We start from the raw sequence: 59,400 nt of genomic DNA, 5'->3' as shown, positions 1-59,400 counted from the left end.
TACAAAGAATCTGAATGATATGTCTGCTATTTAGAAACAATGCAAGTTTCAATAAAATTTTGTATATTTTGCAATGGTACTGACTTCGTTAATAAATAAATTAGGTTATTTCATATTATCGAAGAGCCAACACCATCAGTACTAGATTTAATTTTTTTAAATCCATCTCGTTGTCGATGAAATGGTTATTTATTTATTAATTAAATAGCTGGCAATGTAACCAATCTGAGGGGGAAGAAAATCAGGGGTAAACTATGACGACCCTGAGAAAGGAGACAAGGTGGCCCGGAAACGTCATCGTTTGATGATGATGGAATGGAAGAGCCATACCACTCACCTAGTAAGTACAATCTCACTTTCTGATTCTGTATCCGGTGGTAAAGAGGGCTTGTCCTTTCTAAGTCGAAATCCTTAATGAGACCTAAAGCACAAGCAGACAGTGAGCTCCCATCACTAAAGTGTGTTTTATTATTGGGGTTTTCCTGAATCTCACTTTTCAAACCTTATTAACCATTTGACTTCTTCATTCACTCGTCTAATGTCATTCTAGCTAACACCACAAAATGCCTCTCCCCGTTCTTCCCATTCTTCCTAACTAATTCCTCCACATTCCTTTACCAGGCTAGCAACAGTCAAGATCTAGGTGTAACATTTACATTCTACACAATTGACATTCGTGGAGATCGAGAAGATTGAGAGCTCGCGTTGGTTTAGAGGATGAAAATTCTGCGTCTTGAATTCGAAATTTCAAACTTTCAAAATAAAGACTCCTTTTATTTAGTGGGGCAGAAAAGTAAAAACAAAAGCAAAGGTCTGGTCTAAAAAGTTGGAGTTCAAATTCATCTCGATCTTGAGCCTCTAGCCCTCCATTGTCAACAACGTGACGCGGAAATGGAACCGCGGGCTTCTAAAAAACTGGAGCGTTCACTTTTGGTGTCGGTTTTTCAACTAATGCTGCAACATTTGTCGTTGCACTTTTGTGGCTTCTGTACTTTTGTCTCAACTTGTGATGGTTGCGTACATTAATTACACCCAAGCAACCACTAATTTGGGTGATGTTTATTTACTTTTTTAAAAAAGTTAATTAAAAATAAGTTCCTTGTGAAAAGTTTATATAGTTATGTGCACCTACTAAAGATATTGCCACGTCGAAAGCAATGCAGAACCTCCCCCCCACCCTTTTTTTCTCACAAAAAAATTGTAATCGCCGAAGACGCACCTAAAAAAAAGAAAATTGCGTAAAGGGATTGAAAAGTTTGCGTTACTTATCCCACGCAGGGAAATGGGGTTCAGATGCTCCACCTTGGTGGCGCTGAGGAATCGAGCTTTTGAAATTTATTAGAGAGCTAAAGAGAGAATCATCTATCCCTAACACGCAATAAATGCGAATCAAAAACAAATATAATCATTCATGAAAGGTGTCATCATCGTTCAACCAAAAAAACGTAGTAGTATCGCTTTTTTATTTACCCGGCCCCGACCCCATATTCTGCTATGTTCTCTCTCTCTCTCTGAAGGCTTCTTGATTTAATCCTCAGGTTAACTTTGATAACAGCCTGGAAGGATAAACATTACGGCAGGATAATGCCGGAAGGGCATTATATGTGGATTCTACTGGTTATTATTTGTTGCCGTTCACTTTGTGATCACTCAATCACATCTCTTTTTTATTTGCCTTTTCTTTCCTTTTTTTTTTTCTCTTTTTAAACGGAGTTTGCTTTATTCACCTCGTGGAGAAAAGTGGAAAATTCCTTTTTTTTTTTCCTTTTCTTTTTATGAGTAATTGAGCATTATTATTCTGTTCTAAGGGTTAAGCAATCATTTCATATTTCGTACATATATATATATATATATATATATATATATATATTCCAATGTTCTGTTTCGTTTCGCCCTTCCGCTAAATATCATTTTCATGAATGGATCTCGAGCTCTCCTTATAACCTGTTGGTTCTCATTTGAGCTTTTTGATTAACCCATTATTTGAAAATAAAGTTTGCGCTCTTGACAACATATATCTTCCCTTGATTCATGAACTCGGATTTTGCATGTCAAATTTATTAGGTGGTCGAAGGGATTCTTTTAGGTATGATCTAATAAGATTATTTATGAATTTTACCAAATCTATCGTTCTTTTATAAATCTATATCTATAATTTTCCCATTACAATGATTATTAATATTTATAATATGTTAATAATTGAGATTGATTGGAGGGAGAATAAATGGACGAAGGGTACCAAAATTTCTCACATCTACTCAAATAATCTTATTAATAAAATATATCAAAAAAATCGTAAATTTTGTATTGAAATAATATTTAACTTGTGAAACATATTTTGAGGATTGGGTATTAAATACGTGTTTAATTTTACATTGGAAATTATAAAATTAACTTGGTGGCTTTGTACGTAAAATTAAGCATTCACTAAATCTCTCCATCAAGGAGGGTTGAGTTGAAAAATTTGGGGCACGAAGGAGCACGTCTTACAACTAGGGCGGAGCATGTAATCTGGGGCCGATGGGTTAATATTTTTTTCAAAAGCAAAGTCACGATTATTTAAGTTTTGCTTTTGTTTTAAAATTATCACTTGACGCGGCTTGACATTTGATTAAACTACAACCACAATATGTAAAGAGGCTGGTTGAGGGTTTCAACTTTCAATATTAAAAAACTACAACCACGTGTATTGTAATCGTATCTATGGCAATTAAGGCCTGTTTGGTTGGATTTTGAAACTTGGTTTGGCGAGGAATAACAATTTGTTGCTTCTGGGCAACGGTGGTTTTGGGGTGGCTCAAACACAGCACAATCAGTTGGGAAGAAGTCACAATGAGCACCTAAGCGAACTAAAGCCACGTGCTATTCGAAAGGAGTTTTGCAATGGTGAGTGCTAGAAAAGGGTAGGGAGCTTTGCACTTGCTTTTATGGTGGTAGGAAAGCTCGAGATAAAAGAAATAAGGAAAAAGGTGAGAATCTTCATCATTCATCCAAATCCAAAAAGTTTCGTCAAACATGATGCGTTTACAAGGGTAAAAGATAACACTACAATCTACATGCTTCCATTATGGGAACCAAACCCTGATGTTCCCCCAGCTTTGCACTTTTCCGGTAATAGTACAAAAGAAAGCTACGAGCAACACACACACACACACACACACACAATGTGTATGTATATAAACAATTTGGGTCATTTTCCGTACAAATCGACCCACCACATGAAGCAGTCCATTTGTAAGTTGTAACTCATGAATAAACACACACATCTATAAAACCTCATATCCAAATTTCTATTAGCTTGGACACTGGCTTAGCTTCTTGACGTCCCAAGAAAAGAAAGGGAGTTCGCAGTGGATTACCTCTCCAGCTAACCAAAACCATTCACATAAACTAGTGGAAATAATAATAATAATAATAACCTACAGGCGGTTCAACGGTTCCTGGAATACTCTAATGGCTTCTAAAATAAAACAACCGTCCAAAGTGGTTGGCCGAAACGATTTACCTATTCCCACCATTCTCAACCCCAACCCTTTACCAATGGCCGAGGGTCGAATTCAGACTTCAAAGAAAAAATACATTCCACGTCGTCCCTCTGGACAGACTCCAGTTATTCACCGTTTTGACGGACGGGTGAAGGGGCAAATGAGAGACTTGAAAGTTGTCAAGATAATCTACAATTCTTCTTAATATCTATCCATTTTGAAGCGAAAATTAACCAACAATAATCAATAGATACAATAAAAAGAGAATATATAACAAGTACTTAACAAGAAAAAACATAATAACTTATTAATAGTGCAGATTATTTTATAAGTTTCTTATCATGTGGAAAAAAAGTGTTATATATATATATATAAAGTAGACGACGAAGCCATTTTTCACTTGAGTTTGAAGCTAATTCATGATTTATAAATAATATAAACTTCTATATAAATTATATAGATAATATAGGTCCATATTAAACTCAATTTTCCCTTTCACCCGTTACCTCTATAGTCTCTTCTCTGTCCAAACTTTATAAAATAATCTATGTTGAATAATTTAGGAAGATGCGGATTCAAGAAACACAGGGCAACGCCCGCTACATCACATCAGGGTGAAGTTAGACACAGAACAAGTCAACAGAAAATCGGAAGCAAGAAATAGACTGCAAATTATTTTAAGCATTTCCAATTCAAGCCACCTCAAGCGGACCATTTCAATTTGTCAGCATTCAGAATACCAAAAACTGAGTCCGTTTTTTCCTTTTGATCGCTAACGCCTATGATACCTAACCCACAACTTGCTCATGAGCATCCTAGCTAGACTATTTCCCCCAAAAAAAAAGAAAAAATAGTTTGAAGCCACAGATTGAAAAATTTTCAAATAAAGGAAAAAGCCACCAAGAGGCTCTGGATGTTCGGATCCACCAACCCCTACCACATGACCACGTGTTTTTACCCCTTTTCTTTTTCTTCCATCTCTATCATCTGTGGTCAAACAATTTCAGAATTTTATAGGATTACAAGAGAACTAGTTATTTAGACTCATTTATGCTAAAAGAAATGTCTCCATCATAGCAAGAAAAAACTTGCTAACTTGCCCAAAATTAGAACAAACAAGGACATATGCCAGAGCAATTATAGAGAAAACAGGAAAAAATTAACTAAAACTGCCAAAACAACAATGACCATTATGATATTCCGAAAATAGCTTGACAATAATTGCTTATCTGGTTTTCCCCTAATTGCTACAAGCTCAGCCTAAATATTCTGATTTATGACCTCTGACAGCTTCTCTGCAATTCAAACAAGCACATTACAGATTTTTATTCATTTCCCTAAGAGACTGCCAACTTCTACTTGCAAGATCACAAGATTTGAAATATAGCTTCATTACTCGTGTTATTTCACCAAGAGTTAGCTAAACAAAACATGACTCTTGCTTTGACTCCTGCAACAAACAAGGAAAAGAAATGCAGTGAATATGCCAACTTAAGATTTCCCCCGTGTGAGTCTTTCACATAGGAATACTTAAAAATTTCTATAATCATCGTCAACATGAGAATGAAAAATTGATAAGTGATGCAATAGTGCAACCATTCCAGGCGAGCACTTGACTGCTTCAAACTTGTCAAGCCTTTGAAGATACATCATCAATCACAATGCCCTGGAGACCAAATGCAAATGAAGCTCTTATTAGACAATTTGGTTTAATGTGTAGCTGTTTGCTCTAGGCACGCACACAGCATAAGCATAATAAAAGGTAACAGAAGTTATGTAAGCTACAATAATAGGGCATGTAGCTTAGTTATATAAGCATAGCCATCATCTATTTCAGGCAATAATTACAAAATAGTAACAGCACGTACGGACCTCGGGAGGATCAAATTTAGCTCCAAGGTTACTGAGTTTGGCATGAGCTTGAGCATAATCTTTAAAGAATGCTTCCTGATCTGCAGCATACTTTTCAGCATAGACCTGCATATTTATCAAAAGTTTAATGTCAGATTGTAGACATCAGCGAGCCATGAATGTAAAACCACTTTACCTTAAATGATGGATCCTCAAAGAGAACAGCATCAGTTGGCAAGATCAATAGATTCTCATCCTTTTTTTCTTTGATGTCCTATACGTATAAACGACAGTTAAAAAAGCTTGTCCTTAAAAAAATTACAAGAGAGTATCATGAACCCCTAACCCCCCCCCTTTCCCCTCCTGCTGCCGCTATTATGATGAAAACACAAAAACTAATGATTCCTGACCTTGAAGTAAGAGTTATCAAACTTCAACCATTGCACTGTCCAAGATTGCCCACCAGGGGCTCCTGGCCCATCTTTCTGTTGACAAAGAGATAATGCGCATGAATATTTTAATTACTTGATAGTCAGCATGTAATTCAACTTTAGGATTGATTTCACAAACTAGACAGGTCTTAACAATTGAAGGTGGTTAACAAAATAACAACAACAAAATAAGGACAATCAAAAAAACAAAAAGTTTGCAGCATATATGATTCCATTTTATAAACTTCAAGCGTTGGAGACTTGGATAAAAATCTCCACTAAAATCAATTGTCATATAGTAAGATGCACTTCGTTTATGCAACAAGAACATAGTAGCTCAAATTCAGACTAAAAAACTTGCAACAATAAGATGATAGTGCCTGAAAGACACATTGAACTGGTGGATAAAGATTAAATCCAATGGTCATGTCCATTTCAAACAGGAATTGATATAAAGTTCAAGAATCCTTGGAAAGCGCCTTCATAAAGTAATTTTGTTTTCAGGTTGTACGTAAAATTTTATTAGAAAGTGCAAATAAAAGAACTTCCAATCCTAAAACCACCCCCAAGAATGCAAAAGTAGCGACCACTCTCAAGGAGTCCAAACTTTTCTTCCTTGGTACTTAGTAAAGACCACTTGTTCACTCCCCAGGCTTGTATTCGCAAGCTTATATAAAAAGCCTCACAGTGAGGATTACGGAATATGTGAGCAACTCCAACCATAAATGAACTGAATGTTAGGAGAGGGGAAAAACCAATATAAGGACACCAAACTACATGAATACTTGGTCTTTATATAATAATGGCGCAGTATTAGAATATGGCGTGCAAGTCCAAAGGCATATATACTTCCACAGATACAAGTCTCATGACTTGTAGAGAAAAAAGGCTGATAATATACCGTATACTTAGTCTCAGGCTTGCCCCACCCACTACGTTCTGGTCGAGACCTCCCCAGGGTGTGCGCACCAGATAGTGCAACTATTTCCTTGAAATGCAGAAACTTGATCATCAACAACACAGGTGTATTATGAACATCTCGAATACCACCTCAACTAATACTATAGGAATTACCTTGTCATTTAAGCCCATCCTGTAGAACACTTGCCGTAAATGGTCAGCAGGTGAAGGGGGACCAGCATCTAAACAAAGAAAATTTCCAAGGATAAGTTGGTCGACATTGTAGGAAAAAGGAAAAGTGATTCAATAGAGGAGAGTCATCCCCTAGAAAACAAAAATATGATCTCAGCTTGAAGTTTTCAATTTGAAGTCAACTAAGTTTACATATCAGCTATATCTCCAGAAATGTAAAATTTTATGTTGCTAACTAAAGGCCCGTTTTAGCTTATTTCATAAAAAAATTCACTTATTTTTTGAAAAAAAAAATCTATTTCATGAATTTTTATAATGTTTTTTTAAACTTTTGGAAATAATCAACATCTAAAAAAAATTTATAATTATTTTAAGAAACTACTTTGAGTAACTTCTAAAAATAATCTAGTGCAGTAGATGAGAGATAATGATTTAAAGAGGCGAGACACGCAAAGATATTATAAAATTTTAAAATAATATAATAATAAATCATTTTTTTAAAATAAAAATCAAGAAAAATATCATAAAATTTTAAAATAACCAACTAATAGTCACTTTTTTATTATTGTAACCAAACATAAAATAATATGTGCTTTTTATAAAATCGCTACTAAATAAGTCTTTTTAAAATCTTTAAATTATCTAAAAATCATTTATTTTTTAATCTTAAACAAATGAGCCCTAAATATATTTGTAGACTATGAGGAAATTATGGTCATATTACGAGGAAATTATGGTCATATGAACTAGGAAGGTACATTTTATGATGCTGAAATTAACATCGATTCATATAAATCATATCTCAAGAAATGCGAAACTTTACATTGCTAGTTGAATATATCAAAAGAATACCAGGATATAATGGGTTTTTGAATCAGGGAAGTATATTTTATGAAACTAAAAAAACCACACTCAAAGAGAAATGGAGTCCAAGAACTGGATGTAAAGATATTCACATTGCTCTCACGAAAACTTTCTGCCATATATATGGGCCCTTTTTTGCATTCTCAAGTATAAATGGAACATACCCATACACATGCCCTTTTTTAGGCCAGACAGGATCCATCAGTATCAGGAAATTAAAACTTCCTTCCTTCAAAAAATACCACAAAACTTTTTGTGATTTGTTGTCATAATAATACCCCTTATAAAGATAAAGTTCATACTTATGCAAGATATAACTGATAATTTACTTACAGCAGCCTTTATATTTCATCATGTTTCCTACACATACGGACACACCAAAAAAAAAAAAAAAAAGCCCAAGCCACAAGCGACCACTTTTTTCTTGGGATAGCCAGGCTAACTCTATGAAGATGTCAGATGGCTTAGCAATTTGAATCAAAGAAAAAAGAACGTCTCTGTCCTGATCTTCCTTGTATTTAAATTCATCACAGCATAGTCAATCCAAGTCCTACAACTGATAGTGATGTAAAGGAGAAAATATTCTTTCACAGTATAACACCCAATGCCCAACAGAAATACGTCCCACTTACCAGGAAGTCTCCCTTCTTCAGGGCATTCTTCGGGTCCAGAGACATCCACTCTTCCGTATTTCATAGGGATTTTTGGGCCTCCAGCCTCCTGAACATACAAGGAATTGATCAATATATCTTTTTAATTAGTTTAAAATGTCCATGGTTAATCCTGAAGCAGAAAAAGTACAACCTCTACAGCAGTAGCGCTAGCCAGCTGAAATAAATCAGCATATGTCACACCAGAGTACTTGTCTTTGATTGGCTTGAGAAGATTCAATGCATTTACAAGTCCTGAAGCGAAAACTTATCAGGTAACATTACTGTAACCAAACACAGAAAAAATCAGCGAATAATATAACATATTAACATTACCAGCATTGGCTGCATGTTTCAGCTCAACATCAAATCTCAAGCTACCATTAGCCCCACCTCTCTGAGGCCACTCCTCAATATTCTTATTATAAGTACCAGCATCATGCCATCCCAGGCGAATCTATATCACAAAAAGCAACATAAATTGTGCTTGTGAAGCATGGACTAGATCAAAAATTATGTCAGTTTGTCCGTAAAGCATTAGCTGAACCTTCAAGTACAAGAGTAAAAATTTCACACTGAAGTAATGTAGATAGGATCAACATCTCAGACCTTGAATTGACAAAGTAAATATCTATTATCCCGTTTCACAGGTGAGGCATCTGCGATGCTAAATATTGTAATGTAAGCATTTAAATAGTAAGTCAGCTCTAAATTCCTTCACAAATTCAATACGGCAAACTTGTAAATTTTAAATGAATAATAATAATCGTTACCAAAAAAAAAAAAAAGTCTCTAGCGCAAAAGTGAGATCACCGAGACTTCAAAAGCTATCCTTTTCAGTATTGCAGACAATATAAGTTCAAAAGCCTTATAACAGGCAGAGAAGAGAGGGTGATCAATTAGGGTGAGTTCACTGGAGACCAGTAGTTATAGCCTTCCAGGAAGCGTTAGTAAAAGAAAATTGTCGAAAATGTCCAAGTATGACACTATTACCAGTATTGGATGGCAGAACTTAGTCCTGAGAATCTGCTTAATATCCTCTCTAGCGCTCTTCAACTGATCGGGATCAGATGCAAACGACTTGGGCGCAGAGACTGTGACGTATCCTCTCCGCGATACACGAGCCTCAGCTCTTCGCTGAAAATCGAGAGTGATTGTTTCAAAAAAAAAAACTAATCGCAAACTCATGCTTCAGAAAGAGAACAAAAAAGAATCTCGGAGAAGCACACTGAATAGAAAGAAATGAAACCTGATGGAGAAAGAGATGGGAAATGCGAGGGGAGGATCTGAGGCCAGACGAGGAGGATGAGGAATAGAAAAGGGAAGGTGAAGGAGCAGAAGCGGCAAGGGAGAGGGAGGCTCTGAATGAGGAGGAGAGGAATCGAGAAGAGGCGGTGGCGGAGGCGCCACCAAAAGCGGCCATTTTGGGGGGAGACCGGGGGGATGGTGAGGGCAGTGAAAGCGAGAGGGACACACGCTCGGCCATCTGGGCGGGGGGCTTTTATATGGTTCGCCCGACCCTCTTGCTCTTGGATTTATGATCTGCCAATACCACGCTGCAACTACAACCCAAACCGCGAAGTCTGGGGATTGGCCCAACGCAACTATGCTTTTCTCGACGGCTCTATGAACTATGATCCCACTCCATCACTTCTTCACATGCTCTCGATATATATAGTCCCTTACCTTCGATGCTCTAATCAACCTTTGCCACAATCACCTGTTTCTGCGTTTATGTCCCCTTCTACATCGTATGTTGACTATCTTGAGTGATTGATTGGTAGGATTCCAGCGACAGCGCGCTGCATTCCTTTATGTTCTTTATTGTTGAGCACTTGAATTTAGGTAAGGTATTGTTAATTAATTACTAGTTTTATATGTATAAAATCGTGGGTGACGGCTGATGACAGAGATATTTTCTACAAGCACTGTGAGAGTTTTGAAGAGTATGCGGTTGTAATGGGTGGAAGTTTACTCCCCCACTCTTTTCAAATACTACAGTGTAACGTTTGGACTATTAAATTTAAATTTAAAATTTGAATTTAACTCCCATATTTTAAATTTTTTATTTGGATAGTTAAAATAACAAAATTAATTATTATTAGACAGTATTTTGAGGATGTATATGGAGTTTGAAGTAACAACTTAAAAAAAATTAGATTAGGAAAGAATTAAGATAAAGTTTGAATTTTTATAATTTTCAAATCTTCAAGTAGAGAATTTGGCACAAATCCAAATTTATATATGTGTGTGTATCCAAATATAGTATAAGAGAAAATAAATAATTTGTGTAATTTGAATAAGTTAATTAAATATAATAATTATATTTAAAATTAAAAATTAATTAAATTATCTTTATAATTAATAAAATCAAGTCACTCGGTGAAAATAAATATTGATTTTATAAAAAATAATTTAATAAATGCAAGATGCTCCTTTCGGTCTACTTTTAATCATTTTACTTATATTAAGAAAAATTAATTTTTTCATATAAAAAAAAGATTAAATGCACTTTCATTTTTATTCTTAACTTTAAATAATTATAACTATATTAAATATTTTCATGCTAATTAAAAATGGATAAAATTAAAATAAATAGTTTAATTATTATAGAGTATAAATATAGAAATTATTTTAAAAAATATCTTGTATTTTTTTAAAAAAATATAAAATATTTTTTAAGGAATTAGATATTAAAAAATGTAAGGTATTTTTAATTTTTTGAGATGTAATCATTATTTTTTAAAAAATTTTTATATTTATTATAAAGTATTTAATATGGAATGAATATAAAAAATAAAATTAATTTAAAAATAAATAATTATTTTATTAAAAATTAAATTAAATTAAAAATATTTTATAGTATTTTTTAACTGAGAGAGAGAGTAAATATAATTGAAGGGAGTAGCCTTGAGCGAATATATGACAGGGATGAACTTGGTTGGTAAAAAAGGCAGGGGAATCTTGCAGAGCACGGTAGGAGTGCTATACGCGATTATCAATAACGTCATGGTCAAGCTCAGAGCGTTGAAAAACTCATCCATTCTACTGAAAAAAAAAAGAAAAGAAAAAAAGCTTACTTTAGACATAGGCCAGAAACTTCCCCAGGTAGCCACTCTTTGGCTCCAAGTAATGCCCTGTTTTTTAATTCTCACGCCTCAGCTTGGTTAGATTATTTAATTATTTTCGGATGGGGAAGCCCCGCTGCATCCTCCAGGAGAAAACATTCATTCATCAGATAACACCATTGGCATTTACTCCTAAAAATAACGGACCAAAACTCTTGCTTCAGCCTCTCACTCCACCACCTCCCTCTCTCGCTCCTCTGGGCCTCCTCCTCCTCATCGTCCTTGCATGCTGAAATCCTAACTGTGTTCTGTAACATTTTAAATTTTAATATTTAAATAATAAATTAATTATAATAAATTTCAATGTATACGAAGGGGATTTTGATACATAAGAAATTGTTAAACGTCTATTGAAGATTAAGAATTTGAAAAGTAAGTAAAGTAATTTATTTTAAAATAAAAAATTATCTAAAATAGAATAAATTATACGAATTTATCTTCAAACATTAATGATGATGATGATGATGATGATTTACATACACACATATATAAAAGCAAGTGCGCAAGAGATTGAATATTTATTTATTTATATTTTTAATTTAAAATATAAAATATATTACGTACATATATAAATAAATAAAAGGAAAAGAAAAGAAAGGTGTATACATGTATGTGTGTTAGTACATGTATGTGTGTGAACATTTTCATATTGGTAATTATAATCTGAAAATCAATGGTGGAGCCACATGTAATTGAGGGGAGCATCACTTGAAAAAAATGACATGTTTAGAAGTATAAATTTTTATATTTTGCAATGTATACCTTTTACTTATTTTACTTTGCACTCCTTTATACCCTTTTATTTTTATATCCTAAACTTTAAACTCATTTCAATTTTATTTTTTTAGCTTAGATCTATTTAAATTTTTAAATTAGCTTCATAAATATTAGCTCACAATTTCACTATACCTAAATACCAATATTATTTATTAATTTTTTAAAAATAAAAAAAATTAATATGATTAAATAGACTCGCTCTTCTTCCTGGATACTGCTCATGAACTAGGTAAAAAAAAAGATAATAATAAATAATGAAGATTCAAAACTTAAAAGTAAATTGAGTTAATATTTTTCGCTAGTTCGCTACAGTTACGAATCTACAATCAAAAGCTGGATAGAAAACAGAAAAAGAAAAAAAAAAGAGAAATAGTTAATTTAAAAAAATAAAAATATTTATCTTTTATTGAGGATCTTAACTTCATAATTGTCCTCTAATTTAAAATCTTAACTCCACCACTAGTGAAAATATCATGTGTGGATGTTTATACTGGTGTGTGGGTATTTGTATACAATTATTAAAAAAAAAAAAAAGAGGCTTTGGCCCACAACTCTTTCCCCATTTAATAACTACCCTAGGCAACAAGCGTACACACCGCACAATTTTCCCAGCGACAACACAAGTGAGCCGGTGAGAGAGAGCTAGTGCGTCACCCAGCGAGAAAGTTAGAAGTAACATGTCAAATGTTTTAACGGTGGTTTGAAGATTTATAAAATAATATAAGTGTTTTAAAATATTCATCCTATCAATCTATTTTTTTAACTTTTAATTTTTAGAAGATGAAAATCTAGATGGTGGTGTATTTAAAACTTTTGGATCTTTTTGTTAATAAAAAGTGACTCTAAAAATCTCGAGTGTGGTATATTTAGAACTTTTTGTCAATTTAGATTTAAATTGATGGATGTTCGAATTAATTTAGTTTTAAAATGTGTTTTGTTTAAGTTCTCAAACATTATGTGTATCTTGATTTACTTTATTTTGAATTTTAGAATATTTTTAAGTAACTTATTATGTTTAATTTCATTTTAATTTTTTTTTATTTTTTTGAAGTAGGGCTTATGGACTCGACTCTAAGTTCTTTGAATAAGGCTGAACCTCAAGAAATGGCTCAAAATGAGAAATTAGGCTTATAAGCCTAGGCTCTTATGAGCCGGGCCCATATGGGCCATGCCTGCCAAATTCTCAACTCTAGCTCTTACTACTTAGATTTGCTATGTGGCTACATGTGAGCTTAAGGAGATCAAGTAACTCAAGGTTTTTTTATATGTATGCAAGCTTTGTGCTTGGTAATGAATGTGAATAATCATAAATTTAATTGTAAGAAATTTATATGTTACTTTAATCCTGTCAAGTATGCTTGTAGCTTGGCTATGTATTATTGTTAGCATTTCTTTTCAAGCATGCTTGTGAATGCAAATTAATACTGTTTATTTTATGAAAATTGTATATTATTAAAAAGTAATTTATTTCTTTCAAGTATGCTTGTAAATTAAGTTGATCAAATGAGATATTTCTCTTTCTTCTTAGGCATGCTTGTATGTGATATAAGTGTTGTATATGTACAGTAGGCATTGGGAAATGATTGATGAAGAGATGATGATGTTGATGTATAAATGAATTAGGGACCACGTGGTTTGCCACCACTGCACACATAGTGGTTGGCCTCTTTCAAAGCCCCATTCCTCAATACTTACCTAGCCAGGTTTATAAAAGGAAAATGTAGGACAATGACACCTCCTGTTGGGTTCTTCGAGGAGGGAAGTTATAGTTTGGGCTTGGGTTTTGTACCTTTGGCTAAGTACATCTCGAGCACTAGAAAAGCTTGATTAGTCCAGCATGTAAGACAGACCGTAATTAAGTCTATGGTTCCAGTCAATGAAATAAGGATGGATGGAGTGACAAAGGAGATTATTGATATTGCGTATTAGAATGTTATGAGCTATGTCTTGTGAAATTCTTATATCATTGCTGAATGATTCCCATGAATATTTGTATAATTATAGTATGATTATGTGGTTGTAATTTGTGCATGGATGGTTAAATTTTAGGTTACTGACACGTTAGTGCTCACCCCTTCTTTAACATTTTAGGTAAGCTTAGTAGAGTAAGAGAGAAGTGTCTGGAAGTCTGGGGCTTAGTTTAAGTAAGCTTTAAGTCCCATTTCAATTTTTATAATAATTACTTGTCAGTATAAGACTCATTTGTCACTTGGGTTGAGTTTTAAAATTATTTATTATTTATTCATAATTGAAAATGATATTGTTAGTTAAGGCCTAAGGCCATAAAAATTACATAACGGATATATTTAGAGTAAATATTTTAATTTAGGATTCTAATTATTGAGATATTTATGGAATTAAATATTTGAATATTTATGGTGGGAGGTACATGCATATCCGCAGGCTGTAGTAAGCCTAAACTTTTGTTAAATAGAGTATTTATTTTTAGGTTTTTTTTATCTATCATGGTAGACTTTTTCTACCATGGTAGAGTATTGTTTATGGTTTTAAATAGCAAGGGTAAACTTTTATAATCTTCATAACTTTGTTAACTAGTTTAATCATTCTACAAGAGACTAGATTTTAAATATTTAATTAGTAGACAATTTTTTTTATAAAATTAACTCTCTTCTATACCATGATCATCTTTTCAAAATAAATTGAGAATTTGCTTTAAATCTTCATATCATGATAGTTATTTTTATTGGTTAAGTTTTTAATTACTAAAGCTAAGGCGTTACATGCTCCTTGAACACTCCCTCTCTATCACCAGCCTCTTGTTGCTGGTGGCCTCAAAGCTTTCCTCTAGCGTTTCGGAGTAAAGTGAGAAGAAACTTCAGGCACTCTTCAAAGGCCTTTATGAAGTTGTCCCTGTTGCTCAAGAAATCCACCTCCTCATTCGCCATTGTCACCACCCGTGGATTCATCAATCTAATCATGGAGATCACTCCTCTTTTCCCATCCATTCTCACTCTTCTCAAGGTGCCCACACAGTTCACAGCTGCCACCTTCTCCTCCTGCACCCTAACCCATCCTTGTCAACTCTCACAGGTGATTCAATATGTCACCACAGTTCTGGACCTCATCAAGAGAAGTCATTTTCATCGTCATCCTAATCTATGCTAATTTCAAGAGTACCTGAAGCCTCTGTGGATTTAATCACTTCAATTTCATAACCATCCAGTCTTTTAGCCTTAATTTTAATTAGGGTTTTGTTTTTCCCAATCAAATAAAGTGCGCTTACTTATAAGACTTGAAGCTATGAATTATAGAAGGTTAGAAGATTCCAAGGCTTTCTACACAAACCAACATTTGAAGCCATCCACAAGGCACTGGTACTTTGTGGGCACACTTTCAATATCATCTTCTTTATTTGCTCTCTTTTATTTAGCCTGTGGTTCTTAGTTTTTATACCTCTCTTTAGGTATGAATGTGCTTGGTACAATCATTTCTTCATTAAAGGAATGTTCTGATGACTTTTGGGCATCTTTTTGGCCACTCCTTTGTAATTTCAAGATGTTCGGGTTGATGCTTATAGGTAGGATGGATAGAGAGGTCAAAAGGCTCAAGAAAAGGCTTTTTCTGAAAGTGTTTTGATCACTGCCACACGTGTCAAATAAATGGTACTACTTGCTCCAGATAATGAATGTTTTTGCATTTTAAACGGTTGGGGCAGCATTATTTCAGTTTAATTAGTTTAGGGGTTACATTGCTATATTGAATAGTTCAAAGTAGCATTGCTCCTCCATGAATTCTTTAGGACAAAATTTTACTATAACCCTTAAGAAATTACAACTTTTATTCTGCGAATCATAAGAACTGAATAGAAAATCACAACTTTTCACATGAGCTCATTATTATTTTTTATCTTAGACAATGGGTAATTTAGTCATTTAACCTAAAATCATTAATGTCCAAAAGACATATAGAGATTAGAGAAATTATGATATTTTAAAAGACTTAATTGTTATTTATATATTTTGATAAAATTTTATTGTTATTTTTTCTAAAAATATAAGCGCTGAATTTGTAGTGATATGCATATTGTAAGGTATTGGTATGAGACCAATAACATACTTAATGAGACTTGTAGACTTTTGGTAGATTTATTAATTATCATTTCAATTTTGAACTCCTAAAAATGATTGCAAGTTTTTCCTTGATTGATCCGATATGTGACTAATGAACCAAAAAGAAAAAAAGAAAACCAGACTGGTGACTGGTAACAAGGTTTAATTTATCATAATTGCGGGTGATGAGCAAGTTAATTATCATGATCATTTCTTGAATTGGAGGTCCCCGAATGTCATTATTTATCTAATAAATCATCTCTTTTTCATTTTCATTTTTCACCATGAAAATTTTCATGGTAGGGCAGGCACGGCTCTGTACATAAGCATACTTGAGCAAAAACCTGTATACATATATATAAAGTAATGAATTTCACAACAATTTGACTGCAATACTATAAAAAAATTATTTATTTATACTTTAAAAATATTTTTTCAAATGCTATAAATTTACGTTTTGGTTTACTTCAACCTGAGTTTAAAATTTTTTTAATATAAAAGTATAGAACTCAGTTTCAATCAGACCAATTTCTGTACTTTTCATTAAAAAAAAAAAACATTAACATGACAGCATAACAAGCTATGCTCCTTCCTTTCCATGTCCTTCCCTTCTTCTCTCCCTTGCCCCTCCTTCTCTTGTATGCGTGGGTAATTGCTCTCTCTCCCCAGTCCTTCCCTTTTGGGTATTACAAATTATTAGTATAATATTATAGTTATAATTATTTGATAATAATGTATTACTTTTATAATTATAATTATATAAAAAGGACTAGAAAGAAGATATCTTCTTTATAATATGTTTAGGTTAATAATTAGATTGGATCAAATTTTTTATTTAAATATACAAAAATTTAATTTCCAAATTCAAAGTTATTTATTTCCTATTACATTTTTTTTATAATTTTAAATTTTCTTTATATTATTATTATAGTCAATTGAAAATTTAGTCACTTCAAACATACCGTTCTCATATTTTTATTATTGAATATTAATATCTATTTGATTCTCATATATTTTATTATCTCTTATTCTCATCCCCCATCAATTAAAAAATAAAAGTAAACTCATCATTTTTAATTTTTTTTTACTTTTGTTTTGAATCTCAACTTATCTATCTTTTTATTTGAATTTTTTTAACTATCTAAATAAAAATTTTAAATGCATACTTTTAATTTTAAATGTGAAATTTAAAATGTGATATTTTAAATATAAAATTTATATCCAAATTTGCACAAATAATGATCCCACATAGCAAAAATTTGGATTAATTTGGACAAGAAATGATAATACCTCTATATTTATGCTGTGTGGGATCCTTATTTGTGTGGATTTTGATATAAATTTTATATTTAAAATAGCACATTTTAAATTTCACATTTAAAAATAAAATTTATGTATTTAAAATTTTTTATTTAGACAATTTAACAAAATTTCAAATGAAAAAGAAAGATAATTGAGATTCAAAAACAAAAGTAAAAAAATTAAAAATGATGAGTTTATTTTTATTTTTTGATTGTATGAGAGACGACAATGAAAGATAAAAAAATATATAAGAGTTAGATAGACATTAATATTTAATAGAAAAAAATATGAAAACGAGATGTTTGAAGTGATTAAAATTTTAATTGACTATGATATAAAAAAATTTAAAATGATAAAAAAATATAATAAGACATAAATAAATTTGAATTGAAACTTAAATTTTTGTATATTCAAATAAGAAATTTCATTCAATCTAAATTCTTATTAATCTAAATATGTTATAAAGAAGATATCTTCTTTATAGTCCTTTTTATATAATTATAATTATAAATTAATATATTATTATTAAATAATTATAATTATAATATTATACAAATAATTTGTGGTACGCAAGAAGGAGGGACTGGGGAGAGAGAATAACTACCCACGCACACAAGGGAAGGAGGGGCAAAGGAGAGAAGAAGGGAAGGACATGGAAAGGGAAGAGCGTAGCTTGCTATGCTGTTGTGTCAACATTTCCTTTCTTTTAAAAAAAAAAGGAAAGGAAAGCATTGAACTTGGTGAAACTGAGTTTTGTTCTTTCTTATTAAAAAAATTTGGAACTTGAGTTGTTTTAAACCGAAATCTAAATTATAACATTTTGAGAAATATTTTAAAAGTATAGCATGTGGGTAATAATTTTTTTTATAGTATTGCAGTCAAATTGCTGAATTGTGCAGCGTGAAGTTATTGCATACGCAAGTTGATCTCAATACTACAAAAAAAAAAAAATTTATCTGTATATTACACTTTTAAAAAAATTTCTCCATGTGTTATAAATTTGAAACTTGGCTTGTATTGCATGGAGATTTGAACATTTTTTAATATAAAAATACAAAACTTAGAGATCGAGTTTGTGCTGATGAAAGAGGGGAAAAAAATTGGTCTTTGTCAATGCCAAGCGATACTCACGTGAGAAAAACAAATCAACATGCATGCATCCCCACCCTCACTTACCTCTCTCCACCCTACGTCAGTACTTTATCAGACCCAGCTCACAAAATGGATCAAGAATCATCAGAACAGAAGCTTTCACACATCGAAACCACGCATATAAGGTCAATGAGCGATCAGCTAAGCTCCATTACAAGTTTCAAGCATGATGCTTTCTCCCTAAACCGTGTTGTTCTTCAAGCAAATTTCTAGACCATCCTCTCAGAAAAACAAGTCACAGACCCACAACTTAAAGAGAGAGCATGAGAAAATCTTGAAGTGTTACCTAGTGATCATAAGAATACTGGAAGAAGGAGAAGGAAGAAACGGGAAAATAAGAGCTTGTCGGACCTGGAATTTGAACAGCCAAAAGATTTCATGGATCTGGGCTTTGTTTTCTTAGAAGACGATAAGCACTCCTCCGACTTGGCTTCCATTATCCTTAGGGTACAAAGGTTAGGGAAGAAAGATGAGAAAGAAGATGAATCTGATAATTACTCTGTAATCCAAAGACCTTATCTTTGTGAAGCGTGGCAAGTTCTAGACAAGTAAAGGAAGTAGAACTCACCGATGAATTGGAGAGTCCCGGCTCTTGACAATGAAATTGACGTGAAAGATAGCTTCAGATGGTGGGCTTTGCTTCCAATGTCAAATAAAAAATTAAGCCCTTGATGGAGGGAGCACTAACATAGGAGAGAGGTAAGTGAGGGTGGGGAGAGAAAGTGAGGTGGGAATGCGTGCATGTTGATTTTTTTCTTTCTTTCATGAGTACAACTTGGTTTAACAGAAACCATTTTTTTTTTTTTCATGAGCACAAACTTGATCTAATAGAATTTGATTTTTGTACTTTTATATTAGAAAAATGTTTGAATCTCGGCATGATATAAACCAAGTTTCAGATTTATAGTGTATGAGAAAATATTTTAAAAGATAGTATGTGAGTAAATATTTTTTTTTTTATAGTATGGAGATCAATTTGCCTTTTGTAGATGCGCTCTTTGTAAGAATGTCACTAAACTCCACAGTGACTTTGCAAATTACTGATATACTCGTACTAATGATGCGTGAAGTATTTTTCTTTTGCTGGCCACTCTCTTAGTAGTACGAGCATTCTTCAACTTACCCTTTATACTATTTGCACTGCTATGAAATTTTACATGGAAAATGTCGCTTTACAAAGTGAATCTCCATGTGAAATTCTAATATACTTTAAGAAAGGGGGAAAAGCTCAAACACGGAAGAGCAAAACATCAGAGAAAGTCACGAATCAATTAAAATCCTGTAAACTATTAGCAACCTTAGATCGTTGTTTAAGGGTGAGCTGCGTGGGAAGCTGTACAAGGAATGTAATTCTCAAGTTCCCTCTCTTTTCAGGATCATGGGAGATTGGCATGCCTAAGCCAGTGACTATCTTTTGAAACCTAGGTTAGACAATTTGATCACCCGTCATCAAATCCATGTGTTGTCCCCCCAATAAGGGTACTGAAATTGTGGAGCTAATGAGAGCCTTTAAACAGCTCGTGCCTTTTCTCTGAGATGCAATGGATAATGTCTTCTTCGTATGCTCCAAGTCTACCATTCGCTTTCCTTTAAATTTTATCTTTGTTCCTTTCTTCCATCCTGGCTTTACTTTTATCTTCAACGCTTCCTCCTCCTCCGTAATGTCCCTGTTCACAATTAACCACACTCAAATTAGCAATTAATCATTGTAATTTTTCTTAAACCAATGTCAAAAGGGGCGCAATATGATTGATACTCAAGTTTTTTTTTTCAGCTTTAGCATCGAATAGTTCTAATGAAAACCTGATATTCAAGTCGAGAAATGATGGAAGCAAACTAACCTAGAACTTGTAGGGACGTGTCTAGTGAGGTTGATTTGTTTTTTGCATCCGAAGCACAATTCTTCAAGGGTGCATTGAAGGTCTTGTTCAATTGGTGGCGGTTTAAGCATACCAGATGAGTTAGAATACATAATGCGACAAGCACTTCTGGGCGTACAAGGGTTGTTGTGTGCAGAATCATAGCTCTCCTTCTCCCTCTCCCTGCTTTTGAAGTTAATCTAAGCAATAAGCGATGCCATTATATTGCAGTGCGATTCTTTCTGCTCACGTTCTTAGAGAGAGCAGAGATGGAAGGGAAGCATTTATCAAGGCTTTCATGCCTATATAAATTACCTCTAGGACCCGTGCCCTCATTATCGCTTCTGAAGAAACTGGCATCATAAGATCTGAAGCTTTGAATCGTGACATTTGTGGTACTTGTCTCCTCCTGATCTCCTCCTTCAACAACGTCCTGGGTTAAGAATCATAATAGTGAAAAAAGCAGGTCGTAGTAGAGCAAAGCATTATGATGAAACATAAAAATTAGGGAGATATGTGATATAATGCCTGATAATCAAGAGATGAAATTCGATATCGGAGGGTATGTTTAGGAACAAGAACAGGAAGGGGGGATTCGGGAGGGGACAATGGTGATGGTTGCTTGCAGCTAAACCATTTTCGGAGGAGGGATTTGTATGACTTAGAGCTATTGATGTCGCAAATGGAGGTTATAGGAGAGACATCCAGCATTAGAAGAGAGACAAGGGGATTGCAGATGGAGGGAGACGAATGATTGAAAAATCCGAACCATGGCAGCAAATCAAGAATCAAGCACCATGCCTTTTATTAGCGACATCAATCAATCAATCAATTATCAGTATGAAGAAAGATGCTATGAATAGAGCCATGCATGGTTGGTTAAGGAGCTTGCGATTGACTGTACGTTATTAGCAGCTACACAGTTTAGCTAATTTTACGTGGTGCAATTACCTAGGATAATTTTTTCAAGGGAAAATTAGCAAGATGAATTTAACACTGCTAAGATTTATTATAAAGGATTATAAAAATTAAAATTACAATGAAGGATCAAGATAAGTGTAATTGATGCATTTGGCTTCCATGTATGTAGCAACTACAAGCATTGAGTACCTATATCCATAGGATAAAATCTATGCTATGAATTAAATCAACAATTCGTTGAATTTTATTGCAACCAAAATTAGGAAATATTGAATATAAATCCATCGAAAAAAACAAAAATATAACGATATAAATCCTACCCAAATAATATATTTACAAACTCGTCCATCATAATATTGTATAAAATAATAACATAATATATGCAGACTATCACATAACAACATGAGCGTCTACCAATAATTGATTTGATAGACAGTATAGATTTTAGGTATAGTCACCCAATATCTAGAGTTGCTGTGGAAATGAAATTTAAATCCATTGAGTATCATAACTTCAATATAAAACACGTCAATTTTGAAATTAATGTAGGGTGCTGCAAAAGTGACAATGTCACCCTTTTAAAAGTAAGGCTGTGCAATTTTCAATTAAAAACAAAAGGTAATATTAAATTTAATTAAATCACTATAATTTTAAAAATATTTACTTTTAAATAATTGAATCAATATATATATATATATATATTTAAATATTTATTTAAAAAAGTTAAATCAATATAATTTAAAAAATCTTTACTTCTAAAGAATTATTTAATTTTATCAAGAAAGCATTGTCTCAATTTCTAGACGTGCATATTTTTAAGAAAGGTGAGATTATTAACTTGTTGCAGGTTTCTGAGCATTAATTTAGTTTTTTGTTTTAGCTTGTTATTTTCGTCTTCTTGTTTTACTAAAAAAATTAAGCATATTTCTTTCAAATAATATACTCCCATCGTTTAAAAATATAAGATATTTTTAATCGAATCTCACTCTTAATAAAATAGTTACCTACTTTTAAACTAACTCTATCTTTTCATATTTATCCTTATTAAACACTATATAATAAATATAAAATCTATCAATAGAGACACTTTAAAAAAAGCAATAATTACACCTCGAAAGACTAAAAATGTCTTATATTTTTGAATATACAACTCCTAAAAAATGCCTTATATTTTTAAATAGAGAGAGTATTTTTGTTCCTAAGTCAAATACAATACATGAGAGGTAGTTAAAAAATGTAGGAGATTTCATTAGAGATAATATAATATTTTTTATATTTTGTGTTTGGTCCTTCCAGATAATTATTATATTTTTTAATATTTTCTCTAATAAAAATTATTTTCTTCATGACTTTTGTTATGATTTTCTCTTGTTTAAAAAAAAATAATAATAAAATCCCACCAAAATATGTAAATGACAATTAAAATTTTCAAAAATATTATAATTTCTCTTTTCCAATCACAATTTTTCTTTAAGCAATCAAAAATTTTATTCTATAAATTTGAAAATTGAGCAAGAAATTATAACTTTTTACATGAATTTTTTTAATGATTGATAAATAAGTTTTAAAAATAACCAATCCCAATTACAATCCTATTTAAGCAATAATAACTTTAATTCTGTAAATTATAAAAATCAAATAAAAATTATAACTTTTCATGTGAAATTTATTTTATTATTTAAATTTAAGTTATAAAAAAATCAATAATAACTTTTATTTAAACAATTACAACTTTTATTCTTTGAATCACAATAATTGAATAAAAAATTATAACTTTTTACATAAAATTTTTTTATCATTAAAATTTAATTATAAAATTTAACTAAAAGAATTAAATAATAAATCACAACTTCTAATGTGAATTCATTATCTTTTATTTTTAAACAATAAAATTTAATCATTTAATCTAAAATTATTAATATCAAAAGGTATCGAAAAGCTTCAAAAAAATTATGATATTTTAAAAGATTAAATAATTTTGCTAAAAAAAATTTAAATTATTATTTATATATCTTGGTAAAATTTTATTGTCATCTTTTCTCTCTTCTTTCTTTGTTTTAATGCCTTTCAATTAAAACTGGTCTGCGGTGCCTCGGTCTGATCTTCCAATTTTTTAACGACAGTATATATCAATTCTGTAGCGTGGTCCATGATGCTGCTTGATTCAGGCCCATTCGTTGATGCCCTGTTTGGGTCTCACCCTGGTCCACTGGGCACACCAAGCGGTGGAGTTGTTGTCCTTCATGTGTAACCGAAACTCGACCACGGAATCAATAAAGACTGATTCAAGTGGTAAACATTTAGTCCATAACCGTGAAACAATTTTGTTGCCAATGTGAGAAAAAATCATTGAAAATAACGTAGCAGTGATGATTAGGAAAAATCGTAACTAAGGAAATGTGAAAATCATTAGTAACCATCAAGGTCCATCAAATGTTGAGATTTAATTTTAAGCCTGTGATTTTTTTTTAAGTTTTAAAAAATGATGTTGAGTTTTTTAAAAAATAAGATAAATTGGTCTGTGGGTAGAAAAAATTTTATATCCAAAAAATATGGGTCAAATTTTTGAAACTTTGAGAATATGGCTTGTATTTTAATATATAAGGATTTTATTATTAATGTATAAGGAATTTATTATTAAAAATTTAAAAATATAATAAATTTATCATTGATATAAATAATATATTATTGATAAATGTAATAAACCAGTTATAATGTAAAATATAATAAATAGTGAATTGTTTGCTTGATTTGATCTTATAACATGGGTTATATTTATAAAAGTTTTAAAAGGAGACAATGTTTTGAGTTTAAAAAAGTAGTATTTTGATTAAAACACTCATGTCTAAAATGTACATTTAGTCATTTATTTTCAGGGATATTTTAGCCAAAACAATAATCTGTAAAATGCAGGAGAGAACTCTGGTTATTAAATTTAATTCCAAGATTTCATGATTCTCTATGTTGATTGCTAATTTTCGTAAGTCCTTTATTTGTGACTTTCCCGAATAACTATTTACACTACGGGGTACTTTCAATGTTAAATTAGGAATATCCCTGGGGACACACAATTACAAATCAGGATTAAAGTCGTTCAATCCTTGTTTAAAAATCATCTTAATTCTGATTTTCAACATTCAAATGCTAATCACACGAAATTAAAGCGTTCAAACATCGGTTTTGACTATCTGTATCCGTGTCTTTTCGTTAAAAAAAAAAAAAAAAGGAGAAAGGAAGGACGGGGGGGGGGGAAACCAGGTGAATGCGGTTGACTAACAGTAGGTCATATGTACGAGCGGAGCAATCAGCTAACCTCAAATATATACTTTGGATTGCAATTTAGCTCAGAGTGGTATGGCTGAGTTCCAGAAGGTGGACTCGGTCATAAGGCTCTCTTTCTGGGAAACTTCGAATTCCTGTTTGGAAGCTTCCCATTACCAACTCTGCCCTCTCATGTTATTTTATTGGTTTTCCGGTGAAGGTGACGCCGTGACAGATTACTCTATAAACTAAAGTCTCTCCCGCGTTTTCCCAGTCTGAACTCAAAAATCCGTGTTTGTGAATCACTGAAAAGTCCAAGGTGGGCCCACTTGCTCCTAAACCAGCGTCTGCTGACGCTACTATCTCCATCCTCCAGCCTCTCTGCTTCAGTGTCCGAATCCCTCAGAGTCTGTTTTGTCTCATCGTCTATACTTCCTCCCCCAGAAGCAGCACTATCCCTTTCATGCCGGCGATGGACGTGAAAAACAGGGGAATCGCCATGGCTCTCTTGTTCATTCTGGGATTGTCTTCTATTTTGCCTCTCTGTTTCTCGGATGCCAATCAACCCAGTCTCACCAAAAAGCCCCAACCACCAACTTCTAATAATCGTATTGGCTCCTCCGTTGTTCTTCGGGTTCAAGGGAATGTGTATCCCCTCGGGTATGTCTGCTTTAATGCTATTTCCTGGTCCTTGAGTTCTTTGCCCAATCGTTCTTCTTTTACTGTCGAGGGCTTCTGAGGTTTATTTCTTGCTCTCTTTTGTATGTCTATCGATCACAGTTCTTTGATCCTTTAACGTTAGTTATGCCTACATTCTGAGAAAGTTCAGATTTATCCGAGTTTGGACCGAGCTTCTCTCGTTGTTAGGGTTGACCGACCGAAAAATCTCGAACAAAAATTTTCCTTGAGTGGTTGAATCCCCAAGAATGATGAATTCATTCGTCTCATGAAATTTAATCTATAATGATGACAGATTAAAACATGAGCGTGTTTCTGTATATGCAGGTATTACTCAGTTTCCCTGAACATTGGCAATCCCCCAAAAGCTTACGACCTTGACATCGACTCCGGCAGCGACCTCACTTGGGTACAGTGCGACGCACCTTGTAAAGGTTGCACCAAGGTATAAACTAAGTAATCAACCAGTCTTCGATTACCAGCATCAAGACTTCTTTTATTATTGAAAATATTAATGGTTAATTATACAGTCTATATTCTGATCCATGAAGTGGGGTGTGTGTGGGGGTGCAGCCTAAGAATCAACAGTATAAGCCGAACAAGAAGAACCTTGTTCCGTGTGGGGACCAATTGTGTGCTGGAGTTCAGTCACCAGGGAGCCATCACTGTCAATCCCCCAATGACCAATGCGACTATGAGGTCGAGTATGCAGACCATGGCTCATCACTGGGCGTGCTGGTCCGGGACTACATTCCGCTCCGGCTCACCAACGGGTCCGTGCTTGGTCCTCTGGTGGCTTTCGGGTCAGTATTTTTCATATCATAGCTGTCTCTGTCATGAACACATTCACACTGCTTTTTTTTCCCCTTCCTTTCTTTTTTTGTTCCGTTTTGGATTGTCACAAACATTGTATTGAGGATAGGTGTGGGTACGATCAAGCCTATTCTGGTCCAACGTCACCGCCATCTACAGCAGGAGTGCTAGGTCTTGGAAATGGCAAGTCAAGCCTCTTGTCTCAGCTTACATCTCGTGGTCTCATTCGCAACGTGGTGGGCCACTGCCTAAGTGGGCGAGGTGGAGGATTTTTATTTTTCGGAGATCATCTCGTTCCCTCCTCTGGAGTTTCTTGGACCCCAATTTTGCCCGGTTCCTCCGTGTAAGTTCTGAAACAAGACAAAAATCTTAATCTGATGATAACAGACTTTTCATCAAAATGTCGCCTTTTTAGTTGCCAAATAATAATTAATGAGAACTTACGTACAATCATGGGCATGGCTTCAGAAAACACTACGTCTCTGGACCTGCGGATCTGCTTTTCAATGCAAAGCCAACTTCTGTGAAAGGTCTTCAGGTTATCTTTGACAGTGGGAGCTCCTACACATACTTCAATTCCCAAGATTATCGAGCCATCGTTAATACGGTGAGAAGCTCCTACCTACACATACCCCAACTTCATTTTGTTGAGATTATTTATACAGCGTCTTCAGGTAGCGACCCTTTTGAGTGTTGTTCAGATAGTTGATGATTTGAAGGGGAAGCAGTTGAGCAGAACAACAGCAGATCCGTCTCTTCCAGTTTGCTGGAAGGGTGCAAAGCCATTCAAGTCTTTGGGAGATGTGGCCAACCTTTTTAAGCCCTTGACACTGAGCTTCACTAGAACAAAGAACGTACAGCTGCAATTGCCACCATCATCTTATCTCATTCTTACTGTGAGCTACTCAATTCTCCTCCTCCATGGGATTAACAAATGAAATCAAGTCGTGTATCTTAGAGAGATCTGTTCTTTTTCAGAAATATGGCAATGCGTGCTTGGGAATTCTTAACGGCTCGGAAGCTGGACTGGGAAATCTTAACATCATTGGGGGTAAGTAAAGCAATCCCTTTTTCTCCCCTTCGGTTCTAATTCAATCATACGGCGTTTATCTTGCCTTTCTTTTTTGGGTTTGAACAGACACCTTTTTACAAGATAAAATGGTGATTTATGACAACGAGAAAAAGCAGATTGGATGGATTTCCGCTAACTGTGATAGGCTTCCCGAGTCATGAGCCTGGATCGATGTTATGTGGCTGTGCATGGGACTTTCTTGTGCAGACAGTGTCAGTGTGGGTCAAGACTTGGTGGAGTTTCCGCACCCATTGCGAATAAGTTTTAAACAGAACGCCCTCGTGAGAGTTGGTAACTAGCGGTGACATTTTTTTTACCAAGGAATTAAAATAAATTAATATTTTTATTTCGAAAATATCTATCTATTGTACTTTTAAATAGAAACGGGAATGAGAACAATTATTATCGAGTAGTAATAATGACATATAACAAACATATATTTCATGCTGCAAAATTATTTTGCAGATGCCAAACCCAGCCTTACATGCACGTTGAAGATTTAAACTTAAATATTTAATCGGATATATTTAAATAGATACATGGATAGCACAACTTCAACTGCTTCGTATTGATTAATATTAATATTAATGATTATATTGAATATTAATGATATTGAGAACATATTACATTTAATAATAATTATTATACAAGTATTAAAAATGATGACTTTTTTTTTTCAAAAGAAAAGCACCAAACAGGAAGAAAACAGAGGAGGGGAAAAGTTGTGGATGGGGAAGGAAGCCTAACTCATATTGCTTGTCTTCTTTTTTTTTTCTTGTTGCCGCCTGTTTGTCGTTGATGTTGCTACTAAGCACAAATCTCAAAAATCAATGGCCGTACGGAATTTAAATTGTAAAACAAATCAAGTGTTCACAACACTTTATTTTGTCGTCTAGAGGGGGCAAGTAACAGGTCCATGTGATGTAAGATACCACAGAAGCTTAATCTTCTTCAGTGATGTCCGGTGGCATATGATGGAATTATCAATGCTATGACCTGTACAGTTTAGAGGAAAACGACTAACACTTTAAAAAAAAAAAAAAAAAAAACTCTTTCTGAAGGAGTTTGAAGAGCAGTTGAAGCGGCAGATAATCTTCACGGTGACTATATTGTGCAGTTGAGGTTGACTATCTGGACCATAAATGTGAAGAAACCATAAGAACTTATACAGGAAGAATAAATCAGGTCGGTCAGTTCACGTTTTTGTCGTAGGAAAGTAAACACAAGACCTTCTATAGCACCAAGATATAGATCAGCTTGTACCGTAGTGTGCTAAGAATGTGAATGAGTAAAGCATGTAAAAGAGAGCTTGCTTGTGACACAGTGGAAATGGCATATCTGATCAAAGCATTTAACCGTACCGTGGCTTCAAGCATAAAAAGTAGCCACTTGACGGTTTTGAGAGAGAAAAAAAGTAACGCCTTTGATATCATTTTAGCTTACAATGCGATTTCTTCCTCTGCTTTATGCAGCTAATTCCTATTGACTTACCTGTACAATTAAACCATCTTTAAATTCCCACTTCGTGGGATAGGCTCCTTTTCAAACTCTTGCCTCAGAAAACCTTTCAAGACTAATTTACACTTGCAACTCAAGAAACCAGATCTGCCAGAGTACAAAACTGGACCTCCAACATAAGCCAACATATTACAAGCAAAACCAATTTCACGAATCCCTTCAGATCTGCAGCCTGAGTCTGAGTATTCAAAGGTCATCATCAGAGATCCTGTTGGACCATATAATCTCGATTTCAAGTGTTCGGGAAGAACCATCTTTGTTTCTGTCGTGATTAAGACTGAAAATTCCACTGTAAACTCCCTCGTTTACAACTTTATCAATTTGTATAGTAACTCTTCCAAGAGTTGCCTGAAGCAAATTAAGCAGATTTCCCATCAGTGGCCTTAGAAAGAGAAGGGATCCGTTCACATCAATACGGCGATGGGGCTCAATTACTCATTTACTGTGCCCCCCTCAAAGGAAACTAACAAAGAAGTATGATCATTTATGGCCAAAAGAAAAAGGAAAAAAGGGAGATCCTGCAACCGGCATAGTAAGAATTGCATAAACTATTAAGAGAATAGTAATTCATTCTTTCAGAAGAAAAGGTAGTCATTCATTACATTGACACGCAGAGAGTGAGAAGTTGCTTGAAGAAAAACGAAGTTACCTTGCCAAAAGTATTCTTGCTTTTGCATATGATGTACAGCTTCTGGCCCTTTGGAGGCACGTCAAATGCCCATGTGAATCCTTCTTTCCATTCTGGCGAAATAGTGTGACTCACAACCTAACAGTAACACATTACGAGTGGTAGATGTATAATCTTTAAAGGTAACCAGAAAATTAAAACTTCCTAGGGCCATTGCAATTTGGGACATGAAAACTAGAAAATTCTATGCATGTCAAAGAAATGCTATGCTGTGCATTGCACCTAAAGATGATTAGTAATTTCAAATAAAATATTTTGAAACATCAGATGTATAGCAGATTGACTAGGAACACAAAGAAAGGTTTGTGATATTTAAAAACAACAGATTAATAGATTGAAAAGAACAAATGACTTGCATTTTCAGCTTCCTGTAAACATTAAGGAACTTCAACCAAACACACAGGACGGAAAAATACTAGCTGCGTCTTTGCAGTTGCAGGTTTGCAGCCATCTACTTTATCATTTAGAAGGATCATTACCTTGGTTTGTTTCGGAGGACTGTTGCCTATTGTTAACTGGCAATATGCATTGGTACTTCCCATAGCTTGCTTGAGATTGTTTCCACGTTTAATGGTGACAGTCAAACAACCTGGTAAGCAATGCAGAAGACTATCTGCTCTCTCATGGAAATTTGGAGGACAGGTTTTCATGAGCATTTGCAGGATGGGAATGGCTTCAGCAGCAATCATAGCCTGAGACTTTGCTATGTCTATTGGCATGGTTGACCAAGAATGTCTCAGCAAGCACAGGGTGTCTAGTACAGAGTCTTGAGCCACTTCACTACCAGATTTGAGTGCCCCTACCAAATGAGGAATGCAAAGAGTTGCTGCTTCTGATACGTGGAGCTTAGGGAAGTTCGTGAATATCACGTGCAGAGTTTTCAAAACCTCTTCATTAATGGTGGCAGTTGACCACAACTCTCTTTCCAGTGCAGCTGCATAACAAACCAATGACAAGCTTTACATATTCTGCACAACCAGGAAACGACAGAACACTATACACATTTTTCCTTTCACTAAACCAGAAAACATACATAGTTCCTTAAAAATGAAACAAAACAAGAAAAACATTCTCCACTTGACCAGAAGCGAAAATTTACATTTCTTAATATGCTTATAAATCAAGGATTTATATTGGAAAAGAGGGGAAGAATAGTGGGAAGAAAAAGTAACTGATTTAATGCCATGCACCTGAAAAATTTGTCCCACCATCCATCCATTTTGCTAGAGTTAATCTAGAATGAAAATGAGTAAGAAGTAAAGACTAAGTAAAGGGAAGAGGAAGGAGAAGATAAATTTATCCATTGCCGCATTTCAAACTTTGAACAACTTGTAGATGTTTGTTATTAGGCATTTATCTTTTTACAGATCAATGTCATATAATTAGGTCTTTCAAAATAGTTTCTTTATATATTGATTTTTGGTGAGACACCTCCTAGAGTATTTTCAGTTAGCAGTAAAGACTAATCTCCCTCGAGCCACAGAAGGGGAAAAGGTAGATTTCTATCAACTAAATTTGCTCCACACACAAGCCAGAAATCAACTTCAACCCCCAATGTCAACGGACAAGAGTCTATATCACTCATGTCAACCTAAATTGATGATATGTTCATTTGCCTTTTTTAGAGAACATAGTAACTGATAACTTATGAACTCTAATTAAGTCTTGTTCAGATTTCAATCACCTAAGCAAAAGAGGATGAAGAGCTACTTGCTAAAAGCAAACAAATTTATATTCATTTAGCTTGGTATTTCAGAACTTCAAGAATTAAACATAAGCTTGTCAAAATTTATCCAAGTGCTGATCACATTATTTGACAGCTTAATCTAAAAGCCTTAGCAAAAAATAATTCTATTTGAATTGACACGTACAATTCTTGCATACAACTTTCATCTCTTCTCACAAAAAGTACTTGATCCTCATCATTTAAACAAAACATGAAGGTCTTATGCACAGCTAAAAAACTGAAAACAACAAAATACATGATACATAGGCTCCTGTACATGGTCCAGATCAATCATAGTTGACCCTGAAAAATTATTAATAAATGAAACACCCCCCCGGGGGTACTTTTCCACTGCCATTCCTCTTTAAGCATGAAAAGATAGCATTTTACAATTGGATTGGCAGAAAGAATAAAATTAAGCGTAGTCTTGGACCCCTCCAGGAATTTCAGGGAAAGATGATACAATAGTGTCCATAAGCAAGAAACAAGGTGACAGCAATTTGCCAGGGAATTCCACCCTTTTGAAAACAGTGTCCTTAAATGAATTACTAACATTATCAAGTTAAATGAAGAAAATTTGACAATGTAAAAAAGCATATATGATTGATTGCCTATAGCATTGACAAGCATGACAAAATTAACCCACCTGTCAGAGACCTGATCAGCTCATTTGACACATATTCTTGTAGTGTGTGAGTAGAAAATAAAAATCGGATCAGCAATGCTGCTTGTCCTGCAACTTCTGGATTTGGAGATAGCAGTAATTCCTGAATCACCAGTACGCCACCAGCTTCTGCAACAGCTCGCCTATTAGTCCTGCTGTTCATGACAAAGTTTTGCAACGCGCAAATAGCAACCATCACCATTTCTTCAGTTGGCTGATCCTCAAGTAAACTTACCAATGCACGACAAGCAGAAACAGAACCACTAGCTCTAGCATGTCCTTCATGCTGGGAAATATTTCCCAAAGCAAGAGCAACAAGAAGCTTGCTAGATGGTGATCGGGTCTGCAGGTCTAACAGATACTGAGATAATGGTGCTATTGCATACTTAGATGCCTTCATCTCTCTTATTTTTACATTGTTGAATAGAGCTTCAAGTAATCTGCCAGATGCTTCTTCACATTGATGAGATCTTAAAAGGTCTAACAGAACATCTATAGCTTCAGCTTCCATCATCTGTTCAGCGCTTGAAGCATCACTTCTTTCATGAATTATTAGGCCATTAAGAGCTACACTAATGGTACTCTCAACCGTTGAGTGCAACAGTTTTACAAGAACTACCACAGGAACTTTAAAATAATAATCAGCATTGGAACATAGTATATTAGAAAGAACCAAAGCAGCTGATTCCCAGAGTGCATGTGGCGGCTGAGGATCATCTTGAATAATAACCTTTGCAAGCTCAAAAATGCCTCCCGCTTCAGCAACTGCTTTGGGCCATCTTTTGGAGATTTTCTCCAATGCTTTTATTGCTGTTTGCTGTAAGTTCAGTATTCCAATTCCTGCAAGTTGAACAAGAGGAACAGCAGCATTCTTTGTTTTTATGTCTTGCTGAAAATGTTCCTGTGCAAGAAGATGAGACAACAGTTCAGTGCCAAGCTGCTGAATGGCTTGGGATGGGGATTCCAGGAATGAGATTAAGGGCTCAATAACTTGACTAGGAGTTAGTTTTAAGGTTGCAAGACTTTGTGGCTTCTCCAATATATTTACTAGTGCTTGTAAGGCACTGTGCTGTCCCCACAAGTCAAAATCTAGACGGAGCAAAACTTGAAAAAGTGGTTCTACAATTTCTGCAGCCACTGAACTTCTAGCAATTGCACTACTATTTGTTAAAATGCGGAATATTTCAGCAATAGTAGAGCACAATGAACTAGGAGCAAATTCAAGTAACTTCAGACAATTATCAATAACTCCAGCTTCAACCATGTCTAGTTTGCACGGAGTCCTATCTTTGCCCAATTTGATGAGAGCAGATATGGTAGCCTCAATCAGCTGATAGTTGGAACCCACTACCAAACCAACAAGGAGATTCACAACATTGTAGGCTACTGCAAGCTCCACATGTTGTTCATCTTCCAATAATCTCTCAAAAGCAAAAACCCCAGCTTCTACTGCCGGGCCAGAATCAGACTGCATCAGTGAAACAAGAGGTTCTATGAGTTCTGAGGCAAGTGGATCAGCTCTAATCTTCCTGCTAGCAAAAAGGACAAAGCAAAGTTGTGCAGCATTGCTCTTCAGTTCCAAGGATGAAGCAGAAGACAATATCTGGCATAAACTCTGAAGTGGGTTCCCTTCTACATCAGCAAACAGAGACACTTTTGAAGAATTTCCAGATGTTAATTTGATTAATGCAATTAGAGAAGCCTCCTGCTCGCTACCTGATGTTGTATTAAGCATGTCAACCAAAGGCTGAATGGCCTGTTTAGCTAATTCTGAGTTTCTAATACTCTCAGCACCGAAAAGTTCATAAAGTGCTCTTGCTGCACTATATCTAGCATTTCTTGATCCGAGACGCAAAACAGCGATGAGTTGGTTCAGAGAACTTGCTGATGCTTCATGTTTAACAAGGTCAGAATTGCAAAATAGTATTCTTAATAACTCAGAAATACTGGCCTCAGTTGAGTCTTGAGGGCTCAAAGACAGGTATTTTGTCAAAGCTTCCAAAGCACCTGCTTCAGCCATGATTATTTTGTTTGCATCACTTCCATCTGCGATGCATGTCAAGAGTTTAACAGCAACTGGTGGAGCACTAGGCCTTTCTGGAATTGGTCTCAATAAGTCCACCAAGAGGGGTATAGATTTTCGTGCAGTAGATCCCAATCTTATATCTTCAATTTCAAAAAGGTGATTCAAAACAACTTGATCAGGGTTTCGCACCAGTGAAAATTCATCTGATAAAGCAACAATGTTTGGTATATCTGACTCTATATAGCCAATCATAGAAATCAATCCGGCAACAGCACCAGAGTTTGCAACAGCAAGAGCTATTCCTTTATCCTTATTACCATTACAAACAAGACTAGCCATAGCCTGGGCAGAAAAATATTTATATGACACTTCTTCAGACTGTAGTAAATGAGTGAGAGAAGGTAAAATGTGCATTGTTACTGGGGATAGAACAACATTTCCATCTTGAAACAAAATGGCCAGAAGCAAGGTACTTATCCATATTCCTTCTGTATCTTCAAATTCTGCCTGTCAATAAAACAAGTTATATTGTTCAGCCCCCACAAATTTTTTCAGGCATATATAAGACAAAAAATATGCCACCAGTATGTAGAGCTGGGAGAATAATCAAACATAGGAGCTCAATTAATTTTTTGAAGAAAAAATGTTGCATTACTTGAGCCATTAGAGCGTTGATTGTTCACTGATCATTCTTCAGCTCCTAATAAACATAAGTCATGGTCAAGTATCTTCTGTATTACTTAACTGTTTGGACAAATCCTCTAATTATTTCTTTCAATTAATGTGTTAGAAGTGACATGATAAACCATCAATTCTTAATCTGTATAGACATAATCCTGATATGATGAATGACCATCTACATAATTTTCTCCTTTGCTCCTCCTTCCCAAATTTTAGTTCTTTTTTTCACACTACCGAATATTTGATTGATAACAATCTAGCAACATTTTCCACAAGAATGCAGAGTCCTACATCCTTCAAATTACTGTATCGTGTTCTGCGGCAATTATACACTTTCAAGAATACATAATGCAGCAAACGTAGGTAGATACTTGTGTGTTTGGCATAATGTTTTCCAGCATATTAATATATCAGCACTCGAGCAGTAAAACTTGACATCCGTGAAACAGGAGGACATCAAAAGATAGCCCAGAAGAAATAAACAGAAAGGAACAAATAACTATATTAATATTTAATGGAACTTGAATTTTGAAAGCTCAAATTTGCATACCTGTGGATTGGAAGTATGGCTTGCAAGCTTTTCAAAGAGGGCCTCGAGTCCACCAGCTTCCATAATTGTGAGTTTGTTCTTTATATTGGAAGAAGCAATAATCGAGAGTAACCACAAAGCAACAGTAACACCTGAGACTTTGGCCAGGTCAGGGATATCAAGATCAACTTCCTGAAATGCTCTCTTCACCATAAAATTTCTACAAGTTTGTCTATCAACCTCTAATGAACAGATAGAGCTCTGCTTCAGCATATCTACTAAAGCGTATATTAATGGTTTTAGATCCCCAGAAGTGTCAAGTACATCCATTGACAGCTCTTTATGCTCCTTGGCAGCACAAATAAGTAGGGAAGCCCCTCCAACTTTGGCTTCTAAACTGGAGGAGTTCATCATTCTATCAGCTAATGAATTAATGGATCCAGACATAGCAGCCAACAAATCCCCAAGAACAACTAATTGATCACCACAAAGTGCAGACAAAATTTCAATTGCCTTGTCCTGCACTTGGGGAGGCCCCTCAGCTAGGCAGTGTACAAGAGGTTCTAAATTGCATGGTGACTCTGTAAATGCAGACCATGGAGTGTAAGTGAAATTGTCGCCCTGGTTTGTCCGGGCAAGCAGTGCAACTACTTCTAAAGCATCAGCAGCATCAGCTCCATCCATATTCATAGCACTCAAGGAACCAACAAGTGCAAGAACAGTGAAATGGTACTGAGCATCTCCCTTAAGAACATCACCAACAGGAAAATGCTTAAGTAACTGATGAAGTGCACGTGCTGCATTTTGTTTACCTTCCAAAGTTCCTTCTTCCAGAACTCTTGCTAAAGATGAAACAAGATCTCCGGCCAAAACTTCAGCAGCAATAGAGGTATCAAAGAGAAGATTGGCCAGTGCAGCAACTGCAGTTTCAGCAGCATCAATAGAGGAAGTTTTAGCCAATTTAATTAGTGGCTTGACATCCTCTACTCCAATATGAGGCATCTTGCTGGCAGATCTGCTGTGTGTTGGACGGGACAGAGCACCCAATGCTCTAGCCAACTGAATCGCAACTACTTGAGTTTTGCTGGTCAAAAGCTTCATGCAAGGAAGCACAATTTCATCAGTTGCAAGGAGGCTATCACAAATATCTTGCCTTGCGCTGAACAAATCAGCTAGGACAGAAGCCGCATGTTCCTGGGTTTCCTCATCTGATAAGTTGAGAACCTGAACTAGAGATCTCAACCCCTTATTAGCTGCAGAACCCTTCTGCAGGAGGTCCATCTGTGAAGCCATAGTAAGTACATGACCCAAGACTCGAATTGTATGGACCTTTGATCCTGGAGTGTCCCCAAGAAGCAATGCTAACAATTGATTAATGGTAGCAGAATCAGCAATTTGCACAAGCTTAATGAGTGCCATGGCAGAAGCTTCTTGTCCTCTTGGTCCACCAATCTTTAAAAGCCATAAGAATGCTGGTATGGCCCCAGCACTTTCAACACATGCACGAATATCTTCACTGTGACTGCACAAGTTCCACAGAATATGAGCAGCTTCCTCTCTAGCCTTCTGTGATCCTGTCTCTAATAACTGAACCAATTGAGGAATTCCTCCAGCAGCAGTGATTGCCCATTTGCTGTCATCAATCTGGTCAATTAAAATTGATAGCAACTGAACTGCATACTCTTGATGCTGCTCACTGGATAGTCCCAGCATTGAGATAAGTAACTGGATGCCTTCTCTCCTGTTTATGGCCTCCCATATTCCTACCCTATCAGAGCACAAGCTTGTCAAGGAGAGTATGAGGTAGTCCTGCACATCAGCAGCAGCCATAGTTATGAGTCCAATAAGAAACTTTTTTGAATCTGCATGCTCAAGCCATTTTGAGAGATAGATATTTCCATATAGACTAGCCATGGCCTCTAGTAATCGCTCTTGAATCAGCTTATTGTCTCGAGGCTTTAATAGTGTCACTAGAATATGCTCTATTTGAGTTGCATCAAAAGGCTCCCCATGAACATCATGTTTGTCCTCAAACACCATCAGTGTATAAGCAAGAGCTCCAATTATATCACCAACTGGTGCAGCTAGGCGAGGAGAACGGGAGAGTTCTCCAAGATATAGTATTAAAGAAGACATGCCCCCACAAATATTTGCCAAAGCTTGAGTTGCATGCTTCTGCAGATCCTGGCCGTTTCCTTGCATACACTCTTTAGAAGGAGCAACTATAGCCCCAATAAGAATTGAAACACCATCTGCGCTGACAATGGCTTTCGTTGCCTTAGTTGATTTTGATGAAAGGGCCTCTAGAGCATCAGCCGAACTTGCTCGGACAGAAATATCATTTTCCTGACCAAAAAGCTGAAGTAAAGCATTGACTGCACCAGATTCTATTACTTTGTGGATGCTATCACTGAAAGCCAGCACCAGTCTTGCTAGCAGAGAAGCTGCATTGGACTGAGCAACAGCATTGTTTGAAGACAAGAGACCCACAATAATATCCACGCTCCCTGTTTCCAATGATGCTTTCCAGTATCTGTCTTTGTCACCGCACAGATTTCTCAATGCCCCAGTAATAAAACCCTCCACAACTTTGTCTTGCTTGTTTTTTGGATTTAGTTGATCCCATAAAGTCGGAACTACACCTTCTGTGACAAAAATTTTCATACCAACATGATCATCTGAAAGACCACCAGAGGAAACTTCATATATTGCTTCAGCTGCGGCCTTCCTTGCCTCTGTGGTTTCAGACTTCAAAAGTGACAGCAAAGGTGGGATACAACCACCAAGAAGTACTTTTAACCTCAAATCCTCATCTTTACATAGGACACTCAGAGTGGCAGCAACATTAACTTTTGCCAGAGGGGTTCCATTTCTGAGAATGCTTATGAACAACGGCATTGCTTGGGCATGAGAACCAATAAGTGTTCTAGCATCCTTTCTCGCCCTGGCAATGCCTAGCAAACGTGCTGTGATAAATTCCTTCTCAAGTGGTGATGACAAGTTGGCATGCAGTTGCTCAACAAAATTAGCAACTGTAGTCATTGTAGATTCTGGATCGTCCATGTCTTCGGCCAGTTTAGTTTCCCTGGATTAAAAGGGTATTTACATCACTTGTTAGTACTTTGACATCCAGAAACTAATGAGGCCGTGTCAAACTCATCTCAGCCTCTTTGATCATCAATTAAACGTTAAAAAGAAATCCAGACAGATCATAAACATATTCCAGGTACTAAAAGGTTCAAAGCTTATACATAACTTCCATCAACAAAATAACTGCTAAGGTTTGCGAACAAGAAAATTGACCTAGTACGAGATGAAGAATAACTGGACTGTGACGGTTCCGGAGACGTAGACTTTGACATTTGCTCTGATATGTCACTTAAGCCCTCCTTCTAGGGTGCCTGAAATGAAATTCTGAAACATTCAAATCCCAAGCCAATGTCTTTCCCCTCAGACAGAGAAAGAGAGCGAGAGAGAGAGAGAGCAGAACCGACAAGATCAGAAATCTATCGCATCCATGTTAGAAAAAGAGAGGGAGCTACTTGGTTAACTTCATACTCTATCAATTGCAATATGATCATTGAGTGCCAACGTAATACAACCCACAACATGCGGAAAGTAGTCGAATTGTACAACTTAGCTCCCCGATTTGATGAACGGTTCAATAGTAAATGTGACGAGCAGTGCATGCTACAACACCACAATCCAGAGGTCACAGTAACTGGAGATCCTCATCTCAAATTAAAAACATGATGCCAACTATTGCACCGGTAAAATCAGACGAAACAGCAGAAGGCCTTGTATCAAATGCGACATCGCAAACCACGCAAAAACAAAATGTATAAAATTAAGGAAAATCAAATTTTAAAGTCCCGCTAGAGAAGCTACCTCCTCAAAATGCAAATGCCGAAGAATTCCCTCCTTCCGACTAGCTCCGAAGCCTCATTCTCCAGCAAAGCACCTCAATTCAGCGCCATTTCCCGACCGATTTTGTGTAAGCTAAGACGCTAGAGCGAGCTTCCACCACTGTGCGGAACAAAAAAACGAAAAGAAAACCGACGGATCAAATACTAAATTGAATTCAGATCTTCACGCAAGCTCAATAGTAGAAGAGAGTAAGGAATGGAAGAAGTAAGAGAGAAGCAGCAAAAGAAGAAAGTGAGAAGTGAGACAGGAGAAACAGATCAAGAGAGGAGAAAATGAACTAGGATGGGGAAAGGCCAAGTTGGAGTTGAAGCAGTGAGGAGAGAGGGGGCAGAAGAATTGAAGTCCGGGAAATCACAAGAAAAGGGAAGTGAGGCATAGGAATTCACTACCTGAGAAGGACCTGGAAGATGGCAACGTCAATGGAGGAAGAAACAGAGGTACCAGACATGGAGACAGAGTGAAATGGAGAGGGAGAGAGATTTTTTTTTTTGGGGGGGGGGGGGAGAGTTGGGGTCTTTTTGTTTCCTTTTAATGCGTGCGTTATTTATTTTTTTCCCGTTCTCTGCTTCTCGCCCCTTTTTTAAATTTTTTATTTTTTAGTTTAAATAAATTTTGTTCTTTTTTGGGGTAAGGCCTCGTTTGTTATAATGAAAGAATTTTTAATAAAATTAAAATTGAAATTAAAATTGAAATCGAAATTAAAATCAGAATAGAATTGAGTTATAAATGTATGTTTGGTATGAAAATAGAATCTAAATATAATATTAATAAATATATGTATTTAAAATAAATAAAGATTAAAATGCCCTTATAAAAAAAATAAAAAACTCAGCCATCATGATGGAGTGTGTATGTGAGGTACTTATGACAATTTTATGAAATTATGGCAATTCCATCGTGATGAAATGGGATTGAATTCTAAATATTTTGATAGAATTGAAATTCATAAGTAATTGAATTCATGCATACTAAACAATTAAAATCATAATTTCAATTTTAATTTTATTTCTCTTAAATTCAATTTTAATGTACTAAATATAACCCAATTTCTGTAATCTGGATGGGGTCGTGGAATTGAAGTCGATGACGGTGATTTGATCCCCAAAAAAAAAAAAAGGAAAGAAAAAGATGATTGGGAGCAGAATAGGGGGGAGACTGAGTGTGACTGGGGATTTGCAGCAGGGAAGTACGCTGGGAGGAACGTGAAGACTGGAGACGGTTAGTTCGGTGATCTCTGAACTCTTCTCTTTAACTGTACTGACACCCATAGAGATTATCTTCCGGCTTTTTTGACCAGTTTTGGTTTTTACTAGGCACTGTATATTATTTCTTCTATTTTAAATTATAAATACTTTTAAATAAAATTTTATATATTAATAAATTTTATTAAATATATTTAACAATTTTATTTTTTTAAAATAAAAATAAAAAATTCTAAAAATGTTAATCATTTAATATATTAAAAAATAAATAAAAATTAATTATAAAAATAAAGAGTAAATTTGGAATTGACATATTTAATAAAATATTAATATATTTAAAATGTTTTATATTTTAAAATAATTTTTTTAAATAAATATTTTATAATTTATAATGGAGGAAGTAATAATAAACGGCGGTTTACTTTGTCACATGCGAGTCTTTTGCTTTTTGGAGGCACAAGCTACGGAGTCACCAAGCCACTGAGGGAGAGCTGTTTTTCAAACCGAGAGGACGCATTCCCTCGGGGGAAAATATAAAATAGTAAATAAATTGCATTCGAGCGGTTTCAATGGCTTTCTTTTCACTCGTCACTGGTCAACCTCTATTTTTTTAAAAAAAATCAAATGATAATATTAATAATTAAACGTCTATAAATGAAAGTAAAACAAAGGAGGGAGAAGTATATTGAAATTCCACACAAAAAAATTAATTATTATAAAATTTATTGATTACTAAATTAAACGTCATTAACAACACAATCAATTGATAATGAATTTTATAATAATTAATTTTTTTATATAGAACTTGATTGTAATTCTTTCAACAAAGAATGTGAAGAAAAAAAGAAAAGTTAACAAGCCAATAAATCTTCTGCTTATACAATGAAACCCAAAAAAAAAAAAACATTTGACCAGGTGAAGAATATCAAGCGACCTGTTGTTGGTGGTTCATATGTCTCCAGATAGAACAAAAACATCTTTATGATGAAATATCTGAAGATCCCCAAGCTGATAACTCAATTGTTGAGAAATACCTCTAAAATTTTAGTTCCAAAAAAATATCGAGCATAGGCATGCACAACTGAAGTATTGGGGGTCTGCATGATGGGAGTTTTGTATCAAGATTCTACACGGCTCTTTATCATTGAGAGCAATAGAAGCTCCACATCTGGTTAGCTGTCGCTTTTTATATTTGGTGATTTGGATTTTTCACTACTCATGTGCGACACATCTTGTGAGAAGATGATTTGGTGCTAGCTCAGTATAAGCAAGACGTGAAGAATGTTGAGGTCTAAAGTTCTTGCTTACTACCCTTGTTTTGTTACCAATTATAAAATTCCAATTGCAAACATTCTGGAGACAATAGAAGTGCCTTGAGAATTCCTTGATAATTTGGAATGGGCATTGATTGAGAGTGCCATAAAGAGCTAAATTTTGCTTTAACTAGGTTGATGAAGAAGAAAAAATATTCCGTATAAAATATCAAGTTTACCTTCTCTAAAGAGCAAATATAAAATATTTAAAACTAAATTGATTAAACGAATCTTTGAAATAACAGTGGAGTGAATAGAAAGAGAACTTAACCAAATAGTTTTAGAAAATGGGCAATCACAAAAAATGTGATTCAAAGTTTCATCATATTTACAACAAAAAGCACAAAAAATAAAGACAAGCATATAATGAGCTTTTAGAATATCACCTATAGGAATGACTTTGTGAATTAACTTCCATATGAAGAGAAAGGTTTTATATGAAAGATGTAGTTTCCACAACAATGAACAAATGTTAGCATTTGAAAAAAGACTTGGTTACACAAGAGGTTATAGGAGAAAGTTGAAACTAGCTTTAACACTATAGGTTCTTTTCATTCAAACCATCTTATCTTCCAAACCACATCAAGTGATGGGAATTTTAAGAATATGCTCAACCACAACTAGAATATATAAGTCATTGAGAAACTCAAAGTTTACAATTCAACCTTTCACCAAGGCTTATATGAGCTGATGATAATATTAGAAATAATGTTTAATTGCGAGTCTCTAATTAGATGAACGTTAGAGGATAGCCACTGTTTACAAAGATTGAGAGGGATTTGTTCTCCATTTCCCACCTACTATTAGGTTAAATGAGAGATTATAAGATTAGCAAATTCTAGAATGCCTTTCTAATATCAGCTATCATCATAAAGCTCCTTTAAAGTATTTTCGTCAATAAAATCAATATATTTGAGTTTTAGCATGTTGTCTAATAATGAATATAGCTCAAATTGGGAGATTTGCCAAATATGTTTGGTTATTAGCGCCAACTTCATCTTCCTTGTATTTTTCAAACCCAATCCCAACGGAAATCCACAAGCTTGGAATCAATTGAGATCATAAAGCTTTTTTGGAAGCTTGAGGTCAAAAGAAGATGTAAATATTGAAAGCAGGTAGGATAGATTGCATAAGTGTAAGTCTAGAGGTTTATGAAAGGGTATGTCTAGAAGCTTGTGAGATTTTACAAGTCTAGAATATAACTTCAGCAAGGAATTGGGCAATTGGATAATTTCAATAAGGAATATAACTGCAAACAAGGCCCTTAAGCCTCCATAGGAATATCAAAATTATTTAGGCCTTACCTGCAAATATCTTTATTCTGAAGATCCTAAATGCAATTTTCCCAATTTTCAATTTAAATTTGAATAAAACATTTGATATTTAAATTCAAAGAACTATTCCAATCACTCAATCAGATGCTCTCATGATATTTTACAAAATACATTATTTACAGTTTATATTTATAAATAGTAATTTTTTGTATTTATTGTGCATTTTATTATTTTATTTGGTATTGATATTATTGACTTCATTTCAGTCACTTGTGCTGTTAATCGCCACCAACATTCAATATTCAACAATCAATTCATGTCAATGAGGATATAAAGGGCATTTGCTCTTAGATATTATTCTGTCCAAGCACATTTAGATCATTTCCGTGCTCTCTCTCAAGACATCTCTAATTTCTCAATACTCAATTACATCCATACATTTTAATTAATGATTTATTTTGATAGTGTAGGATTGCTAATTATATTATTAAAATGGATATATTATTCATTTAATAACTAATATAAAAGAGCTTATCTTCTTGCTTTCAAGAAAATTTAAGTTTTAATAATGAATAATGTATTTATTTTAATATTATAATTAACAATCTCATACCATTAGACCAAACAAGTGCTTCTCCTATTAAAAAATGTAAGATATTTTTAATTAAATTTCATCCCTTATAAATTTATTCAGTTATCTTCAAACTGATACCATATTTTCATAGTTACCTCATTTAATGGGTATTTTACTTAAAAGTAAATGTAAAATAATTTATTAATCAAAAGCACTTTTGAAAAAAGCGTATTAATTATACCTTAAAACAAATATTTAAAATACTTTACATTTTTTAACATTCAAACTTTTCAAAAAATTATTTATATTTTTAAACATATGGAATAATTAAAACGAATAGATGTGATTGAGTGTGAAAGGATGTATTTAAAAAGGGTATGAAAAGATCCAAATCTCTCCTTGAGCATGGTGTATTAATTCTAAACTAGTTCCCGGTATGATGTAGTCCCTAAAATATTAAAAAGTTGTCACTATCCTTCATTAAACATTGTTATTGAGATGATTAATTGATAAAAAAATTACAAATAATTGGTTCATATCAATTAAATCCCAAAAAATTAAAATAAATTCCGAGGGGCTAGTATTATTTTTTATCCATGAAAAATATTAAAAGTATCATTATAATCCACCACTTTATTTGGTTACTGCCTGCTCGCAACTTACTGGTAAAGTAACTAAAAAAATATTTTTATGGTAAATATTTACTCAAACATTTATACATACTGTTTGACGAAACGGAGCATTAGAATGCTATGACAAGGCCTCCGCATCAAACAGTTGACAAATATGATCTGTATGCATATAATTGTGAGTGTGGCATTACCAAAATAGCTTAATCTTTTGGTGAATGTATAGCTTCAAGTAGAACTACTTAAATTTACATATACAAGGGCAAATCAAGGGAGTATATGTTTTCCGGTGAGTCTGCATAATAAGCAGCTTAAGTTCTTATTAATAAATAGTACCTCACTCAAACACGCCGATGACTACAATCAGTGAAGGAAGAAGAAAACATGTGCAAGATCTTACGGGGGATCGAGAAAATCGGGAAACCCCACTCAAAGGTGTACGTGTAGGGATTGGATTAGATTATATTCCATGAGAAAGTCCCAGAAAATCATCATACATCGGTTGAATTAGAAGAAGCTCGTAGCTAATACCATGTCCTTATGTTATTCCTTCTATATCATCGGCCGGTACCATGCATGAATGTCACAACAACATTATTAATTAATTAATGGGATTGTCTTCATGTCATTCTCTTTCTCTCCTTTCTTCCCTCCATAATGAAACTACTGCCTGGAAATAGTCGAGTCTAAAATATAACTTTTCTTTCATACATACATCTGATGAACATGTCCGGAAGATCTGTTTTTTTAATGTTCAGTGCAATGGGTTTAATTTTTACCTTCTATAATTGAAGGCACGAGCGAGCTTTGTTTTTGGGCTTTTTGGCGACCGAAAAATACCTAGACATGGTTGGAACACCCAATCCAATCATGCAGAACAAGCTGCCCATCCTTCTAGTTCAACACAGATTCAATGCATTTTTACTCTTTATTTTTATTATTAATATCTGCTTGTTTGACAGACACCCTGTGATACATATTTCACACATGTGGAGACATTTGAATTCCTCGTAAGTGGAACTTGAAGCAGCACATAGCGACCCCAAGGCCTCGGAGACAAAGAGTGATAATTAACAAGGCGAAAGTGAATTACATTTGTGATGGAAGAAAAGTAGAGAACGTAATTGGATGGAAATTAAAGGAGTTGAGTGGAGCGTTAGTTAATACTATTATTAGCCACTAGATGCCAAAATTTAGTGGGCCAAAAAGCATGGGAAATTATATTAAAGCCTTTAAATTTTTCTTTTTTCCCAATCATAGCTCATAACAATTTGCGTGGGGCTGAACCCGCCACATTTACTGGGATCCGAGGAAGGCAAGATTTATCATGAACTAATACATAATTAACATACATAAAATCACATTTTTGGGCGAGGAGGAGACAGTGAAGGGGAAGAAGATAGGGGAAAAAATGAATGAAGTTGGAAGGGAAGGCAGAAAAGGACAGTGAGACAGAGAGGTTAGCAAGTCGGAAGGTATGATCTGTGACTGCACACGTCCATTTCCCTGGATCCCTCCGAATCTCTCTCTGCTCCATGTGCTCTCAGTCCAGTCCTCGTCACACTTAATTATTCTCTACCCCATCTTTCTCACCCTCCTCCTATTCTCTCTCTCTTACTCACTTCCCTCTCATTTACTCACATCTCATCTCAATCCCATCTGCCTCCACCTCTTCGCTGTCTTTTTTTCGTTCTCATTTGACAAATACCCCCCCCCCCTCTTTTTAAATGAGTTTCAGTATAACCATGTTGCTTCTGTGTCCTATTTGATGTCCCTTTTTTATTTTATTATTTTCAATGTTTTCGTTGGCATCACAGATTAATTAGACTAGATTTCTTAAATTTCTTACCTCTTTTCATTTTTCTCGGGTGCGGTTTCGTGGTTATCGTGCAAAGCGAAGATCTCACTTTCTCTGTGTTTGTGTGCGGTTGAACAAAGATTGCTTGCACCCTTTAACTCACCAAACCAATACATTATTTAGTAAATTATATATGTTCTCTTATTTTTCTAACACATTAATGATGACGAGCCAAGGCTGAATCTGGGACATGCATTCTAAGGGTCACCTTTTTTTTTTTTTTGTGCCAGGGGTAACGTGCAAGATCATGAATTCATGATTGTGTTATTGAAAAACTATTCACTACTTCTTGACTTAAATTATAAGATAATTTAAGATAAAATTATATATATCAATAAAATTTAATAATAACACTTTAAAAAATTATTCTTTAAAAATAAAAATATAAAATTTTAAAAATATCTCAATTTAATATAATTTTAAATTTATATACAAAATTAATGCACTGTAATTGTTTTAATTCTCTTTTTATTTAAACGGTAATATTAGAAAGTCATCATTAATGAAATTTTATTTTTGTTAAATTATATTATGTTTTGGGATGATAAAATATTTTTAAAATTATTTTATAATTTCAAAAGAGAAAAATATTTAACAGTTCAATTTTATTTAAATATTCAAGATCAACGTATATGACAATGTTTTTAAGTGATTAAAACAAGGCTACGAACAGTTTATGAATCTTAATTAATATATATATGATTAAAAATAGAAAAAGTATAATCGTTGATTCCTATAGCTTCATCAAGTGTTATTCTTAATTCCTATAATTTTTTAAGTATTTTTAATTTCTATAATTTTAACAAAATTGAGTGATATTTGTTACTCAAATTCTTATCGATGTTAAATTATAAAGAATATAAAAAAATATTGAAAATAAATTATAGAGATTAAAAACAAAAGCTAATAAAATTGTAGAAATAGATGATTGTGTTTTTTCAAAAAATAATTCCAAAGGTTTTGTTTTGGGTTATTATATTGAAAGAACGGTAATTTTGTTCACTTTCAATTGAAAATCCTTATATATATGAATATTAAAATTTTAAATAAAAATAAAAAATGATAATAAAATCCTTTTAAAATATATAAATAATAATTTAATTTTTTAAAATATCATAATTCTTCTAAAATTCCTGAAAATTTTTCTATTATTAATAATTTATATAAATTATTAAATTATCCTTATTAAAAATAAATGATTCACAAGTTTTATTTAAATATTCACAACTTTTCTTCTTATATTAACAACAGTACAATAGTAAATTACAACTTAACATGTTAAATTTCTTATTTGCTATTACATTGTTGCGAATATAAAAAAAAAGTGCTGAATTTTTAAATAAAACTTGTGAATCATTTATTTTTAATAATAATAATTTAATAATTTTATATAAATTTATTAATGATAAAAAAATTCTAAAAACTTTCTAAGAATTATAGTATTTTAAAAAATTAAATTATTATTTCTATATTTTATAAAAATTTTATTATCATTTTCTTTAAAAAAATATTAAGTCCTTGAGTTACTTCATAATCAAGGTTTCCGTGGAGAGCATGAAAACTGACGATGGAAATCAGTAAAATTGATAGTGACAACAGCAGGCAAAAAGTGCCCCTTGGCTTTATTTTGTTTTATTTTATTTATCAGAAAGATTGCAACCCATCCTTTCATTTTAAATTATAAAATAATTTGAAATATGATTATATAAACTAATAAAATTTAATAATACTTTATAAATTTATTTTTTCAACACAAAAATATAAATTTTTAAAAATATATTTTATTTAATGTAACTTTAAATGTATAATCATTTTAATTTTCTGTTTATTTTAAGGGTGAAAAAAAAAATCACTAATAAAGTTTTTTTTGGATGAAGGTGCAAGGTTATTAACTATTTTTTTAATAGTATTGAATAATTTATATTATAAAATGATACAAAATAAATTCTTAATTTAAAAAAACGAATCATTCAGCACCCATCATTAATTTTACTCGACAGATGTTAAGTAAGGCTAAGAAAATTTGACTAAAAATGACTCATGGCACTCCACTTTAACGTGACTAAAAATATAAATTTAGTTACGAACTATTTTTTAAAAAGTATTAGATTATTTCTACTATCGAATGATGCAAAGAAAATTATCAACTATAAAAGATGGACCATCCAAAACCTTTTCATTAATTTTGACTAAATATTATTTATTTTTAAATTTACGTAATCCAGAATACGTCAATCTCTTTAACCTTTTTGTCTTCATTTTTAATGTCAGCTCTCTAAAAGAAAAAGTTCAAAGGGTTCTTAAGACATTAAGAACTCAAAGGGTCTCAACATGTCAATTTAACCACAAATTATTTTTATAGAAAATGAAGTGATTGAGAACTCTTTAAACATTTTTTTCTCAAGTTGAAATTAAGAATGAAGGTAAAAAAATTGAAGAGATTAATGTGTTGTGAGTTTCATAAATATGAAAATTGGCATGGTTCTCATCAATGTCTTCAAAGAAAAACTCTTTGAACCTCGTCTCCTCAAGTTGAGATTGAAAATGAAGGTAAAAATATTGAAAAGATTAATGCGTTATAGATCTCATAAATTTAAAAATAAATGATGTTTAAGATTGAGAACGAAAGCAAAAAGATTAAAAAGATTAATACGTTGTGAGTCTCGTAAGCTTGAAAATAAACATCGTTTGGTTAAAATTGATAGGAATGTGCTGGATGGTCTATTTTTTATAATGGAGGCTATCAAGTATTTATTGAAAAGTAGTTCATAACTACAATAACACCTTTACTTGCTAAGATTGAGCATCACGTGTCATTTCAATTAAAAAATTGTGAACCTCACATAAAAAGTTAATATCCATTAAATAAAAATTAATGGAAGCCATTTGATACTTATTTTTTAAAAGTTAAAAATTTATTTCACACCATCTTATATAATATAGGCCACTCAATGCTCCTGAAAAAAATAATTAAAGGATAAATTTGCACTTTTATCTAATTTTATTTTTATCAAATTCCCTTATATTTCAGAAAAATAAAATACCTCCAATATTATTTTACAACTTGAAACGAGAGTCAATTACCCACCCATACCCATCCCGCTAACCAGCCTCGCTGGTGACACAGCATGATTTTGTTTCTAATGAAATTCACCCACCCGTGTCCTTGGTATGAAAGCGCCACAAAATTTCGTCTTCAATCATGCAATCATACACAAATTCACTTGTTGATTAAAAGAAACAATATTACATTCAATGCAGTAGAGGAGCATTCTCGGCATTATGACTTGGCTATCATTTCAGTACTATTATTTCGCCTCTTCTGGTAGCATTAGATGTCAGCATCTGTTAGCTTTTTGAAGCTTGATTCGCTTGAACAAAATATATGAAGTTGCACACAAATTACCCGTAGTTACGGTGATCCCACCTTGAGAGAAGTTGGAACTCTGAGGATCACGAATCAGAGAGAATCTCGCCAAGAAGAAGTACCGAGTCCTGAAGTGCAGTGTTCTAACGGAATTAGAGTATAGAGTACGCACGCCCATTTACTTATTATTCGAGAACAATTCAACTTTTATCTGCATGATGATGTCGTGATGATCTTCCCTCATTCCTTACCACTTCAGTTCGGCAATGATGTGCTGCTTTGGGTCTTTGGTCCACATCATCTGAAGCCCGTAATTCTATTGCCTAAAAAACTGTATGTGGAAGACACGGGCTTTCTATAATTCTTTTCTCAGAATTTGAGCCCATCAACCCGGAGGACGTCAGAGCCCATGCATACCTTTAGAATAAGATTAAATATAATGAATAATATATATATATATATATATTTTTTATTACAACTGTCACATGCTTTAATTTTCATTAAAATGTTTTGACTTTTTCAAACATCCTCCATTTACTAGATAAATGGCTAAAAAATTTGGTTTTATCATTAATTGTTTATAATAATCGGATTTTATCGAATATATCAATAAATGTTTGTCAACTTCATTGTCTCGCCAACTCCAAGTCTCTCAGCGTGCACAGATTTGAAAATATTATGGACGACTATTCTCTCAGATCTTTTCTTTAGGGTTCCTTCCATTGTCCCTACTCACTTTGCAAACAAGTGGGAAAAACCACATAACTGTGAATTTCAAAAGCCAATATACCATTATCAATCTCTAAGAGCGCGCATAATAATAATAGGATTTTTAAAAGCAAAAAATAGCCACTGCCCATTGAATGAAAACATCAACTACAAATATCAGGAGGTTCAAATCAATGACCCTTCCATCACATGACAACACGTACTTATCCACAAGCTGTACACATGCTAATCCTAAAAGCAAAGAGAACTGCAAATAGCACCTTTGGATCGTCCCCACTAAATCAATCGACGTCCAGAATAGAAGGGTGCACAATATATGCTATATGACCTATTCCTAGCACAAATTATTTTCTCTGCCCTGCCTAAAAATGTTCGTTCGCGCTCACGCACAGGCACACTCATAGACCTTCTGTCTCGTGCTGCCGTGCGATCTAACAATTGTCCACGTGTCCTCCGATCCGATGCTTCACTTATAACCATCTCCACCTTCAGAAGGGCTTCTGCAGATACATGAACATGTCCTGTAACGGCGACATCTGACTGCCACCCTGAAATTGCGATCCGAAGCCATGATTGCCCACAGTGGTATCCACGTAATTATATGGAAACTCAAGGTTCTTCTCCCACTCATTCCACTTGGGCTCGCTCTGAACCTCGCTCGCGAATTCCGGCGACACCACTTGCTCCGAACAGCTCGAATCCGTGTGCAGCTTCGGGACCGAATCCGAAGTGTCAAAGTACATGTAATCTGTCATCGCCGATGGCGCTTGAGCTGGCGGCGGTGGGGGAGGAAGAAGCGCGCCCCCCCGGGTCAAATTCTGTGGCTTCTCCTCCTCGATTTCTGAGGACTCGGTTTTCCGGCTGAGAGCACCCGGTTGCTTCTCGATGGTGCCTTTCTTGTTGTAGATACGGCAAAGCACCCAGTCATCTAGCTGCAAAAGCAGAACCCTTGGATCAATCACAGCGTTCACGGAGTCTCATCTTTCATTTTCTTCGAAAGATAAGAAGGAATCTTTTCTATAAATAGAGAGTGATAATTGAATGCTTAAACTTTTCACTAAATTGTTATTAATATAGTTAGGATTTTGATTGGATGCATGAGAAGCGTGCGCTGAATCAGCAGACCACCAAAGGGTTGAATGCGATGAATGACATCGACAAGTAACGGTCCGATATTCTACGGTGAGAGGACATCTGCACCGCCCATTTCAGATCGTTATCATTAAATAAATGAATGTGTGGCCGCCAAAATTCTGAGAAGGGACCCAAATGTCCAAGGAAAATTTTTAAGAAAATTGCATTGAAATTACACAAAAAAATTAATTATTATAAAATTTATTGATAATTAAATTAAATTACATTCACAACACGTAAATTTATCAATTGCAATTTAATTTAATTGTTAATAAATGTTATAATAATTAATTTCATTACGTGAGATCTGTGTAATTTTCTCAGAAAATTTTCTGGGCCTGCGACCATTTCATTCAAAGCACGCATTGACGAACCTCATGCATCGCAATGAAGATGTTTTATCTACCCCTAATTCGACCTAATTAATCTGACAACAACGGGGTGTTATCGAAAATATACCCTCAAGCTATTCTTTTTGCGAGCAGAACGATCCACATCCGCGAGACGATATTCGTGCATGATCCAATTTGTTTTCTCGCCTTTGGGCGCTTTTCCTGCGTAAAATACCAAAGCTTTCTTGATCCCAACAGGTTTCGGATGACCGATGGGCTTATCCGCTCCGGTCGCCTTCCAGTAGCCGGTCCCCGCTGCCCGGTTCGGCCTCGAACCGTTCGGATATTTGCGGTCTCTCGGCGAGAAGAAATACCACTCCTTCTCCCCATACATGGCCAGGCCTGTGATAAATTCAATAATAAATCTTTATAAACCAGACTTCGATTAAACTAACGGAAATCAGGGAAATGGGGGAAACAAAGGCAGCAAGTGAATTATTACCAGGAAGGTCCCAAGGATCGTACTTGTAGAGATCGATTTCTGCAATAATCGGAACAGCGATCTGCTGCGATGCACATTTACGACAGAGATAGTGCATCACGAGCTCCTCGTCCGTGGGGTGGAATCTGAAGCCGGGCGGAAGCTGGAGATCTGCCGATGCCATTTCACGAATTTGGCCTCCTAAGGTTTTCGTTTGGGCTAATTTGTCCTAAATAAATAAATAAATAAAATAACAGCTGCAGCTGACTGCGAATGTTTTCTTGTTCGCTCGCTGCCTCACCAGTCCAGGAAAACAATGGCGGCGCTTGAAACTTCGAACTCAAGGGAGAGGGCGGTATTTATAGGCCTCAGGAGGGACACGTGGCGGGAGAAGCCAGCGGTTTCTAGAAGACACGTGGGCGATAACATTTTTCAAGGTGTGGTGGTGGTGGGGTGTGGAAGAGCGAGGAAAGCTTTGTGTGCTGACGCGTCTGGACACGTGTCGAGCATGGAAGTGCGGTGCGTGCGTGTCGATAACCCACATGAAGTGATTTGGTCATTGCTTACGACACTAGTTTTGTATTGGAGTGTCAGTCGGTCGAGACCGGTGCCCTCGGGATTCGCGAGCAGTCGGCCCGTGGATTCGGTCTCTCTGGCGAATCGTCCCCAGAGATCCAACGGCTTATCAGAGGAACACGTCATCGAGAGATCCACTTGCGTTCGACCATCATCATTCCGCGTGATTTATGATTTGTTGCTTCTAAAACATCGAGACCCACCTGACCTCAGTGAGCTCCGGCACACTCTCAATTTTATGCATGGGTGAGCCCTTGTGGCCTTCCTAGCAGTATTTGTCTCTTTAATTTTTTTTTAATTATCATCTTTAAAGTATAAGCTCTTCTTTCTCTCACCGAAACGAAGCTTTTGCTGAGAAATTTAATTTCATCTATGAAAGCGTTGGTTAATTAATTAAGTTAGCCACATAAGTTTTCAAGATTTTGATAACGCAATTAATGACAGTGTTGAAATTATTTAAAAAATAGAAAAGAAAAGCAACTGGGATTGCCGGAGATTACGGGGAGAGCCAGAAGGGGTGTGTATTAAATTAAATGGGTGGGGAAAGAGCAGCCTACAGAAAAGACTGCATTGAACGTTGGGGGTTGGGAGATGCTGAAAATTGACATACACGTGCGAAAACGTCAATGGGACGTGACTTAGGAAGTTACCAGGTAAGCCCCCATTCCAGCTCCCCCACAATTATTTTAATATATTTTAGTTTGATTAATGTTGTCGTCAGCAGCACGACCGTTTCGATTTTTTTTTTTTTTTTTTACCCCTCTTCCTTTTTTCCTGTATGTTCTCTTCTTTGGTTGGTGGGGGGGGGGGATTGCTTAGTCATCAGGTCGAGCGAAGAGAAAAGAAGACGAGCGTCGGGTCGTACGGTGGCGACCGGTGACTCTATCCTGTGGCAGCATCCCCCTTTCGGTGATCGGTGGCGGTATTGTGGGTAGCAGTACATTACTAGAGTCTACTACCTCGCTCACAGTCCTATCATACTCCACCACGTGGCCTACAGCCGGGGACCATGCGGCGAGTACACCCCACTTCACCCGCGGTATAGATATTTCTCGAACTTTTCTCGCGTCTCCGCTCCTTTGGAAAGTAGCTTCTCCTAAAGATTCCTTCATTTTTTTAAAATGAACGTGACAACTAGCAGGCTAATAAATATTATAACCCCTCGAAGTATACTTGATAATGATGTAGTCTCTCTCGTCCTGTGTGTGGGTTATGTTTTAGAAAAAAATTGATCATGATTTTGCATTTTTAATTAATTACTTTATCTCAATTCTATCATCTTGCATTTTTGTTAGAGAATAATAGAAGATTACACTTAAGAAGGAAAACGATTTTGAAAATGAAGCGTTTAACGAGGGCAGACTAATTTTCTTCGATAAAGTCAAACAGTTTAACTCCCTTTCATTTAAAAATCGTTTCATTTTAAATGGAACGATTACAAAAATTCTTCCAGCAAACCGCAGCAAATAACACACTAGCATTGATATCAACTTCAGTATTAGTAATATTAGTCTGAATATATTTTATTGATTTGGTTGATATCAGTTTCACCAAAGCTATAGCTTTCTTGTCTAGTTGTCTTGAATTTCTTAGTTAAAGATTAAACCATAGAAGTTCGTTTAAATTATACTGTGCCTACAGCCATAATATTAAATAATATTTTATCATCAACTCTATAATTTTAATATGTTTTTATAACTTGAGATTGGGAGTATATTATAATTTTCTTTATATTGATTTTTTATTAGAACATGATAAATGTTATTGTGCTATATTGATTTTTTATGTGATTATAATATGGGGTTTTTGTACACATAATCTATATCATAAGATCAAGTAAAAGAAATAGTCCATCCTTTCTTAAATTTTAAAAATGATCTTTTTAATATTTAGTTTATAATTAATTTACAAAACTACTTTTTTAATATCTGCTTTTGGCAAATACCAGAAGATTCAAAACATAATAAATCTTTGGAACTGAACAAAATGAATGCAAGATATATAGTCTAGAATAATTTTTTTAGAGATGAATGCGAGAGAGAATACGAAACTAAATGCAAGAGAGACAAACACGAGACAACAGAGCAGTGTGAGCAAGTCATAGTCACGATCGCGAGAGACAAACGTAAGATGAGATATATCGATGGTACTTGATAGAACAAAGCATGTCAGTGGGGAAATCGAACAACAGATTCATGATTTTTTATTTTACTAATCTAGATTTTTAACTTTTTGTGATAAACTAAGAGTCTGAATTTTTTTTTGAATTATGTTTGATCCATTTAGAACAAATGATTATATATTTTTTGTGTTATTAATTCACGATACTATATTGTTGATATATTGATTATATCATTGATATACTATTGTAGATCAATATAACTAGACAATCAAATATAAATTTATTTATCATTAATATGTGTGTGCGCGCACGTGTATCAATGATGTAGTATCGTAGATTAATAACACGCAAAAATACATAATTATTTATCTAAAATGAATTAAACATAGTCTGCAAAAAAATTAATGTTGCCGAGAGATGAAAAGATGGTGAAAATCTGGTGACAAAAAATAAATTTCAGCCCAGTCTTATACTTTCAAAATTGAAGATTCTTTTTTAATGTCTAATGTCCTCTTCATAGTGTTCTTGAAAAAAATAAAAAAGAAGAGAGAAGAAAAACTTTACAATTAAAAAAGGCACAGCCAGTTTTATATTCATAAAAAAAAAAAAGGAATGATTCAAAAATAAAAAAGAAAAGATTCAATCAATAAAGAATTAATCATAATAGATATATTATATTTTAATAATAAATTTAATATGAGGATAAAAAAAAATATATTTAATTGATTTATGAATGGACTATATTTTAAAATATTTAAAAATCTCATCTATAATTTTTTAGAGTTGTATTTTTTTTGAGACTATTAAGCTAATTTTTTTATAATATTTTAATTAGAAATGGTAATTTTTTTAAAAAAATTGCATGTAACTTTTTTTTTATGACCAAATCTGCTTGTAAAATATATTTTTTTTATATGAAAAAAGAAGACATATTGAAACAACGAAGAGAAGGAATGAGGAGAAAATCCTGTGCCTTGGAAGGGATGACAGAGGGATGATGTGGCGTTCAAACCCAAGGAAAAGTGATGGTCATCTGGTTGGACCCACTTGAAGCTGACTTGCCTCCGCTGATTACTCGCTTTCGTTAGAAGTGCTTAATTTATATAATGCCTAATGACGATGGAAAAAAAAAAAACAGAGAGAGAGAGTAAAAAAATATAAAAGAATGATGCGATGGGCAATTGCCAAATGTATATTATAGGTATGGAAATGAATCAGCCATGAATATGGGTGGCCAGAAGCCTAGATCAGAAACAGGAAGCCTAATAGCCTATGGCACATGGGTACGGAAGCCTTCCAAATCTCTGAATATGATTTATTATCAGCCAGGATGGACCGCCCATTAGTTTATTTTATTGCAATAGTATTTCAATATTTTATTAATTTCAGAAGAATCAAACTCATTTTGTGCAAAATAAATTTCTGTTCAACCCCCCCGAATCATGTTTAGTCTGTGGAAGATGATACAGAAAGGAGCTCTGCCCAGACACTTTTCGCAGGCAATCAGGCCCATTAACCAGCCTGTATTAACATGTTCTCTGATATCAACTTATGTCTAGTTATACGAGCTTCACTACTTGTTCTTTTCTTGTTGATACAGAAATTTATTTAATTTGATATACATCATATATTCCATGTTATTTTGTAGAAGTTTGAGTGAGCTGAATCTCATGAACTCGTTTATAGTGTCTTCAAATTTAAAGAACCTTTATAAAAGTACTTGATAGTTGTGGATTAAATTCTTACCTAAAGAACTAATATTTGTTGATTATGTTATGTTTCGCTTTAAGATAATCATAACAGTCATGCAAATGAAGATAGTAGGAGGAGATGAATATATTGACACTGTAAAATTACTACGGATTTACTAGTTATTTTACTTGATTTTGTTTGAACTGTGTTCTGTGTACGCATTTCAATGCCCAGTGCAATGCGGGAATGTGTTCAACGGAATCAAGAATGATGATACAATTATCGGTGGGCATTAATTAAATATTATCTGCAAAAGCAAAGATGATATGAAAGGCAGCAGGCTAGTGGGTTGGCTTGACCTTTCAAGTGAGTTTCTTGGTCCAAGTCTCATTATTCTCATTTCTTGGGCTGCGAAACTTGTCCAAGTGAAATGAACACGTTCCAATTTCTCTACGTCCTGTATGCTGAATAGGGTTTCGAAACTTCAATTACAAGGAGAAGGGTAGCGGCAACATTTCTAACTCTTAAAAAAAGAAGGTATGCTAGCTAGCTAGCCGCCGAAAAAAGCACTCATTTTTCCTCATTCAATTCCACACCAGTGTTTTTTAGTTCACCTAATTCAACGCTGATAACTAGTCTTATAGATAATCCACAGTAATTAATTAATCATTTCGTAAGTAATTATACAAGTAGCTGAAAGTGGTGGCAACTTTTGAATCTGTTGTTGATTTTCAGCCGTCTATATAATATGTAGTATAATGGTTAATGGATGCTAGCATGCCTAACTCCTCCATTCAAGCAAATCAAATAAATTAATGCGACCTGATTTTGTCTTTTTATGAGTTGAACCTTTTTAGCTACACATTAAAATAAATTAATATCTCCGTTCACACCACACAGGAACATTTTTTATTCAGCTCAAGCCATGACTTTCACATTAAGTTAACATTTGAATTCTACGTATAATGGGAGGATAGACTTGAGGATAAGGGCGAGGCTTCCAACAGCCCTCGACCTTATCTTCATTGCTGACTTGTTTGGTTGCTTGTTTTGTCAGTAATTTGAAAAGGGGAATAAATTTTTTCACTCTTCATTATATTGCATGTCAAAATTAGACCATCTTCAACTCACCGGTTGACAATAAAATATGGAATACCCATTGTTTGTCAGCCAATATTAGCTAAATTCACTTGGGGCGTGGCCTTTTTTGTAAAGAAGACTTGTATAAACCAATGATGGAGGATTTATGAATCGTCAATATTCACGACATGCAACATTTTGGATGATGATAAGGCGAAATGAGAAGCAGACCCATCAGGTCCACTTGTTCAAACGTCCAACAATTTCTTTGGAAAAGACTGTCCAGTAAAAACTAAGTAGTATCACAGTTGTTTAAATTCACGGACTATGATACAAGTGACTGAAAACTCTATATAGTTTTTCTTTTTTTCTTGTTTTTCATGGCCACGTGAGTCGACTGTTCATCTGACATGCTGCGTCTATTATTATCGTATAGTGATTGAACTGAGTATTGCTTTCACTGTACACATGAAGTTTTGCTGTGCCTACGTTGGATAGTAGATTGCTGACAGTACAGCACCGAAGGTAGGCCTTTGCATGTAAGTTGCATCCGGACGGCCTCCAAAGAAACAGCGACCAAGTGTTTATGGGCCGATGATCTAACACAAGAAGCGGCCTTTTGCAAGTTGCAAGTGACGAGATGCGTGTCAGGCCGATTTGGAGGTTAGTGATATAGTATGGACCCAAAAACGAAAGGAATATCTTAACAGTACGTGCTCTAGATTTGGTTGAGATTCTGTCAATCAAAGTACTTATGTCCCCATGATTCTTGGTTTATATTCATGACATTGACAGATTACAATTCTCATTAGGATCTTGAAAAATCTCAGTACTTATTGTGCCTTTGAGTTTCTCTCTTCTTAGTTCTGAGGCCTTTTGCTCAGAAACTTGGATGTCCGAACAACCTCAACGTCATGAACTGTGCTGTAATGATGGGCACGCCTCAGAGCATTAATGCTCTCGTCACTGAATTTCTTACCAAGGCGATTCCTTTTATCATATTATAGCTAACATCTCCATTGATCAGAAGTCGTGCGTGACGGTTTCTAGGCCTCAAGGAGTTTCTTAAGTGGGAGGTTTTATAATTCTTCCTCCTACATGAAAGCCTTGGTCCCAAAGCATAGCATGAAAGGCTTTTGTCACTGTAATCTTGTTCACTCGTCCTGTAAAACCTTTCCCTTTCCGTGAATCTTCTTCTCCGTTTGAGGTTGCTTTGCTTCAAACAAAACAAAACAAAACAAAACAAAACAAAAAGGTGCAAGAATACTCCCAAAGGTGGAACCAAAAAGCGACGCATGCCCAAGTGGATCTGCAAATGATCTACCCAACGCATGCACATATGCCCAGTCTATGCGATTGGTAAATGAATAACACAACTGCCAGAAGGGAACAAAAAAAGCGACAGAAACAAGAACATGATGTGCTCATTTTCTGTCAATTTAAACAAATTTGGGGTCACATGGAAATAAAATAATATTATAGCAGTGTAAAGAGAAAAACAAAAACACTCACCAACGTAAAGCAGAACGAATACCAAGGCCAGCTTCAGCAAATTGGCAATGCAAAAATTTTCTATGTAACACAGGAGATTCCGTGTGAGTCCCAGACTGAACTGAAAAATATTCCAACAGCGTTATATCAGGAACTCGTAAAGAAGGATTGGTATATGAAAAAAATAAGTGAACAGAAACCAATCATAAAAAGACATTAAAACTTAAAAGCTAGTTTTACTGAAAAAATTCAGTGCTTGAGCTCAAATTTGTCCGTGATTGTGTAATGTGATAAAACAAAAGATGGCCTTACCTGCAAGACTTTCCAGAAGGGAAATCAGCTTGAGAGCTAAACAGTTTGCCGAAGCCCGAAGCAAAGGAT

General features: G+C 34.5%; 6 protein-coding genes and 1 pseudogene across 6 annotated transcripts in view; 2 read left to right on the top strand and 5 right to left on the bottom strand.

Annotated features, from left to right (window-relative positions):
• Nucleotides 1-4,644: 4,644 nt before the first annotated feature.
• On the bottom strand, nt 4,645-10,180 carry LOC129303315 (probable L-ascorbate peroxidase 6, chloroplastic/mitochondrial). Its single transcript, XM_054942544.1, is given in 12 exon segments — nt 4,645-5,118; nt 5,120-5,151; nt 5,358-5,462; nt 5,533-5,610; nt 5,747-5,821; nt 6,669-6,755; nt 6,842-6,909; nt 8,356-8,443; nt 8,528-8,628; nt 8,710-8,830; nt 9,367-9,510; nt 9,623-10,180. Coding segments are annotated over 12 exon segments (1,239 nt in total). The 5' UTR covers nt 9,860-10,180; the 3' UTR covers nt 4,645-5,015.
• An 8,691-nt stretch (nt 10,181-18,871) lies between these two features.
• On the top strand, nt 18,872-19,474 carry LOC129301857 (uncharacterized; annotated as a pseudogene).
• A 438-nt stretch (nt 19,475-19,912) lies between these two features.
• Nucleotides 19,913-21,410, bottom strand: LOC129301772 (uncharacterized). Its single transcript, XM_054940365.1, has 4 exons — nt 21,190-21,410; nt 20,977-21,094; nt 20,644-20,861; nt 19,913-20,469 (listed from the first exon to the last, which is right to left on the bottom strand). The coding sequence occupies exons 2-4, from the start codon at nt 21,049-21,051 to the stop codon at nt 20,229-20,231; spliced, it is 534 nt and encodes a 177-aa protein (XP_054796340.1). The 5' UTR covers nt 21,052-21,094; nt 21,190-21,410; the 3' UTR covers nt 19,913-20,228.
• Nucleotides 21,411-25,001: 3,591 nt separating this feature from the next.
• LOC129303479 (aspartic proteinase Asp1-like) lies at nt 25,002-27,763 on the top strand. Its single transcript, XM_054942827.1, has 8 exons — nt 25,002-25,503; nt 25,849-25,966; nt 26,095-26,324; nt 26,444-26,677; nt 26,803-26,941; nt 27,036-27,230; nt 27,313-27,385; nt 27,473-27,763. The coding sequence occupies exons 1-8, from the start codon at nt 25,307-25,309 to the stop codon at nt 27,565-27,567; spliced, it is 1,281 nt and encodes a 426-aa protein (XP_054798802.1). The 5' UTR covers nt 25,002-25,306; the 3' UTR covers nt 27,568-27,763.
• Nucleotides 27,764-28,719: 956 nt separating this feature from the next.
• LOC129303478 (protein CELLULOSE SYNTHASE INTERACTIVE 3) lies at nt 28,720-39,656 on the bottom strand. Its single transcript, XM_054942826.1, has 8 exons — nt 39,555-39,656; nt 39,127-39,264; nt 38,542-38,639; nt 35,260-38,323; nt 31,985-34,535; nt 30,092-30,546; nt 29,574-29,690; nt 28,720-29,272 (listed from the first exon to the last, which is right to left on the bottom strand). Exons 3-8 carry the CDS (start codon nt 38,598-38,600, stop codon nt 29,111-29,113), a joined length of 6,408 nt encoding a protein of 2,135 aa, XP_054798801.1. The 5' UTR covers nt 38,601-38,639; nt 39,127-39,264; nt 39,555-39,656; the 3' UTR covers nt 28,720-29,110.
• A 10,555-nt stretch (nt 39,657-50,211) lies between these two features.
• Nucleotides 50,212-52,386, bottom strand: LOC129301629 (NAC domain-containing protein 2-like). The gene is made up of 3 exons (XM_054940190.1): nt 52,080-52,386; nt 51,705-51,979; nt 50,212-51,043 (listed from the first exon to the last, which is right to left on the bottom strand). Exons 1-3 carry the CDS (start codon nt 52,240-52,242, stop codon nt 50,600-50,602), a joined length of 882 nt encoding a protein of 293 aa, XP_054796165.1. The 5' UTR covers nt 52,243-52,386; the 3' UTR covers nt 50,212-50,599.
• Nucleotides 52,387-57,820: 5,434 nt separating this feature from the next.
• LOC129301628 (N-glycosylase/DNA lyase OGG1) overlaps nt 57,821-59,400 on the bottom strand; it is a 6,290-nt gene continuing 4,710 nt past the window's right edge. Inside the window, exons 5-6 of the transcript XR_008591055.1 lie at nt 59,332-59,400; nt 57,821-59,140 (exon numbers count right to left, since the gene is read on the bottom strand). The exon at nt 59,332-59,400 is cut by the window's right edge and continues 26 nt beyond it. The gene's annotated coding sequence lies outside the window, so the exon portion shown is untranslated. The remainder of the gene's footprint in view (nt 59,141-59,331) is intronic.

This window comes from Prosopis cineraria, unplaced genomic scaffold, assembly GCF_029017545.1.
Source record: "Prosopis cineraria cultivar Desert tree isolate PC_DT_omini unplaced genomic scaffold, ASM2901754v1 PC2, whole genome shotgun sequence".
Classification (NCBI taxonomy): domain Eukaryota; kingdom Viridiplantae; phylum Streptophyta; class Magnoliopsida; order Fabales; family Fabaceae; genus Prosopis; species Prosopis cineraria.
The sequence above is the reverse complement of the archived record's forward strand: the minus strand, read 5'-3'. Positions and strand labels throughout refer to the sequence as shown.

What these genes read in the sequence shown, in the direction of transcription:
- LOC129301772 (XM_054940365.1), bottom strand. Translation starts at nt 21,051, where the DNA reads ATGTCACGATTCAAAGCTTCAGATCTTATGATGCCAGTTTCTTCAGAA. An exon ending in TGAGGGCACGGGTCCTAGAG is followed by an intron (nt 20,862 to 20,976) that starts GTAATTTATATA and finishes CTTATTGCTTAG; the next exon opens with ATTAACTTCAAAAGCAGGGA. An exon ending in CACGTCCCTACAAGTTCTAG is followed by an intron (nt 20,470 to 20,643) that starts GTTAGTTTGCTT and finishes AATTGTGAACAG; the next exon opens with GGACATTACGGAGGAGGAGG.
- LOC129303479 (XM_054942827.1), top strand. Translation starts at nt 25,307, where the DNA reads ATGCCGGCGATGGACGTGAAAAACAGGGGAATCGCCATGGCTCTCTTG. An exon ending in GGGAATGTGTATCCCCTCGG is followed by an intron (nt 25,504 to 25,848) that starts GTATGTCTGCTT and finishes CTGTATATGCAG; the next exon opens with GTATTACTCAGTTTCCCTGA. An exon ending in CTTGTAAAGGTTGCACCAAG is followed by an intron (nt 25,967 to 26,094) that starts GTATAAACTAAG and finishes GTGGGGGTGCAG; the next exon opens with CCTAAGAATCAACAGTATAA.
- LOC129303478 (XM_054942826.1), bottom strand. Translation starts at nt 38,600, where the DNA reads ATGTCAAAGTCTACGTCTCCGGAACCGTCACAGTCCAGTTATTCTTCA. An exon ending in GCCATACTTCCAATCCACAG is followed by an intron (nt 34,536 to 35,259) that starts GTATGCAAATTT and finishes TTTTATTGACAG; the next exon opens with GCAGAATTTGAAGATACAGA. An exon ending in GCAAGAATACTTTTGGCAAG is followed by an intron (nt 29,273 to 29,573) that starts GTAACTTCGTTT and finishes AATTTGCTTCAG; the next exon opens with GCAACTCTTGGAAGAGTTAC.
- LOC129301629 (XM_054940190.1), bottom strand. Translation starts at nt 52,242, where the DNA reads ATGGCATCGGCAGATCTCCAGCTTCCGCCCGGCTTCAGATTCCACCCC. An exon ending in CGATCCTTGGGACCTTCCTG is followed by an intron (nt 51,980 to 52,079) that starts GTAATAATTCAC and finishes AATTTATCACAG; the next exon opens with GCCTGGCCATGTATGGGGAG. An exon ending in GCAAAAAGAATAGCTTGAGG is followed by an intron (nt 51,044 to 51,704) that starts GTATATTTTCGA and finishes CTGCTTTTGCAG; the next exon opens with CTAGATGACTGGGTGCTTTG.